The sequence below is a fragment of the Gymnodraco acuticeps genome, unplaced genomic scaffold, assembly GCF_902827175.1.
Source record: "Gymnodraco acuticeps unplaced genomic scaffold, fGymAcu1.1, whole genome shotgun sequence".
Lineage (NCBI taxonomy): Eukaryota > Metazoa > Chordata > Actinopteri > Perciformes > Bathydraconidae > Gymnodraco > Gymnodraco acuticeps.
This window is the reverse complement of record NW_022990346.1, coordinates 1-70,918: the sequence shown is the minus strand read 5'-3', so window position 1 is coordinate 70,918 and position 70,918 is coordinate 1. Positions and strand designations below refer to the sequence as shown.

Sequence of the window (70,918 nt, the reverse complement as noted above, 5' to 3'; positions counted from 1 at the left end):
TTAACAATAAATAGGTTATATACAGTGTAAAATACCACGTACTGTCTGCCCTCCCATGCCACCCTGGCATGACCTCTTGCCCCCCCTTTGCCACCCCATGTAAAATGTTCTAGAACCGCCACTGGCTACAGTACATCAGGAGCTTTTGATGAAAATGTGACTTTTAGTCATATTTTGTGGATTTTTGCTTTTGTGAATGCCAGCAGGTTCAATTATGTTCAATATAAAACAGAACCATCAATGGTCAAAACAGTATAATGAATTATTATCTCTTAGTATAAATGTTTTTTGTTCTTCTAGCAGTGTGTTGCAAGAAAGAATAACAGAACTTTACAAAGAAAATAAAGAAAAAGCCCTAAATATTGACCTATGGAAGTAATGGATAGGGAAGAGGATAGGGTAACATGTGAAAAATGTTTTTTAGTTTTTTATAATTGAGTTTAAAATCTGAGTTTTGAGATTAATATTAAGAACTATTTTTTTTTGTCCCCTCACAATTCATATTTTAAAATCTCAGAAATAAATCTAAATTCAGAAATTAAAATTGCAAATCCTTTCATCCTCCAGGTTAACCTCTGAATTGTAGTGGAGTAGAATTACAAAGTATGTAACAATAGTGGAATTTTGTACATGCTGCTGTAACAAAAACATTTCCCAACTTGGGATCGTGCAATAGAATATGTTGCGAAATACAATAGCCAGCATGTGTAGTTCTGGGAGGGGGCTGGGCTGGACCCGTTCGAGTCCAGTTTTGGATAGTCTGCCGTGGTTCATTCCATTTCAAAGAGCTTGGCGTAACCTTGGCGCACTGCCACTCCAACATCCAATCACAGAGCTTGAGGACTAATCACGGGGTTTGTCAAGCAAAGCGGATGTTTCTCCGAATCGAAGGTTAAAAACACAAAAGCATTGTACACAATTTAAACCAATCAATGTTGTGTAATTAACAAGGATAAACTGATGTTTTTTAGTGGATGAGTAGGGCAGATATCACTTTCATTTGACAGTGAGGGGAATACTTCCGGTTTTATTTTGAAAACTTCGAGACCAGAAATACTGTTTTCACCCCGTGAGGGTTGACGCCAACTTTACATGGACACTGCGGAAAGACGTAGTACACGTTCTCCTGGCGAGACCTCAAATCATCTTCGTAATATCTATCAAACTATAGATCCTACACATCCACTGGACGTGGATTCTAAAAGTACAATATTCACTTCTCGCTAGAAATGTAATCATGTAAAAGCATTTTAATGGCCAAACTATTGTACAATTTAGGATTTTACAGAGAGGCTTATTTGTGAATATACGACCCTCCGGAGCGTTTGCAATCAACGGGAGCATATGCCGCAAATTGTTGTTTCTTACACGACCACTAGAGGTGCTAAACTTTAAAACGTGACTATAGGTCGTAATAAGCTGCTGAACAATCAACCTATTTGGTCGTTTTTTGGAGGAGGACAGGCTGCTTTATTTCCTCCCACCTTGACTACTGTAACTCACTTCTCTACGGCATCCGCTCCCCCTCCCTCGATAGACTCCAAATTGTAAAAAATGTAGCCGCCCGATTCCTCACACACACCAGATCATGGCACCCCATCACCCAAGTCCTCAAAGACCTTCATTGGCTTCCCGTCTCCCAACGCATCAACTACAAAATACTGGCCCTCACCTATAGCCCTCCACCATCTAACCCCCCTATCTCACTGGTCTTCTCACCCCCTACCAACCCCCGTGGTCCCTCAGATCCACCTCAGCCGGTCTCCTGTCCCCCCCAAGTCCAAACTAGGCAGCATTGGGGACAGAGTCTTTTCAGTGGCAGCTCCCAGGATCTGGAATTCCCTCCCCCAAGATCTCCGCTATTCTGAGACCCTCACAGTATTCCAGTCCCTTTTCAAAACTCATCTCTTCTCCTCTGCCTACTAGGGATGCATACCGGTATCCGGTATTACCGAAATACCGGTTACTGGTGGCTACGGTATACCGTACCTAAATCAGATCCGGTTTCGATACTTTAAAAAAAATATATATATTTTTTTAAATTATTTTTAAAAGTGAGTCCGTGGCCCGTGATGGCGGGTGTTATAAATTAGATTGCATAATCGTTTTTCTTCATATTTTATGTATTTTTCATTGTTTGTTCAATACTAGAAAGGTAAAAGTCCCACAAATGAACTGTGATGGGATTTGTTTTCTCTCACCAGTGAAGGTAAATGTTGATTTTAAAGATGAGATTTGTTTGTTTGTGCAATGCCGAGATCTCATGACTATTATTCTATTATGTATTTGTTCTCTAGTCGAATCTCAGGTTTAACATGAATTATAACGGTGCTATAACGGTCTGTTTGCATTGACAAGATGTGCTATTCCAACCCAGTCTCACGGCATTTCGTGTTCACCAACACGATTTTTAATCTATTGATTCGTGTTCACCAACACGATTTGCCCCTTTTTTTCGTGTTGCACAGCACAATTTTAAAAACAATGTATTTCTACTGCCTGCAGCACGTCTTTTTCTCCGGTCGGGTCGAGGAAGACCGGAAGCTGTGTGGTTCATAAAAACATGTTCTTACTCAATATCAAGCCACAGTTATTGCTTTTATTTGAAATCGTATAATTTCGGACTTTTGTTGCCGTCTGTGAGGAAAATAAATGGGGCTCAGAGCCTCAGGATACTGAAATCTGTATTTTTTAAATCTTTTTTTCCTTCTAATTTATTATTATTTTCAAAATAACACACTGTTATTTACTCACCAATAACACACAATTATCCTTGCTTTTATTTATTGGTTTAATTCCATAATCTCTGGCTTTTTTGGCGTCCGTCAGGAACTGAATTTCAAAATAAAAATAACCGGAAACAGACGTAGGCATTTCGAGCGATTACCCAAGATCCTCAGCTATGGTTTTAAGCTCGCTTATTGGATGTTTTAGCCGCAATGCATGCTGGGATTTGGTGTTTATATGATATGAAATCCGGAAAACATTTTAAAAGAATAAAATAATACTTAATTCCGAGCGCTCTTGCTTTTCTCTTTGAAAGTCATCACATAACGGCATTGTAATACACGGTTCGGCTGCATTGTATATTACAGATCTGCCGTAGTTCTTTATTTATAGAGCCCTGATGAGAAGACCTTTGGAAAAACTGAGAAAATGCCGCCGAAACTGAATACTTGACGTGGATCATAAATATATTCAACAATTAAACAACATCTTCAATTTCTCTTCACACAATACGTCTCCTTGCAGTATCAACACTAATTTGGCTGACTTTTACATTTGATCTAATTCACAGATAGGTTTTATTTACACCATAACGGTGCACAGCTGATATAAAAGGACTGTAGTTTTTAAAGATATTACTGATTTTCTTTGAATGTAAGAATGTAAATACTGAGTCTGAAATAGTATAGCAATATGCTGTAAAATTATGTGAAAGCATGCATAAAACTACACATCTTCAGATGTTGTACGAAAACACAAGTGTCCTACACTAATAATACAAAGTTATTATGGCTGTGTGTACCTTGTGTGCACCTCCTAGTGGTTAAAGCACGTTATTGAATTATTGTGTTTTATTTGATTAAAAAAATATTAAGAGTACATACTTTCATAGGGGGAAAGTATAAATATAGAATATAAAAAATCAAGAAGATACTATAAGTGATCTCTACAATAAAACAGTTTAGTGCAGAATGTACAAAGATATTAATAGGAGGAGGTGCAAAACAGACAAACGAATTAACTTTTATTTAAACATTAAATAACAGATTAAGGTCTTCTTTTATATAAGAAAAAAACTTTGGGGGTATCTATCTACAGATAAATATTAAGCCTGACAAAGTACTTAACGTCTAATATATTGCTTTCCTGCAATGTTAACTATGTTGAAGCACTTATTTTAACTGATATTATACATATGAATTATACTCTTATGTATGTAGATAGAATAAGAAATGTGCAGAATATGACAGTTTAATGGTGGAGGTACACACATATTGATAGATGTCTTGTAATGCACTGTGACCCAAGTGTTTCATTCATTGCATAACTACACCGTAGTTGTGTATATGATATGTCAATACACCTTTGAAAATCTTGAAAGGGATGTGCAAAATAGCCATAATATACAGTCTTTAATTAACTATTAGTAGAGAATAACGAGTAATGAATATACTTTATTACTCGTTTCCATTCATGTCAATTGCAGATACATGTTTAGTCTTCTCAAGCACCAACTATCAAATATCTCTCCTGATTGTTGGCACTTGACAATCACCTTACCTGAATTTTACTCAAGTGTAACTAAAGTCTGATTTAAGGGTTGTTTATATTTCACATCATTAATCAGAATCTGCAAAGTAACTCAAATAAGTATAGTGGAGTAAAAATACCAGGTTAACCTCTGAATTGTAGTGGAGTAGAATTACAAAGTAACAATGAGCTGTCATGTGGGTATTAATGCTGCGCATTATGGACACAAGCGATTTTCACCCATTTATTAATTATATGTTTTACATTTGATAACACCAATGTGTTGAATACTGGCAACTTCTAATTGTGGGAAAAACGAAAACGTTCAGTAGAGACGTCCCATAGAACATTTTGCGAAACACAATAGCCAGCATGTGTAGTTCTGGGGGGGCGTTCGATTCCAGTTTTGGATAGTCTGGCGTGGTTTCGTTCCATTTCACACAGCTGTTTGACACTCTGCAACCTTATGGGGACTGTAGTCCTAAACGATAGCTGGGGATTATGGGTAGTGTAGTGTCTTCGGCCATCCTAAACTCAGACATTTTGACAATCGCAATGATGCTCGAAATGTTCCTTATAGGCCTACGTCTGTTTCCGGTTATTTTTATTTTGAAATTCAGTTCCTGACGGACGCCAAAAAAGCCCGAGATTATGGAATTAAACCAATAAATAAAAGCAAGGATAATTGTGTGTTATTGGTGAGTAAATAACAGTGTGTTATTTTGAAAAGAATAACGAATTAGAAGGAACAAAAATATTTTAAAATACAGATTTCTGTATTCTGAGGCTCTGAGCCCCATTTATTTTCCTCACAGACGGCAACAAAAGTCCGAAATTATACGATTTAAAATAAAAGCAATAATTGTGGCTTGATATTGAGTAAGAACATGTTTTTATGAACCACACAGCTTCCGGTCTTCCTCGATCCGACCGGAGAAAAATACGTGCTGCAGGCAGTAGAAATACATTGCTTTTAAAATCGTGCTGTGCAACACGAAAAAAAGGGGCAAATCGTGTTGGTGAACACGAATCAATAGATTAAAAATCGTGTTGGTGAACACGAAATGCCGTGAGACTGGGTTGGCTATTCACGCGGCACACCTGATGGCGGGTGTTATAAAAGATATTCCATAATCGGTTTTCTTCATATTTTTAATGTATTTTTCATTGTTTGTTCAGTACTAAAAGGTCCAAGAAGTCCCACAATTGAATTTAATATTCATTTGACATGTTAACTATATCGTAAAGCGCTTCATGGGAGTAATTGTGGGATGATACATTTTCAAAGTATCACGATATGTATCGGTTGAGTATCGGTATCGTTCAGTGGTATCGGTATCGGTATCGGTATCGTAAAAAAGTCAACGATATGCATCCCTACTCATAGCCCACCCCCCATCAATCCATGCCAGTTGATCAAGTTTGATAGTCCTATACCCCCCCACCCTAACCTTCCCTTATATTGTAAAGCGATTTTGAGTCCTTGAAAAGCCCTATACAAATATAATGTATTATTATTATTATACTGACAGGTATCAGATCTTGCTTTGTAAAATAATTTTCCTGAGAGGTGTCACTTGTGATGTCGTCTGTGTGGTCTACGGTGAATGTATTCCTGACAGCCACAGGTGATAAGAATCAAAGGTTCCCATAGGAAGCTTGGGGTAGTAATACAAAAAATGTGAATGGCATGATATCCAAAACATGTTTTTTGATGAATAGCTGGAATATGAAATGATAAAACAATGTAATTACCAAGATACTTCAAGAAAACCACCTCAACGGGTCAAAAAAGACCCACTTATGCATCTAAGGGTTAAGAAGGTCAGGTCCCAGAGTTTATCAAAGCAGAGGAAAAGGCTAATAGACTTTAACTATGTTGTTTTCTCCATCTTAACTGCTTTCTTTTAATTACATTCAGACATGTAGACGCACCTCTTTTAAAACTCACATTCACACACTCAGTAACACAAGGCACCATCCTGCCACAACAGTACTCGCACATTAGCATCAGGAGAAATGAACGTCCTTTTTTCCAAAACAAGACACATCCACACATCTAGAGTAAATTATGAGGATAATAAGCTTGTGTGAAACCCTCAGATGGTTTTCTTTGGTCTGACAAAAGTTGAATTTGTTTTACCATCTTATTCGGCTACAGAATCCCAGGAAAAAAATATGACACTATGGGTCACTTGACTTCAATGCGCTTTTATTTTGAAATGTAAAGGTGGCTAATGTTGCGCGTGATGACGTTTAGACACTTGTTAGCAACCGCTGCATTTAAATTCACCAGTGGGGTATTTACTGAGATATTTCATGTCGTAGGACAAAAATCTCTTCAGCTTTTGTTAACGACAGACCTTATTTCAGGCTTCTAACTACAGAAAAGAATTTTAAAAAACGTTAACGTTCAAATGTTTTTTTTATTCCAGGGAATGAGTCAGCATTTAATGCTGACTCATTCCCTGGTTTTAGGACTAATTCCTGGTTACACGACTCAGGTAACTTGTTTGTCGGTGTTTCAAAGAAAGAAAACCAGCTTGAAATGGTTGCTAACTTTGTTTAAGGCTCTGATCTCTCAGGTGTGGATGTGTAATGTTTCGGAATGAAACCAGTCAAAATCACAATGTTTTGCTAATAGGCTTGTTTGAGACGCGTTGCGGCTCGCCTCGAAAGTAGACGAGAGTAGCCGATCGCAGCCGGGGGAGGTCTCAAAAAGCTCGCCTGAAGTCGGACAGCTACGAGTCGGCTTCTTCTTCTTCTTCATCTTCTTCTTCGCCTTCTTCTTCTTCTTCTCTCGGTTATTTGGCGGATTGCAAACAACTTTAAGTTGCATACCGCCACCTCCGGAGTCGGCTTGACTCGGTTTGCATTTATAAAGAATGCACACGTGTTTAATCGTTAATGTCAGATATGTACTAAGTAAATACATTTGTTCCTGCTCAAGATTAGATTCAACTTTATTGTTATTGCACATATTACAGGTACTGAGACAACGAAATGCAGTTTAGCTTCTAACCAGGTGCAACAAGCAGTAAAGTGAAAAGTAATGTACACAATAGACAGAATAAAAATATAGAATGAATTGAATGATGAATAAACAGTGAGATGAATACACTAGATATCAGCCTGTGAGCAGTATGAACAGTGTGTATGAATATGCTAAGATATATAAAGTATGAAAACGGTAAGCAGTGCAAGTATAGTATAAAATATATGGATATTAATATCATTATGATAAACATTGTGGAACAATGATGAAAAATGGGAATGGATGTGGCGACGTAAAACTGACACAAAACAACAACAAACTTTTGCCCAGCCAATTGGAGAGTTTCATCACCAGCACGTGGTAAAAACCACCAATGAGCGCTCAGCTCGAGATACCAGCGAGACGTTTCCCATCAAGCATTTCGCTTCCGCAGCCCGTGGAGAGGAACTAGGCTTGTTTGAGACAAGCAAGACCTGCGCAGACCTGCGCAGTTGCGATCAACGTCTTGCTAGTGCGTTGCATGATGGTTAGTCATTTTTGTCCGACTTGCTCTGGAGGCCCGCCCACATGAGACTTTGAAATTTTGCGGGACAAAGACGCCCGCAGCCTTGAGAGCGAGGCGAGGCGAGTTGGCGCAGTTGCTCTCCACGGGCTGCAGAAGCGAAATGCTTGATGGGAAACGTCTCGCTGGTATCTCGAGCTGAGCGCTCATTGGTGGTTTTTACCACGTGCTGCTGATGAAACTCTCCAATTGGCTGGCAAAAGTTTGTTGTTGTTTTGTGTCAGTTTTACGTCGCCACATCCATTCGCATTTTTCATCATTGTTCCACAATGTTTATCATCATGAAATTAATATCTATATATTTTATACTATACTGCTTACCGTTTTCATACTTTATATATCTTAGCATATTCATACACACTGTTCATGCTGCTCACAGGCTGATATCTAATGTATTCATACCCCTCACTGTTTATTCATCATTCAATTCATTTTTATTCTGTAGGTTGTGTACATTACTTTTCACTTTACTGCTTGTTGCACCTGGTTAGAAGCTAAACTGCATTTCGTTGTCTCAGTACCTGTAATATGTGCAATAACAATAAAGTTGAATCTAATCTTGAGCAGGAACAAATGCATTTACTTAGTACATATCTGACATTAACGAATATACACATTTGTGCATTCTTTATAAATGCAAACTTGTCAAGACCACTGACGGAAGTAGTTTTGAAAAGTAATAAGTGGTTCTGTCTTTTACATGTATTCAACCCCCCTTGTACTGATTTGTTTCAAAATGAACTGACACTTGAGTCATTCATTTGTAGTGATATAATAATTGTGGGATTTCTATTGCATCCACTTCATCTGCAACGAAAAACGCCAACGCAATTCCGCCATTGCAAACCCAGCCAGTCAAGCCGACTCCGACTCCGAGCTGTCCGACTTAAGACGAGCTTTTTGACACCTCCCCCGGCTGCGATCGGCTACTCTCGTCTACTTTCGAGGCGAGTCGCAATGTGTCTCAAACAAGCCTACTGCGCCGCCTCGCCTCGCTCTCAAGGCTGCGGGCGTCTTTGTCCCGCGAGATTTCAACGTCTCATGTAGGCGAGCCTCCAGAGCAAGGCGGACAAAATGACTAACCATCATGCAACGCACTAGCAAGACGTTGATCGCAACTGCGCAGGTCTGCGCAGGTCTCGCTTGTCTCAAACAAGCCTATTATGAATGTAAGCGGATATGTCGGGACAGAATTTATTTTACCGGACAAATTTGAAACTTACCGGTCATGTTTCAATAATAATAATAAGAATGGTGTAGCAAAGTTTCCGTTAGCAGGTAATCACCATCAGCATATCCGGACTATGACCGGATATGCTGATGTTTAAAACTCAGTTAATGGGAGTCATTTTTATATTGCTTCAGTTTATAATCGTTACAGATCGAAAAGTTCAGATTCGTTTTTCAAGAAATGATTCCACAAACATCATTATTACATTCAAACAAACTACTTGTAGTAGATGAAGTACATTATTCAAAAGTTTACATTAACTTTGGATAATAACACGGGAGAAACGGATCCTCTCTTTTCCCCTCTCCCTCCCTCTCTCTCTCTGACAGCCCGTCAGTTTCTCATGCAGCTCGCTAAACAGTGCGCGGGGATTCAGGTGATTATGCAGCAGCTGATCTGATCTCTCTCTCGGGTCCGGTTATACTTCACTCGCGTTTATGTCCATATCGATCAGATCCAGCTCTGCTGATCGGCCTTTATAGAGAGCACCGATCAAACTATTAAGAGTGAATATCGGCCGATAATGACCGGCGGCCGATCGATCGGAGCATCCCTTATTATTACCAGCAGGTTTTGAATTTACGGGTTTTTTTTTTTATTACCGGCTAACGGAAACCCTGATGTGGGACTCTCGGTCCTATGTTGTTAAAAAAAAAAAAAAAAATTACGGGCCAAATATTATTGCTGGCGGGCCAACAACAGTCTATAGCATTGGTCGGCAACAGGCGGCCGCCGACCCATGCTATAGACTGTGATTGAAATGATTTGAAGTAAATTAAGTTTTTATCAAATTTCAGGATAATGATACCATATTCTTAACATTTTGCTAAAACAAGACTTTAAATCTGCAGCCATAGTAGCAGCCTTGTGAATATCAGTACTTTTTAAAGCACCAGAAAACAAAATGGTTGGAATAATAGAATGGGGACAGACATAAAAATCTATTTCCAAAATAATTGTCACTACTTTATAATGGTCATTTGACCATAAATGCACCACGAATTGGAATATGAACTGCTGGAAAAATTGAAAACTGAAATGACAGCGTGGCATCCCCCTAAATTTGGCTTGAGAGTTTATCCGTCAGAAAGACCAGCTCTTAGTAAATCACAGTAGAAAGTCTCCATAGACACAAAACAATTTACCAACCGAAATGTATTTCAGTCCTATCTTAAGACTGAAAATGTACAACCAATAGACATATTTGTAATTTGTGAACAATTTATTGTAAAAAATAGGAGAAAACCGGAGGTCCCGGAGAAAACCCATGCAGACACGGCTCCTGCTCCTCACAGGAAGTGCCGTGCTGCCCATAGAAGTAACTGGGAAGTTTTGCACTGAATCTCCAGAGAGCTTGAAGGACTTTTAAACACCCATGTCAGAGTTAAGGGAAATGAAGCTGCTGATGTTGAACTGACAGAGTGAGTTTCATTGGAAAACCTTCACAGACTACTTCACTCCTCGCCCTGCCCAGGCACACAGAAGCAGGAGAAGAAATTCCTCCTCATCCTGGAGAAGAATCCTCTGATTCCCTTCTTCTTTTTCTTCCTGGGCTCGCTGACCACTGAAAATAAAAAGTATAGTTAGTGTTTTAATCAACTTTGAAGAAATGGGGTTTGGAAAAATGCGACAATTCAGAAAATGGTGAGGTAAATATTTCCTACCAGGTGCGGGCAAAGGCTCTTTGCTGCTGGACTTGGGAGCTTCGGAATGGCCTTTTCCAATAACCGATATGCTTATTTCCCAATCTTCATCAGTGATTGATTCCAGTTTAATTTCAGGTGCAATTTCAGCCTTCACGGAGCTGGGGGTATCTCCCTGCACAGTCTGGGTCCTACACAAACACACAAACACTTACAGGGTCATTGTTGGTTCATACAAGATCAAAAGGTCTAGATTGTATTGAAACTGACATTGTCATATTAAGGGCAAAGGTGCATTTTATGTCACCTGCTTTGATTGCATTAACTTTGAACATTATGATCATTTTATCTCTCCTAACTTTATTGTGTTTTTCTTCTACTCTCAGCTGAGGGATTAGTGGCCTTACCTGATGACACTGCTCTCTTTGGTGGCTTCTTCAACCAGTACGGTCCTCTCATCGGTCTGAACCTCGATGACCCCAGCTGGCAGCTCTTTGAGACTACAGGAGTGTTCAGAGGATCTAAAGGTAAGCAAAGATGCACACGTGGTGTTCCCATAAAATATTTTGTTCGGATGCATTTAGAAACATTCGGAAGCGTGCTGAGTTCAGAGCAAATAATAATAATAATAATGATAATTCATTACATTTTTATTAGAGCGCTTTTCCAGGTGAAATATTTCAAACTGATGGAAAACTATTATTTCCATTCTACCACAAAACCAAAAGAAACAAATCATTACTTACCCGTCAAGTTTTGTCTGTTCTGTCCCTGGCCTCTCGCTGGAACTGTCAGCTTCTACAGTTTCAGTGCTACAAAAGGATAATCACGTTTACAATCATGTTCAAATTGCATACGGTACACATTACGATAGCCATTTAAAGTAATCTAAAATGCCTACTGTTGTCAAACGGACATACTTACCCATACAGACAGTTTTTGCTCAGATTGAGGTAGCTCCTGGTTATGAATGGATGGGCCAGGATTTGTTTTGGAGTAATCCTTTTCTTTTGGTCCATCTGGAGCATGTCCTGCAAAAGCTCCACACAAGCCTTCCTGTCTTCTGCCTGGAAGCTGGTTTTGTTGTGTGTGCTTGACTAAATAAAAATAAAAATTGACAAATGAATTGACACTAGCCAAAAAGATTTCCTGATATTTGACTATGTTGTTACTGCCTCTACAGGCAGCACCTTCTTGAGAACTTACTGTTTTCAGCTCCTCCAGAGAGGAAAACGTGTATTCCCTGTCATCACTCGTCTTCAGCTTTGTTTCCAGCCGAAACTCCAAGGGTGTCTGTTAGAAGACAACATATTGTATTGCTTTTTATGCTCATGATCTAATGGAGGATAATGAATGTTTGGCAAAGAAGGTTGCGGTTCTATACCTTGAATTTCCAAACCGTCCGCCCACAGAATCTGCTTTTTCCCTTAAAGAAGGACTCTGTGAATAATCCACTATTCAGGAGTTTCCTTGGTGGTTCACCCAGGAGATCGATGATGAAACGGAACTAGAGACAAAACACAGCAAAATGAAGGACTTTCTAACGCTGTGCATGCAGTAGGCGTTGGACTGGAAGTACCGGAGACCATGAACGGTTTTGAAAACTTCTGTCACGTAGTATAAAATATCTTTGCTGATGTTTTTCCGAGTCTTCTGGCCAATCAGAATCAAGATTGTTGCCGGAAGTCCCCACGGAGAATAACTTTGCGGTAGAACTATTCTTTATACATCCATGGGTACAACTTCAGATAAAAATGAACACATAATGAAATATGACCCCCGGTTTGATGATTGACAGGTAACAGAAGAATGGGGGCTATCTACCCTTACCCACAATTTAAAGTAATTCACACAGATCTCCTCTTTACTCTTCTCTCTGAGTGGAGCAGCAAGCTGTCAGAACAAAGTGAAAAACAAACAATGGCATAAAATATTATAAATATGTCGGGTAGCAATAGATTTATTTATTTTCTTCTCAGAGTGTACCAGAATAGGTAGTTTATATGTTAGTATTTCAAAAAATCTCCTGGGGGAGAATCCCCCAAACCCCCCTTCTGGGGTTGGGGTTTCAGCATGTGTGCCTTTTTATGTTATACAGTTCAGCTTTGATTCCATCATCTCATTAAACCTTTTTTAAAAGCATACTTTAGTTCTGTGAAGGGATATATAGTGTTGCAAAATATAGAATCCTGTCAAAGATACATTGTTTTCCTATGTGTTACTCATAAGTACAGCATAATGCTTTTTGTTCGTCATCCCACAAATCTCACAGGCTTGTATTCACTATATCATCCTGTTTCTAAAGCTATCAGATAAAGAAATAAAGCCACAGAATGATACAAATTGTCCATAAACATTTAAACTTTAATGGGCCTCATTAAAGCCAATAAACCAACAATTTATGGGCAAAACCTAAATGGTGAAATTGCTGGATTAATGATCAATAAATGTGTGTACTATAAGGAGAGTGAATGTCTTTTTGTTACAACCCCAAGAACATAACATCGGGTATAAAAAGCTTGACTGGTGTTTCAGTAACTAGAAGGTGATCTGATCTAAAAATTAAGTGTGCTTTTCAAATAGGTTGATGTGCACACAATACAATTGTAGGGGGTAAAGAAGACTGATCTGCTGTTGTACAATTTGTATTAAAACAGTATGTTCCTACAACAGCTGTCTTTGCTTTGTTGTAAGCTGTATTAAGCAGGTCAAGGTCGCAGTATTAACATGCACGGTTGGGGACCATTGCTTTTTTGTGCAAATGTTTTATTCGTTGGCACATTTACATACTTTGATCCAGACTGAAATATTGTTTCCTGAGGATGAATCTTAAAGATTTAGGTGTAACCTTACACTACTTCTTGTGCCGCAATCAGGTTAATATTTGTGGCTTTGAGTAATATGGATGGCTCCCCTTAAGAACCACCAGCAGGTTGACATTTTTGGCTTTTATTGAAATGTCAAATACTGTCAATGACACATTCTGGATGCTATACAGTAAGTGGTTTAGAAGAGATTTACATGGTGGCCAGGTGAACCTCAGATTTTCCTCTAGTGCCACCAGCAGCTCTACATTTCAATTTGTCAGATACTTTGGTTCATAACTCAATTCTCTACCTTAATTCGATAGGTAAAATAATAAAGGAAAAACATATGAGGCTGAGAAATAGGCTGAGGAAGAGCATAAGTTATGTAGGTGGAGATGCAGATATATAAACATCAGGTTACGAGACGATCAAGCAAATATGTATCTCAGGGACGGACAGCATGTGCCAACCAAAGCCGAGGCTAGACAGCCTTTCATTTGAATCAAGACTATACCAAATTAGTCTATTAATTTATTCATTCTGTTTGAGTGTGCACTCCACAGCATGATTGTCCTTTATCTACTCCTTCATTGTCAAATAAGCCAAACCTCCTCTCTACCCTCTCTTCATATGAGACCACTCATCGATCTCTCTCTGACTAATTTCCTCCAATGGGAACCACTCCTCCTTATTCACCCGACAGAGAGATTACAGGCCGGAAAAGATGAGCTGCAGCACACAGCAGTGCTGAGATATGGACCTGCAGTCCGCAGCAGACAGAGAAGGAAAGGATGACATTGTGCTCGTGAGCAGAAGTTTCGGTTAGGTACGTCCTAGGTTTTACACCAGACCTTCACTACAGGGTTTATACAATCATATGGAAAACAGATAGAGATGATTAACATATATTAAAAAGCCAGAATAGTTTCGAAAGCCATACCAAAAGCCAGCACATTGTCCTTGCTGCCATGTCCTTGCAGGAGCAGTCAAACCAACTGATTAACGATCCAGGAGGAAGAAACACACACAAAGGCAGCAGGTACTTTGGGAATCAATTCATCACACTTTATTTGGTGTGACCCTGGTGTGTGGTGGCTGGAGAGCAGCAGAATACAATCTCAGCACAAATGTATAACTATAGTATGGTACAAATACACACGCAATAGCCTCATCAGACAACGAGTCCACTGCAAGGAAATCAAAACTATTATTTGCACTGGGGCTTTATTGTTATGAGTGTGATTGAAGAGAGTCAGAACTAAGGTGAGTGTGTACATATTATAAATATGCTGTTATCAGGAAGTGTTCCCTTTCTCTTTTACTTACATTTCTTTATTTACACTGGATGTAATTGAATCTGATCAGGCATTAGACGACAGCACAATACGGTGAAGCACATGTTAGGGGTGTCTGATGCTATGTTTAGACACACTGAGGATGCTTCATTATGAGTGGGGTCACTAGGCCATCCCTCTAAAGGCCTGCAGGTGCTGGTTGAACTGGTCAGCACTTTCTTTGGCGGTAAGAAGCTGCTTTTCACACCACTGAACCAGAGCCTGCTGCAACATCTTCACACGCGCAGCCTGGAGCCGTGCAATCTGAGGGACGCACACAACATGCATGTTAATACATTTGGTTAGTTAATCAAAAACAAACAGGATGTTGATGGAAAAGAGAATCCTGCTTGAAATATGATATTTTACCTCCTCTTTAGCCACTCCTGATATGTGATCAAACTCCGTCTCGGCTGCTTTCTTCACCTCCTCCATCTGATGAGCAGGCGGAGCAGTTATCATCATTACATACTTCATAGATATACTTGCATTAAACATCCTCTCATCAGCTTTCCTGCTCTATACGCTTCTACTGAATCACATCAGCAGAGCACTACTGACACCTGCTGGTCACATGAAAGAATGGATATCTGATCTAGCCTATTGTGTGGTATGGCAACAAATTACTTTATTAAGGTAAGTAATATAAATATCATTATCTTAAGGTTTTATTGTGAGAAAATGAGTTTTCTTCTTGATATGACAAATAATGTATCCATCATGAGCAGCGGTTTCCTGTTTGCCATTCCTTTTGAGAAGACCCGGATCTGAGAGCTCCCACAGATGACTTATTGTTCATTATTCAGGCAAAACTTCTTCAATATTTAAAAACCTATCTTGGTTGTGATGAGACAAGTTGATGTTAAAGTACTCACAGCAGCCTTCTTTACAGGTTTGGCCTTCTCTGCGTTCCTTCTGGTGGTCTCTAACTCCACTAGTTTGCAAGTCCTCCTGTTGAGCATCTCCTGATTTTGACATTATAATCACATGCACACTATATTAGTAAATGGTGTCATTATGACATGTCATATTTCAATAGAAGGCCATGATTCAAGGTTTATAACATGAATATAAAACGACTTTAGAACTAGAAGACACACCTTTTCTGCCTCCTGGTAGCGTGACTCCAGGTCCAGGCCCAGCCCAAGAGTACTCACGTTGTTCTCAGCGACACTTGTCACATTTTTCTGCCCAAACAGAAGCACATTTTAAGCAGTGAATTTGAAAAAGCAATGGGGTATTGCTGTGAGAAGGCCAAACAACTTACCTGTATAGACTCAAAGACTTCGGACAGCTTCACACAAACCCTGTCAGAAGAGAGTTTTTAAAAAAAATGTTTTTCATACTCTTATTGTTACTTGTACACAATGAGAGGTATTTATTTTAAGTGTGTGTGATTTTGGCCTGCTGCCAAAGCTTTTATTATCTCACTTAGAGAAATCCAGTTGGTCAGGATCCTCTCCCTGTTCCACACAGAGACGCAGAGCAGTTGAGAAGTGCCCACATGCAACTGCTATTTCTACAAAATAAAACATGTAACACACACTTACATCAGACACATTTATTTTGCATTGATTTGTGGATAGACACTAATACACTAACACACCCTCCTTTAGACTTCGGCTGTTTTATCTGAGCACAAATAAATCCTAAATAACACCAAATAATGAGAACCAAAGTTTGAAGGAAGTTGTCTTACTTTGCTCCGTTTGCACCACATCCAAAAATCTCTGAAAGAAAAACAAAAGTAAAAAAACAACCATAGTGTGTTTGGTTGTGTGAGAATTTTTAAAAAAACGAACTGGCTCACCTCAGCTGCAGTCTTGGCACAGCCCGTGAAAACAAGATTATGATCACGTTCAGTTTGAAAGAACTCGTCCACATCCTGTGACATAGATATTATGGTGGTTTAAACTAAAATGCATGTGACTAGGCTGTATATTCTGATTGTATAAGTCTCGGTTGTGTACCTTATGGCCTTCGTTCCTCATCCCTTCCATGGCTTGACTCAGGCGGTTGAAAATGTTTTTCCTTACTCTATGTCTGCCTGGGGGCTACACACAAGAACACAACATATTTTAATACTAATACTGTTTAAAAAGAATACAAAGTTTTATAAAATCTTCCAAACATGAGTGGAAGTATATTTTTGCCCCATGTTTCTTAAGCTTGATACACAGCATTGCAGACTCAATGAAACTCAGTCAGACAACTATAACCCTGAAACGTCTAAAATGGACACCAAATCTGACTGATTTACAGTCAGGCAATATTTCTCAGTGTGTCCTTGTTATGACATTACATTTATGATACAGAGTTGTGATACATTGCTTCAATTTGTGCACTCTTTACTTTGATATTGTTATTATTTTTATATCATCCTGTTTCTCATGAAAATGGTGTGTCACGTGCAGCACCTGAGGAACAATTATTTGTTAAAGTCTACAGTCGTACAAGAGGAGTTCTTTTTTGTTTAAATATCCCGCCTAAACAAAAGGTATCAAAAATAATTCAATCTAATATGCTTTATTGGCATGAATTATTGTAATCTCTTGATGCCATTTGCAGGCACACCAAGCAGACTCAGAGTTTTGCGAGGACCTCACTTCCCTCTTTAGGTTCCTCCACAAAATTTCATGCACTAATTTTGTGACATTTCACCAGCCTGTTTAATTTTGTATCCCCCCCTCATTTGTTTATGTAGAGACAAAGTTCCCCTATAGCTGCGTCTTACTTCTGGCACTCCCTTCTTTTAAGTCCAAAAATGTGTAGACTGTTACAATTATTTTTCAAACACTATGATAAAGCAATGACGATTATATAAACGTATTTAGCATCAGAGTATTAGACAGTTAGCTGGTAACTACCACTGCTGTATGTTTGATATCACAGGGGAGCTGGTTTGAAACGTACAGCTGTTATTTGACATCCTGCTCATAAATAAAACACTAGTTCTGGTGAAACTAGCCTTCAGTCCTCCATATATAAAGGGTTTTGTATTTATCACATGCTCTATACTCTCTTCTGCAACATTGTCGGTGAAAGTCTAACCTTTTCTTATCTGCCTTTCTCGTAAAAGGGGATCACGTTGTACCCTTTTATAACATAACATAAAAGGGTACAACAAAAAACAGGCTGCTATTTACTTGTGTCCACTCACATCTGAGCTGGTCAGGAAGATCTCCACAGCGTTATTTTTGCCGAGTATGCTGTGTGCGGCAATCTGCCGGACAAAAGTCTCCATGGCTTTACAGTACGCCTGCCACTCTCCTAAACCAAGGATACCTGCAGGAAAACAATCAACATTTTCATCACACTCAACACTGTGTTACAGAAAATACACAGAAACTGGAAATGTATTTGGTTTGTTTTCATTTGAAGTCTTACTTTTGAGAAAAATAATTAGGTTGTACTCACCAAGCTGTTTTATAACCTTGGCAGATGCATTCGCTTGAGCCTTAACTGGAAGAGGAGGGAACTTCAAGAGACAAAAAAAGTACAATGTTATTAATATCCATAGTTTTTGTCAAAATAAGATTTATTTTCAAAGTTATTGTCAAAAAGAAAACATCCTGTCAGGGTACTGTTGCATTTTCTTCAAACAAAATCCAGTCAGACAACGTTTTTACTGAATGTTCTACAGTACTGGGGCCAGCTGACAGAATGGCAGACCTAAAAGCAGCTACCTCATAACAAAGGAAAGGATAATATGCTTAAGGAATAAAAAGGAGGAAGCATTAAAGTGAGGACATAAAGTTAACATTTAAGTGTGTGATGTTGTCAGTAAGAAAAGCAATGTGTTAAAACAACGCATCATTCCCTTGTACTTGTTGTTATCAACAAAGGCTCAGCTACAGTAAGTAGTTGTAGATTACATGAAGCAACACTCACACTTTAAAGAGGAAGTTTTCAACAGTTCTACAGAATCCACATCTTGCTTTGTTATTTCACTGACAAAGCACAAACTGGAGTTATTTCAGTTGCAATCTTCTTGTTATTATCAGAAAAGTTTGCACAGATGGTAAAAAGTACTGACTATGACTCCCTGTATCCCGGACACTTCCTCCTGAGAGAAAAGGTGCTGCTGCAGCCATTCAAAATCATCGTAGGTCCGGTCCACATGGTACACCCCAGTCCCAGACAGCTGGCACAGACCAGAGGAAACATACGATTGTAACATTCTGTTCTTGCAATACCATAATTACATAACGTTGACATTTAGTCTGAACAAAACTGGATTTCCCTGTTAATCAAGATGTATGTCATATTGTAAGCTTGCACATACAAGTACATTCATCTTTTTCTCACCTTTTCAGATTCAATAAGGAAGGTAAGTGTGGCCCCGTCTTTCACCACCTCTGTTACCTTGATGCTTTGAATGTCGACACTAAGAGTAGATGTCACTTCGTTCACTTCTTCCTGTAATTAAATAAATGTGGCTAGCAATTCTATTAATACAACAGCTGGAAGTAATTCTACATTGGTATGCAAGCTAAATATAAAGGGCGTAAAACCCTCACTCAGTCCACTCCACACTGTAGGCTATATGTGAATGTTTCCATGGAGTAAAAGTCATATGACACATAGAGGTTGTCAAAAACATAAAGAAAACTTTCAGGCATTCTTACCATCATTGTCCAGCTTGTAAGTTTGTTATTCCAGTCTGTTGTATCTGTTTTTAGAATGCTTGATTCTCCGTGTATCTGGATAAAAGTGCATTAAGTTGTAAAGATCTTTTGTCTTGTGCTGGCTTTAGTGTGCTCTCGCTCCAACTGCTGAGAATGCACAGGATATCCTCTGGGTCAAAGTGCACACTGGTCCTGTGTGAAATGGAGTAAAACAGTGCCAGATCTAAAGTGCTGGCACAGGGGAAAATATGAGTAAATGGTGTGTTAGTCAGTGACTTAGGACCTTAAACACACCCACACAGGAACAGTGGCACAACTGTCCAATGAGTTCTCCCAACTGTCAACCTAACAAACCTGTAAACAACCACTCAACTTACAAGTTTTATCGTAAACAAACAGCTACATTAGAGTCTATTTACCTGGAATTTGACATACTGAATAAAGGACACAGATACTGACGTAACGATTTAATAAGAAGACGTTGGTATCACTAAAAGACAACACATTAAAAACAGTCATACAGAATACAGGATTGAGATATGGGAAATCTAGTAGTAAAAGTCTTCTTCATTTTCATCATCATCCCCAACATAAAAGTTGAAGCCAGGCCCTACAAAACTGTATTGTTCATATGGACCATCCTCTTCCTCCCCATCCTGATGAAAGCTCCATTGGAAGTGTGATTCCTCCACAAAAGGACTATCATTGAAGTCATGGAAGAGGTCTTCAAAATTAAAGTGGAAGCTTGTTTCATCTTCATCCTCAGGGTCAACAGAAGCCTCCTCTTTTAGGAAAGCCTCGTGGCCCACACGGTCATACAGCCTCCTCTTCTCCTTGTTGGAGAGCACCGTGTAGGCTAGGGGAGCAGAAAACAAAGGTATCACTCTTTTGGGTGATAAAGAGCTATGGAAATACTCCGAGTGCATTACCTAGCTGAAAGCAATACAGTATGATAAGGCTGTCCTGCAATCATTTCAGAAAGGTTATAATGTTCTTTAAAAACGTTAAAGAAATGAAAACAAAATGATGATACACTTTAATTGTCACTGTAGATGTGACGCTGATAAAAATATATTTCAATATTTCAATTACAATATGGCTCGGCAATACACTTCACCAGCACCACAAACAAAGTCAAAAATAACAATTGAGTTGAATCTCTTAAACCATAATTGTTTTTAAACTGAACCTATAACCTACATGATGATTGGATTGATTGCAGCGCTGTTGTATTAACTGCATCAGAATTAGCTGAGTCTACTTGAAAAAAAAGGTACTAATTACATAATATATATACTATCTTACAGCTGTTTTAAACATGATGAAAAGCAATGCCATTAGTCAAATAAGCGTATATACAGAGATGGGCGAAGTACAGATCTTGAAGTACTTGAGTAAAAGTAGAAGTACCAGAGTGTAGAAATACTGTCTTGAACTTAAAATGTTACTCAAGTAAAAGTAGAAAAGTATTAGCATCAAAATAAACTTTAAGTACCAAAAGTAAAAGTACTCATTATGCAGATTGGTCCATTTCAGAATATTATATATGATATGTTTTGATTATAATTATTGATGCATTAAAGTGTTATCAAAGCTGGTAAAGGTGCAGCTAGTTTGAATGACTTTGTACACTGCAGGGTAGCTTGTGAATTTACTCCATGTGTAACTAAAGTCTTATTTAATTGTTGTTTATATTTCACATTATTAATCAAACATTTTGAAAGCAACTAAAGGTATTAAATGGGTCATTCTACAGAAAAGGTGGAATCTGGGTGATACAAATCTGCTGAAATATATTCCGTCTAAAAACATCTAAAACCTGTTAAATAGCAATAACTAACTCTTAACTTGATGAATCCACAACAAGTAGAGCTTAAAGTTTTTTTTAAAATGTAATACTTTATACAAAGCTTATTTGTATTGGAATGTCACTGGTGTTACCAGGAAGAAGAGTAACACCAGTGACAATTTGGAGAAAACACTACCATTTTAACAAAATGGCTGCAATGTGTCAGACCAAATATGGCTTCAGTCAATATCAAAATCGTTTAACTCTTCAATACAATACATTTTCCCATTCAAATGTTCACCCCTAGGGCTATGCAATGAGTAACACAAATGACAGACTTGAAAGACGCATGTAAAATTTGAAGATAAAATGACACCTTTAAAAATCAAAGTAAGAAGTATCTGACTTTCCTTATGTCTTTGTCCACTGCACTGCCTCAAATGATCTCTTGTTACAGGAGGCACTTCAGAGACAGTACATTATTTCAAAAATAAAAGCGTTTTGTGTAGCAGTAACACCAATGACATCATTTTGGGTGACTGACATTAATTTGATATTATTAATAATAATAATTAGCGGTTATTTTTTTTACCATTTCAGTGTTATATTTAATGTATGTAATGTTATGTAATAAATATAAATTAAATGTATTTATTGAAAAAAAATATTTTAAATTAAAACTATAGGCTCCACTTCCATGTATGATCAAAGTGACAGTTCCTTGAACTTGGCATTTTAAATAAATTGCAATTTACGTATAAAACCATTTTTTATTTAGTACCATTGCAAAGACAATCTCTATGTATTCAACATATATGTGAGTATTAGGTCAACGTCATGTATTTTGGTGTCTGCAAAAGTAAGTGACAGCACTTCCACCTTTTCTGTAGAATGACCCAAATACATTTAGTGGAGTAAACGTACACGATGAAGTAGCATGGTGGGGTAGAAGTACAAAGGAGCATAACATGGAAATACTCAAGTAAAGTACAAGTACCTCAAAATTGTACTTAAGTATACTTCAGTAAATCTACTTAGTTACTTTCCACATACATATCTAATATACATTTCATTGTAAAAGGCCAAGTGTGTTGCAGGCTTGTTTACCTTCAGCAATCTCTCTGAAAGTCTTCTCTGCGTCGGTGCTCTTGTTCTTATCAGGGTGGTATTTTACAGCCAGATGGCGGAAAGCCTTCTTTACCTGTCTGTCAGTGGCTGTGGTCTCAACATTGAGAGTATCATAGTAATTTCTGCTAAACTCTGAGGCTTCAGATAAGCAGAGTAGCAGGACAAAAAAGGCTTGCATCAAGTGGAAAACACATTGCACTGCCATGCTGGGCGTCTGAGCACAAATGAGGAACTTCAACACACACACAAGTTACCTGGAAGTACAACTATCTTGTGGTTCAACAGCTTATCTTCATGCATAATATATGCTACTGCTAGTCCACACGTCAGCAGCAGCAGCTTTCAGTAGTGGATGCAACTCTGTCCAACCCGAGGCACGCAGAAAAGTTTACCTGCAGCTTTGAGAAGTTGTTCCGCCTATTTCAACCAAAAATAAGGCACATCGGTGGTTAGTGGTGAAAGTGTATCAAATAAATAAAGCCTCTTCCAAAGCTGTTTTTTTTTTTAACTTAGCTCTGCTTCGCTTAGCAAGAGGAATGCCCAAGTGTTCTATAAAACACCTAAACCGTGTAATGATTTGATAGATTCAGTCAAAAGGAAAACAAAGTGAAAAACATACTTCAGTGCATTTAATCACTATCGTCACTAGAGGGCAGAACAACACTCATAAGAAACGGAGAAGAAGAGGCTCGTCTTCTTCGTCGGTAGCATTCATGCATCAGGAAATGTGGTAAACAGCACCAAGGGCCTCGAAGATATTGCCAATAATAAAAATAAGTAGCTTAATGCTTTTGTCAGTCGAGACAGCTGTATCATTATTTAGGGGATAGGAGCAGAACGTTTCTGCGTGGGAGTCCCTTGACTATTCTCTGGATCCTGCTTCTAGTTTCTATTTGGTAAGACACCATTAGCACTTAGCCAGTTAGCTAGACACCGCTCGCTAGCTAATACAATCTTAATATAGGTTACTGTTAAGGTATCTTAATCAGGTACATGATACGAGAGTGTGCTTTATTCATCGCCAGCTACCCTCAATTTAGCTAAGCATGATGTGAATCCATTTGTGTTATTTTTGCCAAACTTGTGGCAACAACAACAACAAACAACATCAACAACAGTGCTATTTATTATTTACCAGGTGTTCTCCAGTGCTAATATTTCAGCCCTAACCATATAAAGTTGAGCCATAACAGATGAAATGATGAACATAGCAGGGTCATACACATCTAAATGATTCTATATTTGTGAAGATAATATCTAACTTTGGTTATATGATTTGTCTTGTAGATCATTGAATAGGAAATTGCAATACTTGAAAGAAAAAATGTTAACTATTCATTTATTGTTCACCTGTATTTTGTAATCTTTGGCAGGTCACGCCCACCCCCCTCACACACATGAGTGCTGTTTTCTCCTTGAGCTGGGCCAAGCGCCATGCCTGACCGGGACAGCTCCTACCTGTCAGGTGGCAGTGGGGGTAGTCTGGGTGAGGAAGGAGGACCTGGGTCTGCAGGGGGCTCAGCCGAGGGCAGAGGGGGCTCAGGAGGAGGTGGCAACGGCTCTGGGAGCATGGGGGGAGGAGGAGCTCTCGGAAATGGTACCAGTTGTGGGAATGGTGGAGGTGGGGGGCAAGGCTCAGGACTGGCAATAGGAGGTGTCTGCAGGGACTTCATACGCAATGTCTGCAAGAGGGGAAAGCGCTGCCGCTTTAGACACCCAGACTTTAACGAAGTTCCAGATTTGGGAGTGCAAAAAAATGAATTCATTTTCTGTCATGACCACCAGAACAAGGAGTGTATGCGCTCCAACTGCCGCTTTGTCCATGGATCTAAAGAGGATGAGGACTATTACAAGAAAACAGGAGAGCTACCCCTCAGACTAAGAGGGAAAGTTGCAGCACGACTAGGCCTGTCCCCCATCGATCTCCCCCATAGCCGTGGGGAAGTCCCTATCTGCAGAGACTTTCTAAAGGGAGAGTGCCAGAGGAGCAATAAGTGTAAATTTCGTCATGTCCAAAAAGACTTTGAATATGAGCCGTCAAGGGTTGGAGTGGGTGGTGTGATAGGGCCAGGGCCCACTGGAATGGTGAATGCTGGGGGAGGGATAGGTGTTGGAGCAGGAGGTCCCTGTGGAGGAATGCAAGGACTTGTGGGAGGTGGAAGTGGAAGTAACATGATGGGGATGGGCTGCCCCATCCTGGGCGGTTGCAGAGATCCCGGTATCATAGGAGTTGGGGGGGTAGGTGTAGGTGGGATGAGCACTTGTCTGTCCATGAATTCTACAGGCCAACGACGGTATGAAAGGAGCTCAGTGTATGACCCTCTGCTTGAAAGTGGGCTGTTTGATGCAAGCTCTCTGGAGGCCTCTATGGACCACACTGCTCTACAGTTGAAGAGGCGACGGTTGGAGGGGCTGCGCCTGGCAGATGTGACTGGAGGTGTGCACTACGAGCTGGGACTTCATGCCACCTTGCCACCCCGTCCTCTGGAGTTCAGGTTCCTGGAGGAAGATAACTGCCTGCTGAGGAAAAGAGTGGAAGAGCTGAAGAAGCAGGTTAGAATAACACATGGTGAAATAAAAAGAAACACAATTTGAAACTTAAACAAAAGAAAATAGACCTATGAGAAATCCAGATACACAGCCACCTTTGACAGTATAACACAGTGCAATACAATGTGTTAACAAAGTCAAAGTCGTAACAGATAATCACATTTTATTAGCTCAACAGAGGTAGAATTTATTGTGGGCTATTGTATCGGATCCATCTTATTGTTTGCTTCATGTACTGAATGATTGTAATCTATACACTAGGGGTATGTAAAAAGGACTATTAAATAAGGTTGTATAGTGTTTGTGTCATTTTGAGTCACACAAGGACTGAATTCATTTATATCTCACTAGTACCAAATTATAGGCAATGTACTGTTACTGTGAAGGCTGTGTAGTGGAACAAATCATTGTCATCTAAAGCAGGACATCTTATCTAATGTCATAACAACATATGAAGAAACATTGGTGGTTTGTCAACATAAACTATTTTGGTTAACGATTAATCGTTCTAATAATTTTTTGAATTGCACCTTTAATGTTAGATATTCAGGGTCCTATGTTTAACTGTTGATCAATGTAAGAGTTTTAGCAGTTTCTAAAACTGGGTTTTAAACTTGGTGAACAAACTTAATGTAATGAAAACATGTCTCTCTGCAAATGTTTAGACCTAAAGCAGCTATAATAATTAATCAAAAGTCAACTTTTATAAGAACCTTTTTTCTGCTGCAAAGCCAGAATTCCTTGCAGTGGACTTTCAAGGAGCCTTGTCCTTTTTTCTAATCCATGTCTTGTGTGTTTCTCAGGTTTCAAATCTAATTGCCACAAATGAGGTTCTTCTGGATCAAAACGCCCAGTTCCGCAGCCAGGCCAAGGTGATGACGATGTCCTCCACTCCTGTGCCCACTGAGCAGAGTCTGGTTCCCCCTTTGGGTGCAATAGGTTCCTACAATCATAGCATTGCCCAGACTCACACCACCCTGAGCAGCGCTGGACTGCAGCCTCGGCCTGTCACCCAGCAAGATATGGTAGTTTCTTCCGGCGCCCCTTCAGCGCCCCCTACTAGCGCCCAATCTTCAGCCCCTCTGCCTCACCTCAACCCTGAGATCACCCCCCTGTCAGCCGCTCTTGTACAGACCATTGCCCAAGGGATGGTGCCACCTGTTTCTATGGCCCCAGTGACTGTATCTGTGGCATCAGTGGCAGTGTCCATGACGCAGCCGATGCCTGGTATCACCATGAGTCATGCCACCACCCCAATGGTGTCGTACCCTATTGTGAGTCAAAGCATGAGGATCACCACTCTCCCTCACTGATAAAGTGCAGGGCTGTAGAACCCACACATCAGACTGTAGCATTCTTAAAGGTGGGGTAGGTAATTTTGGAGAAACCAGCTCGAGTGCACTAGAATTTGAAAATACACAACCGGAAAAAATCTGCCACTTCCTTACAGAGCCCCTCCTCCAACACACACGAACGCGCACATGACCAATGAGGGCACGAGATAAGTTTGTGCACAGATGGAAGGCTGACAGGCAGGTAGGCCATCCAGTTATTTTTACAGTATTACGGCTTCCACAGATGAAATATTTTTATGGATTTTTTGTCAAAGCACTAAAGATATTCATTGCTATCGGGATGTTAAGAGCATTCCATGGAATATAACAAAAAGTGTTTCTGAAATAAATTGCACACCCCACCTTTAATTATAATGAAAGAAAAGCATTGAAACTTTCGTTAAAAGGTCTGGCATTGGATGAATGAAATTAATTTGAGCTCTACCCCACCTTTAACTGTGATTTTTAACAAAGATTGTTTCAATGTTTTCTGAGACTCAACTAAAGACAGAACAGTGAAAATGGTCTGATAATTGACAATTGCAATACTCCACCAGAGGGCAGGATGAAGACACCCAGTTTTATGGCAACATTACAAAGACAATTTTCCTTCAGACTGACCGACCTGTTAACAGTTTGTGTACCAAATGTACCAATTACCATTTCTTCAATACTGCTGTGCTGTCATTTTGAAGACAATATGTTTGTGTATCTGGTGAAAACCAACTATGGTACATTTAAAAAAAAATCACTGAATCTTGTGTTATCTGTCACTTTGTTTACAGCTGCCTTACTTTGATATGCTCGGTTCACACAGGTAAGATAAATAAGTCATGCCCAGAGACACAGTTTCTTGTGGCAAATGCTGTTTACATCCCATTGCTTGAGTTATTTGGGTGGAGTCACTATGTAAACTTCAACATAATACCATCTGCTTCTTCAGTAGCCTCATATCCGTGTGGCTCTTTAAACAAGTGGAATATTTGCTGTTGTACCTTTGGAAGCACAGCCCAGGCTTGTGTGGTCACACTGGATTTAAGGGATTGAGAAGGATGTCAAGTCTGCTGTTTTTAAATAAACTGGAGCAGCAGAAATAACTGACAAGAGGTGCTGGTGGGTTAAGAATCTGACAGGAAGCGTGGACTTTTTTGTATATTCAGCTGTGCTTTGCTCCGACAGGCAGGTCAAATTACATAGAAAATAGAAAATGAAAAGAACCCTTGAATAATATGGAAACTCTAGCTTTCTGATAACGTAATGCTGCAGTAATAACGGTAATTACTATAAATTGGATTAGTGTCTTGCCTCAGCAGCGAAAGAGTCAAAGATGGTTTTTTTTGCTTCAGACTGGGGGCGTGTTTTTATTATGATAACGGGAATGGGTGGGGGCAGAACTTATGTGCCACTTCTCCTGGACCCCGTGCTCAGACAGTAAAACTTCACAAAATTATACCAAATAATACTATTAAAGATGCGCCTCGGACAAACGGTGTACTAGCGAGGGTACACGCGACGTGCACTGGTGCTCTGTTAAACGGTAGCTAGCTGACGTTGGAGATGACACGTTAAGTAGCCTTTTGGTCCTAACGAGCACTTTTAAACTGAATATTTTTATTAACTGTAACATAAGTGAGTGTTTCTAGCGAATACAACAATGGAAAGCGACAAATCAGCGAAGGGCACCGAGTGTGTGAGCACAGCGGACACCGAGAAGAAAGCCCTGATCCCCGCAGAGGGTCCCAAACCCAAAGGGATCAGCGCAGTCGCGGTGCTCTGGACGTTTGGAAAATGTCTCGGCGCATTGCTGCCCGTCTACCTGGCGGGGTACTACCGTGTCAGCACCAGCCTCTTGGTGTTCGGGATGATGGTCTACACGGGATGGAAACATGCCCGAGAAGCCAAGGAGAACCGCCTGAAGTCAGCCATACAGCTGCTCAACAACGAGGAGGAATACACATTCAAGAAAGTGTCTAAAAACCAGCGAGACCTCCCTGCGTGGGTAAGAAATGAGCCTACCTCTGTCAGTGTGTTACATTATCATCAAAACATCCTCCCCAATAAAACAACTTTAACCAATGTTGTTGACCTTATGTAACCCCCACGTTACGTATAGCAAGACAACGCTTAGCAGAGGACCCTAAAATCATAATATCTGAGGTACAAGGATCCCAGTAAATATTAGCTTTACTCTATTCTTAGCTGTTATGTCGTAGGCTAGTCCCAGTGGTGTGAATAATCCTATGGGATCCTGGTATCCCTTATATTTGTTTAAAGGTTTTACCAAATAATAATTTCCTCATTGACAATAATATACAGGCACAGCCAATTAGGTCAGTCAGTGCCTTTTTATAATCCTTTTAAAACTTGTTTTATGTTGCAGATAAAACAGTCAGGTGTATCGAAGTCCTTTCCTGCTATATTTACCCATTGTTTTTGCTAAGCCAGTTACCAACATGGCTGTGTGTTTGTTTTTCTAAACTTAACTTGTTGGATCAAAACAACACCAGTTTTAGTGCATTCCAACAACTATAACAAGACTTTAACTAAGCAACTGCAATTTCAGCTTAAAAGGTATATGGAACATGTGCAGGAGTTATACTTGACATATACATCCTGAGGAAATCTACCCTAAATGGAAATGCTGAAACCACATGGGCTGGATTTTAATCAGAGCATCTAGCCACACCCAAATGAGGTTCCTGTGGGTACTTGTTTCATTTTTATCTTGCATAAGCAGGCAGAAGGCTCCTTCTTAAAGCATTAAGAAAGGGGCATGCATGTCCATATTGCTCTCTGTTGTGCAAAACAAATGACGTGTTTAAACATTTATAAAGAAATGGAGGAGACAATTGATGACATTTAAATTATCTGGACAGTCGCAGCACTTATCTCCTTTCCTTTTTCTTTCCTAAATATTGGAAAACAGTTTAAAACCTGGTGCACAAAGCACTGAAATTATATAAAAAATGCTATTAATGACATTTCCAGACCTGCATTAGTAACCTCTGAATCACTTCCCTATCCTGTTGTGTGTTTATCAGGCCCTATGCATAATTTAAGTAAGTACTCTCACTGTTTTTCTTTCTTTCAGGTCAGCTTTCCAGATGTTGAGAAGGTTGAATGGCTGAATAAGGTACATTTGATTGGTTTATCAGAGTGCTACAAATGCAAAGACACACTAGGGTTTCCCCCTCTATTAAGCCCAGAGCAAACACATGCCTGTCTGTTCAGCTGTTGTGCTGATAGACACTTGGTAGAGTATGCTAGGGTAAAAGCGGGTGCTAGCTGATGGTTGGAAGCATTGCTGCGGCTGCCATGTTTAATAAAAAAGACACACCCCCATTATTGTAGCCACTGTGTCTGTACTGCAGAGAGCGGGCTCAGTGCCAGGCAACACTCTCAACATTTCCATTTCATTACATTCTAGCTCACAGGAAGGGGGAGGAGCTGCCCCTCAAAATAATAAAACAGCAGCCATTGTCCCCCCCTCCTTAACCCCCTTTGCTTTTCATGCCCAGAGAAACTACAGCCAATAATATAAACATACAGCAATAAAAGTATTCATGCTAACAGGACCACGAGATCTAAGGCTCAGAGAGCGAGACAAAGGAGAGATTTAAGACTGGTTACTGGAGGAGAGGTCAGCAGATTCCCATGTTGCTCGAGCTGCATCTCTCCCAAGAGCAGGCGGCTGATGACTCACTCTCCACTTATGCCAGACTCAAACCAATAATTTTTTCCACAGTCACACAAACAAGCAGTGCCTCTGCTTTTAGTTCTTTCCACAAAGTACTAAATACTTAATATGTTTATATAGCAACATTCATTATCACATTACATTATTTTGTGAAAAGCGAGCACATGTACAGCACAGGGTTCATTGTGGTAAGAAAGTAGACAACTAACAGCTGAAGAGACGCAACAGGCAACAGCTGTGATTCGATTTGAAGTAGTTCATAGTAGTCCCACTTTGTGCCGCATTGTCACCCCTTGTCATTGCAACTGTCGATCTACTGGTGTGCATACTGTCAGTTATGCTCTAACTAATAAAAGCAGCTTATAACCATAGCGTTTTGATTGGTCTGCGTAGGTGCTGCAGCAGGTGTGGCCATTTGTCGGCCAATACCTTGAGAAGCTGCTGGTGGAAACCATTGCTCCATCTATCCGAGCCTCAAGCAACCACCTCCAAACCCTCAGCTTCACAAAAGTGGACATGGGAGACAAGGTGATGCCATTGATAAGTTAAATATAATATGACACTGCTGTAAAACTTCTGTTTATATTGTGCTGAAAAGGTGTGTTCTCTTTGCTGCAGGCCATGAAGGTTGTAGGGATCAAGGCTCACACCGAGAACGACAAAGGACAAGTCCTGCTTGATCTATATATTAGGTAAATGTATATCCATTGCTCTTTGGATTTGCCGTCACCTCTCACAGCTTTTAGAAGGCATTATTCTAGATGACACTGTTTCACTTGTATCCTCAGCTATGTTGGCAATGTAGAGATCAACGTTGAGGTGAAGAGATACTTCTGCAAAGCTGGAGTCAAGGGAATACAGGTCTGTCTTTTTTTCAAGCCTAGATGTAAACTATTTGACTGAATTACAGTGTTGCTTGCCACTAATACAAAGATGTTGCGTGTCAATAGGCATAACTGAAGATGTGCCATTCTATTAGTGTTTACCCACATGTTTTACAGACATCCTTTCTGCTTCTGTCCTTAGCTACACGGGATGATGCGGGTGATTCTTGAGCCTCTGATCGGAGATGTTCCCATAGTGGGTGCAGTCACCATGTTTTTCATCCAGCGGCCGGTAGGTCTATCCACATTCACCTCTATTTGTCCTTTTTTCTTGTTGCCCCTCAACCCCCATTACTGTGACCACTATGGATCTCAGTAGAGTATTGTATTCCGGCTATTGATTTCAGAGTAATCCTGATTGATTTGCTACATACGGCACATTTAGCTGTCTTATCTCTTCCCAGAAACTAGACATCAATTGGACTGGACTCACTAATTTGTTGGACGTCCCTGGACTGAAGTGAGTCATGCTGAAATAAGCTCTCATTGGTTTTACACACTAGTATTAACCAAGATCTTATAAAAGACACAACTTCACGATGTTTGTATTCATGTGTGGGTTTTATTAACACAGTAGATACTGCATTATATAGGCCGTACTGCTGTACATTTCCATAAAAATGCTCTCTCTTTGTCTCAGTATCATGTCTGACAGCATGATTATGGATGCCATCGCCTCCTTCTTGGTGCTGCCCAACCGCCTGGTTGTCCCCCTGGTTCCAGGCCTGCATGTGGCCCAACTACGCTCTCCTTTGCCCAGGGTAAAGCCTGGCTATGCATCTACAGATAAATGGAGACTACCACATATGCAGTACATACATATAATACATCTCAGTCCAAAACGTTATCTTTCATCTTGGTCCCTCTTGTTGTTTCTTAGGGTGTGGTACGCATCCACCTACTAGAGGCACAGAATCTAGCAGCCAAGGACAACTATGTGAAAGGGGTTTTGGCTGGTTTGTCCGACCCCTATGCCATTTTGAGGGTTGGCCCTCAGACCTTCACCTCCAAACACATCGACAACACAGACTGTCCCAAGTGGGAAGAGATGTATGAGGTAAGATTGGGAGATGTATGGACATTTGTAAATGTACTGTATGTCATCATTGCACAGGTGCTGGAAGACTCAATCATATATCATGCCACTTGTTCTGTATTTGAGGGATTAGAGCTAGGAATGTTCATTTTCATTCATGGTATCATAGGGCCGCAGCCAGCTTCCATTCAAATCCCTCTGTCAGTCCTCATGTCCCTGTATGTGTCTGGTACATCAGGTTATAGTCCATGAAGTGCCTGGTCAAGAGTTGGAGGTGGAGGTATATGACAAAGACACAGACCAGGATGATTTCCTGGGCAGGTACATATTCACATTCATGTCTATTGTGTGCCAACATTAAATCTGCCACCCTCATATGTCTCATATAAGCGTCTTTGGGTTCAAGAAAAGCGCTATAGAAATATAATTTATTATTATTATATGTCAACTTTCATGGCCAGTTGCAAAAAGAACACTGCCTTTTTTTTCTGAAAGCATGTCATGTCATTTTGTTAAAGTTAAAGCATCTCTTTCTTTTTTCAAATCCTTTTAATTTGTATCAATACATTTTCTTCTTTTTATCTAATTATTTCTTACACTCCTTTTCCATCTAGCACCAAACTGGATTTGGGCATTGTGAAGAAATCCATCGTTGTTGATAATGTAAGTATAATTCTCTTTACCTCCTCAGTCACATTTTGTATAAGAAATTCTTTAATATTCGGACTGTGAATGTATTTCTGACCTGTCTTCCCAGTGGTTCCCTTTGAAAGAAACTACTTCAGGACGAGTTCATTTCAGACTGGAGTGGTTGACCTTGCTGCCTAGCACTGATCGACTAGAGGAGGTTCGTATCACAAGTTTTCCGCTGATTCGTTATGGATTTTTCTTTTTACTTTATAAAACAGACACCATTTTTTGCCATTCTCCTCCAGGTCTTAAAGAGGAATGAAAGTGTAACCAGTAAGACTGCAGATCCACCGTCTTCAGCCATCTTGGTTGTATATCTGGACAAAGCTGAGGCCCTCCCTGTGAGTCAAATACCTCTTCCCTCTCGTGAGAGCTGTTTCCTGTGTGCTCAAACTGGGGCAGAGCTGTAACTGCCACCTGTCTTTACATTCCACAAAGTTGTTGCTGCAGCCTTCAACCCTCCTGTGCCCTACAGTATTGCAACGTGGATGTGTGTGGCTAACTTTGTCCGGAGCTCTTAAACAAATATTTCGTACTATTTCTATTTCTGTTGTCAAGTTATACACAAAAGGGCACAGCAGTGGAATAATCTTTGGATTGAAACTCAGTCTTTGTGGTTTTGCTCGATGCAGCTTTAAACTTCCTGATTGTGTCATGCGGTATGGTACTTCCTGTCTGTTGTTGGTACTGTTGCTATGGTAACCATATAGACACTATTAATCACACTAACCATGTGTTATCAGGATAGTAGATAAAGTCTATTTTTTGCTCTGCTTGTGGTAACCGATTGTCACATGCCTTACTGTGTATTCATTTGTCTGTACTTGTGTGTCTTTTTAGATGAAGAAGGGAAACAAAGAGCCCAACCCCATGGTGCAGTTGTCTGTGCAGGACATCACTAGAGAGAGCAAGGTATATCTACTGGGAAGGCCCACCATATATCTGTAAATTATATTTAATTTAATTCTAAATCATATGCACACCTTTATTCTCACCTTTAGACTTGTTACACAACCATTAATCCTGAGTGGGAGGAAGCTTTTACCTTCTTCATCCAGGACCCTCGCAACCAGGACATAGACATTCAGGTGCAGCTCATAAGATTATCTTCTTGACACTGATCTTTGCGTTTGGTATTCTGGTAGCCAAACGTCTTGTGGTCTAATTTTGGCTCTCTGTTTTGTTAAATCAATCAGGTGAAGGATGCCGATCGTGTGCAGACATTGGGCAGTCTGAAAATCCCTTTGTCCCGTCTGCTGTCCAATTCTAATCTTTCTCTGGACCAGTGGTTCCAGTTGGACAACTCCGGATCTGCCAGTCGCATCTATATCAACACAGTCCTCAGGGTAAATGGCAACAAGTCCCATTTACTAACCCAATGATTGAACAATAAATAAACACGAGATAAAGGACAGCGCAATGTAGGATGTTATTAACCTTATAATCAAAGATAAAACGTACATGTATAATGGTGTCTAAGCTGAGAATAAATGACAGAAGATTCTCGGTTTTAGGCACATTTTTTCCAGCCTATTTATGTTGACTCTTTTATATTGTAACATAGGTCTTGTGGTTGGATGAGGAACACATTTCATCCAATGTGTCATCTAATCTGGAGGCTGGAACATCCAAACAGCTCCCACAGCAGACCGCTCCTCATCCTAGCTTTGCTACGGAGGTAATGGATGACGGGAGGAATGATTTGCATTTCAAATTGTGTTTTGTCTTATCAAATTTATTTATCTTTTCTTTTTTCAGGGACTGCTTAGAATCCACCTGTTGGCAGGCCAGAACCTTGTTCCTAAAGATAATATGATGGGGGGCATGGTTAAAGGGAAGAGTGACCCCTATGTCAAGATCAACGTTGGGGGGGAAACATTCACAAGTCAGGTTATCAAGACTAATCTTAACCCCACATGGAATGAGATGTATGAGGTAAATAAAACACGGTTAGTCATTGAAGAACACAGCTTTGTTGTGAAATAGTGTCTTTTTAAATTTGCTACCTTTTCTTTACTACTCAGGTAATCCTCACCCAGCTGCCTGGCCAGGACCTGCATGTGGAGGTGTTTGATAAAGACATGGACATGAAGGATGATTTCATGGGCAGGTACAATAGCTTTAAGTAATCCAGTTTTGAAATGTAATAATTGGACCCAAAAATACATTCTAATCTCATTTATCCTGACATACAGGCTGAAGATCAGTCTGAAGGACATCATTGATTCACAGTACACTGATCAGGTGGGATTGACCTTGCCAAACACATTGTTGCATGTTTAGCTTCAAAGAGTGTGATCCGAATAAGGGAATATGAAATACCTTAAGTCTTACTCACTTTGATTAGACCCTTAACCCTCTTTACATACATTTGTAACACAAAACACAGTTCCTGTATTTTATATAACGGATGATTTAAATTCTTCTCTCAGTGGTACACTCTCAGTGATGTGAAGTCTGGTCGAGTTCACCTGATACTAGAATGGATGCCGACAGCCTCAGAGTCAGACAGATTGGACCAGGTTGGTATTTACAGATTAATCGTGGATTTAAGAACTGTTCCTGATCTGCTCTGACTTTTTTTTTTCTGTGTCTTCAGGTTCTGCAGTTCCATTCAAGGCAGTCCTACCAAAACAAGGCTGTTCCCTCCGCTGGTTTATTGTTTATCTTAATGGAGCAAGCTGATGGCTTACCAGTACGTCTTTTGTTTTTACTGATAATATCAGGTAATGTAGTTCATGTTTATAATACAAACATTGTTATTGTTACGTTCTGTTTGTCTTTCTTCAGGTTAAGAAGAGCGGCAAAGAGCCAAAAGTGGGAGCAGAGGTTACTCTTGGAGGAATGTCCAGGAAAACTACAGTAAGACTTCAAACTTTGTTCAGCTTATAATTGAGTAGTCCTGTACTTTCTATAGCACTGATTATATTTTATGTTAGAGTGACATTATATCTATCAGTAATATTGACTAACTTGCTTTTCGGAAGGTGTGTGATCGCACCACATCTCCTCAGTGGAATGAGGCTTTCTGCTTCCCGGTTCGCGATCCCAGAGAAGATATTGTCGTTGTTAAGGTATGCTGTCTTCACAGAAAGAGTTTTGGTCACACAGACTCATACAGTATGAGCTCGGATATTTAGATGCTTACTATTCTATCACCCTGCATTTTGTTTCTCCAGCTCTCTCACAGCTGGACTCTGCCCATTGGTTCCCTGGTGGTTCCCATCAGAGAGCTGCTGTCTGAGCCGGAGCTAGTCCTGGACCAGTGGTTCCATCTGGATGGAGCTTCACCTGAGAGTCAGGTTCTTCTCAGGGCTGAACTCAAGGTGGAATAACTCTGTCTGCTCTTCGTTTGTATTATTCTAAATACAAATGATATGTCCTTTAAGTTTTTATTATATCACTTTCAAAATACATCGGTTTCTCAGTTTCTTTCTCTGCCTATGAACTGTGTGAACTAATATTTTGTGTGTCCCTATCGTCTACATCCATATTTATTTTTACTCAGTGGCATGATGTTCTATGTATTTATGGTTCTCTCTTATCTATACACTTTACATTTTTAATTAATTGTCATGAGACTTTTGAGGAAGTTCTCTAATTTTCTACTTGGTGTACTGCTATTGATAAGTAAGCTTTACTGTATAGCATATTAACAATGTAAAATGATCATTATATCAACTCAACTACAGATGCTGATTCCCAGCAAATGTCCCGGTGCAGTTGATAAGGCTAAGGTCACTACAACGTCAGACCCTTCCCCTGCTAAGCAGAAGCAGGAGGCAGACACAGTGCTGAGGTGAGATAGTTCATTTAAAAAATGTCTGTCCTTTCTCTCTGTCTTTCCTTTTGTCACTTCACAGTTTGTTGTGCTTCTCTTACTCAGGTCAAGTTCAGTTGACACTCCTGTAGAGACTATTGTGTCTTCAGTGACCTTGCATGAAGATGTCGATGTAAAGGAAACAGCAGCTGATGTGACTGAGGAGAAGGTAGAAGAACCACCAACCCCTGCCATAGCACAGCCTGCTCATACTTCCCCAGACCTCAGCTTTGCGAGTGAGGTAAAATCGCAAAATATGATCTACAGCAGCAGATACATGCATATCACAATCACATTTCATTCAAATAGAGCCTACCAATCTAACATCAAATAATCACTTCCTGTAGGGGCTGCTGAGAATCATCCTGTTGGAGGCCCAGACTCTGGTTGCCAAAGACAACAAGATGGGTGGTATGATGAAGGGCAAGAGTGACCCCTACGCCAAGATTTCAGTTGGAAAGATTGCATTTAAGAGTAACGTGATCAAGGAGAATCTCAACCCAGTCTGGAACGAGATGTATGAGGTGTGTATTATTAACCATGAGCATGATTTCAAATAAAGGTGACAATGATAATACTTAATGTTAATCACCTGATTTTTATTCAACTGTTTTGTGTTTTCTCAGGTGGTGCTGAGGCCTCAGTCAGGACAGGAGGTGCAGTTAGAGCTCTTTGACAAAGACATGGACCAGGATGACTTCCTGGGCAGGTAAGGTCTAATGCTGAGATTTCTAGTTGTCAGACTATGACTGGAAAGCTTAATTGTCTCAATGTGTCAACAAGTATGAAAGCCCAAAATGTAGTTAATTTATATAAAGATAAATCACAGGTTTATTACCATACGGTGTGTAATTTGATTTATAGATAACAAATCGTTTTCTGTACCATTACATATGGAAAGTGGTTTTTTCAAATGTTAGAAATTATAAATAATTTAGATGTAATGATTTAGGGATTTTTAAGGTTCTAATTTAACTTACTCTGAAATGCTTGCTAAATGTGCAAATGTGTTTTCATTGTGAGCAGGTGCGATATCAGCGTGGCAGACATCATCCATTCCCAGTTCACAGACCAGGTCAGTATTGCATGTCTTACTGTATCTTAGTAATGGCTGTTGTGTAATCTCAGGCTTTATTTAAGTGTGCGTCTCTGTTTCAGTGGTACACCCTGAATGACGTAAAGTCTGGACGTGTTCACCTGATACTAGAGTGGGTACCAGCAGTGTCCCATAATACCACCATGGACCAAGTAAGTGCAATTCCTATCAGTTTATGTTTCCTCTCTTAATCAATCAATTGCCTATTCCTCCCACATCTGTGCTGTTCCAAATATGATACCCTGCTCCAGGGGTGTCAAACTCAAGGCCCGGGGGCCAAATCCGGCCCGCGACTTCATTTTATGTGGCCCGCAAGAGCTTGCAAAGAATATAATATACAATATAATTGGATTGTCATATGTACATAGCTACAGTGTAGTTATGACAATGAAATGCTTAGGTCACAGGCTCCTCCAACAGTGCAACACAATAACACAGATATAATTGTGCAAGTAAATACAATATAATATAATAGAAATTGTGCAGAATAGTCTATATACAAGTAATTGGAATATTGATATATATAAGTTGCAAACAGATTCATGTTATGGATGTTCTTTCATTGTTGAATATTTGCTTTCAATTATGTGCCCTAGACTTCTGCTTTCAGATGTAGTTATTTCTGAAGTTATTGCCAAGACTGATAATAATCCAATGCAGAGCCAATAATATAATAAAATACATTATTTAATATATATTATATAAATATATATTTATATAGTCTTAAAGTTGCAACCGGCCCTTTGAGTGCAACCATAATGCTAATGAGGCCCGCGATGAAATTGAGTTTGACACCCCTGCCCTGCTCTGTTCACTGTGAATCATCATAATGTATTTCTCATTTGATTCTCTGCTGCAGGTGATGCGAGCGCAATCTCTCCAGTCTTACAAGAACAAGACCATTCCCTCTGCAGCACTGCTCTTTGTCTATGTGGACCAAGCACACTCACTGCCTGTGAGTCCCTTGTAATTTGAATCTGAAAAACACAATAATACGTGTGCTGTGTAGATGTCTGGAAAGAACATATTGATTAACACATCCTGTCCTTGCACAAAGTGAAAAACCTCTGCCTCTCCTTACTCTGCTGTTGGATTTTGTGATGCAATGATTCGGCAATGTTTTATTTTTAGAGAGAAAGGGAAGTTGGATTGTGTCTCATTGTTGCCTTAATTACAGACGGTGACTACAAACTACTCTCATCATGTTATGTGTCTTTCTGTGTTCAGTTTAAGAAGAGTGGAAAGGAGCCCAAGGCTGGGGTTGAGCTTGTTTGTGGTAAAACAACCTACAAAACCAAGGTATGAGATTGGTGATGAAGAAATTAAACAAACACTTACACTGTCTTTACAAGCTTATAACCCTAACCCTAATGAATATTCCAATTAATCATTTAGTCAATAGAATGTCATAATGAAATCCACATCAACATTTCCCACAAAACTAAATTTGTGTGTTTGAAAATGTATCAAAAATGCTTTCAAAATTATAAAAGCTGCTTTGGTCAGAATAAAAACAAATGTGACTGGCGCCACCCAATGGTGGTATTGAAAAGTACACACAGACGAATGCTTGCACCATTGGAAAGAAAAGAAACAATCAGTACAATTGACACATTTACTTTGTTATTACATGCCCAGTTTAAAGTGCCACCTCTTGCCCAACCTACCTCTCTTTTCCTGCCTGAAGGTATCTGATCGCTCCAGATCACCTCAGTGGGAAGAGGCGTTCTACTTCTTAGTTCGCGACCCCACAGAGGAGATGCTCATAATGAAGGTGGGTGTGCTGTAGTGCAGTATGTGGAGACTGCTGCCAGTGTCAGGGACATACAGTACATAACTATATTTTGTGTAAATATTGTGTTTATTTTTAATTTGTTGCAATAGTCTTAGCTTTTATTATTTTAATATTTTTTAAATGTTCTGAATCTCCACCCCTGACTGCCATCATATCTCTCTAGTTGTCGAGTGCCTGGGACCAGCCAATGGGATCTCTTGTAGTCCCTGTGAGAGCGCTGCTCTCTGAGCCACAGCTTGTCCTAGACCAGTGGATGCCTCTGGATGGAGCCTTACCTGAAAGTGAGATCCTACTGAGAGCTGAACTCAAGGTAAGAGAGCACACACACAGGGGACCATTATCATTTCATTGATACACAAAAAAGCCAACTGGAAGTTTGTTGTTGACAGATCCTGAGCTCGAGGATGACTGAAGCTCCAGAGCCTTCTGTGCCTCATTCAAAGAAGGAAGAGATTGTCGTTCCCACAGCCAGTGACGACGAAAACATTTCAGAGCTAACCAAAGAAGAGTGAGTATGATTTGATAATGCACACATCACAACTGCAGGCTGTTCCTCTGTCTTCACAAACTGTCAAAACATATTCCCTTGGTGTCATTTTAACAAAATGAAAAGTTTGCAATAAATACACATTTAGAAATGCATTAAAGCACTTAACTTAACATTCAAATCATACTTGTAGTGCCTCTCTGTTGACTCTACAAGCAATAATGCTCCATTTGAAACTACATTACAAGCCAAGTGAAGCTTTAATAGGCTAATATTCCCCATCATCCAGCTTCAGTCAGGAGTTGTATGGTGTTTTTTAACAGCTGTGTGTACTTTCAGATCTGTTGCAGTATCCAGCCAGTTCAAACAGTCTGAGGCAGCAGATGATCTGGCCCTCACAGAGGATGCTACTCCCCCTGAACCAGCTGCCAGTTACACTCTACCTGATACAACCCCTGCTGCTGCAGTGAGTCATACAACATTACAGTCAGTTGTAATTATGTCTAACATATCTATTTTCACCCTCATAACTTTCAATGTAATTGTATTTATTGTATATCTTCTTCTATCTATCTTCTTCTTACTCAGCTGGTGGAGGAGCCAGAGGATCCAGAAGAGCAGCCAACACAGTCAGAAACAGCCGAACCTGGGAAAATACAAACAGCAGGGTAAGCTACACAGCAAGTTAGACCACCTTCTTTTTCTATATTAATGCTTAAAATGAAAATGAAAATAATTATACGTGTGTGTGTGTGTGTGTGTGTGTTTCTGGTTAATGTAGTACTGGTTTAGGCAACCTTGCTCAGGCCACAGTAACTGGTATTGCTGCTGACACCCTGGGGCCTGCAGAGGTCACAGAAATCCCTGAAGCTGAGGAGGATCTCCCACCACACACCAGCCCCAGCCAGGACTTTGGTAGAGAGGTGGGTTTAGTTTATGCCCTGATTAGCACAGTGGAAGTTTAATAATGAGCTCCCACCAACTGTACACTGGTATTTGTTCTTTGTCACTACCCCCTTTTTCTTATTATAAGAAAACACTTCCTTCAGCAGTTTACTGCTTACTACCTCTCTGATAAAGGTAACACTTGTTATCATCAGTATAGTGGAGAACATAAATCAAGGAAAAAAATGTTTTAAATATTTTAAAACTATAATATCTAAACAATTATTCACCAGGGTCCAATATAAAATGAGTGTCTCGTAATTAAACACACTAACAATAAAATCGTGCCAAATCACAGATGGTCATCATGTGTTTTGAGTAACTCCAGCATTTTTTCTAACAACGTTAATGTGCTACTTCCTCTTGTCTTCAAATAGCACACTAGGCTCTGCTGTTGTGAGTTCAGCTGTCTCTTCTGATCAGCCATGTGTGGTGCATTTTCTTTTTAACTTCCGCATAGGCACATGTGTCGTGCCAGCTGCATTGAAAAAAGAGGAATTTCTGTGGGGTGCAAAATTAAACTTGTAAATACTTGTATTGTTAATACAGTTAACAGAACTCTGGGAGGGACATTTAATTATAAAGAAGAATTGTTCTCATAAACCAAATTTAGATTAGACAACTAAGAAAGGTATCTTCTATCTTATCAACGTTCACCTTAACCTACCAGAGTGACATAATGTGCTCCTAGATGTCAGTGTATATAATAGTAATCAAATATATCTGTAAAAAATAAAGTGGTTTAATTTCATATTAAAAATACTTGACATAAGGAAAACAAATCTGTTTTCTGGACATACGTCATTCTGTTGTGCCGAGGTCACACAGGTCGGATGATCTGGGTTGTGCTGAATATATATAGAAGCTATATTTTATAAATTAGTTCAGGCTCAGTGCTCCATGTATGTTTTATAACAGTTACAGTGTTCATCCTGCAGGGGCTGCTGAGGATTCACCTGCTGGCGGCCCAGAATCTGGTTGCAAAGGATAACCTGATGGGGGGCATGGTGAAGGGCAAGAGCGACCCCTATGTCAAGATCAACATAGGGGGAGTTAATTTCAAGAGTCATGTAATCAAAGAGAATCTTAGCCCAACATGGAACGAAATGTATGAGGTATGAAGTATTCTTTGTTTCAAGTGTTGTATGTTTATCTTGGTGAAGCTGCAGTATTTTAATCAAATGTTGTTTTTTTATTTGTTGTTAACAGCTGGTTTTGAGTGGTCACAGCGTCCAGGAAATAAAGTTTGAAGCATTTGATAAGGATTTAGATTCTGATGACTTCCTTGGCAGGTATGTTTCATGTTGATTGTCTTGATAAGTAACTTGTATTATTACACATGATAAAAGTGTAAAGTCCTGACCTTTGACTTTACATTCATTTGCACTGAAATGCATACATTAATACACAATGATACAAACATGTTGATAATTGTTACTGGCTGAATAAAAACAATGCTCATCTACTTTATAATAAAAAGAATATATATATATATATATATGCTGTGGCTTGAAAACGGTACTATTCACAGTGGTGTCCTGCAGCTGCCAATGCTTTACATAAACAGATCATTTAATGTGGTTGGATTACAAATATATTTACACACTACTATTACCTCAAAATTCTGCTATTTTAACTAAATGCAAACATAGGAAATCTGTGTTTCAGGAGGTAAGCCATTGAAATAAAAAATCTTGTCAAACATTTGCCTGTTTTCATGTTTGCAGATTCAGCATTAAGCTAAACGAGGTCATGAGATCCCAGTACACAGATCAGGTTAGTCAATCATTCATGATCATAAATCATGCCATGTGATTTCTACTCTCTGTTCTGTGTTACTTCCTGATACAAAGGTTGTTGCCCTGCTTGTTGAACTGGCTTTGTCTCTGTTGCAGTGGTACACTCTGAATGATGTGAAGTCTGGGCGGATCCACCTGATACTGGAATGGGTTCCCACTGTGTCACATTCAGTCAGGCTTGACCAGGTCCGTCCTTACTTATGTTTACGTCTCTATATAACCTACTGTTTAACATCTTTAAACAAGCACTATTAACTTGTCCATAACAATGCCACCTCCTTGATAATGCTGTTTAGTCACATTTCAACACACAGGGAACATGACTCACATTACAAAATACCCATCAGGCCTAACTTTATGTCTCAGGTGCTGCAGCTTCAATCTCTCCAGTCTTATCAGAACAAGGCTGTCCCCTCCGCTGCTCTGCTCTTCGTCCATATGGAAAGAGCACATTCATTACCCGTAAGTCACCTGCGTTTATTTACATACCATACAGTAAAAAAAGTATTCCTCATAGAATAAAACTTGAATGTCTCTCTCTTCCTCTTCAGTTGAAAAAGAGTGGGAAGGAACCCAAAGCAGGAGCTGAGCTTGTTCTCGGTGAAACAACCTACAAAACCAACGTGAGACTCTTGAAGCATGGTGCTTGAATGTCAAACTGATGAATACAATATAGTTATAATAACTGTTCCATATTTTCTTCATCTCTTAAGCTGTGCGAGCGCAGCACCAGTCCTGAGTGGAATGAGTCTTTCTTCTTCCTGGTCCATGACCCTAAACATCAGATGCTTGTAGTAAAGGCAAGACATTTATAAACGTTCATTCTGCATCTCAAATCTAACTAGTGATGTTGGAAGGTATTTTACATTCTCCCTCTCTCTTTAAATGCAGTTGTCCAGTGGTTGGGACCAGCCAATGGGATCTCTGGTGGTTCCGGTCAGGGAAATGCTTGCAGAGCCACAGCTGATCCTGGACCAGTGGTTTCATCTGGATGGAGCTTCACCTGAGAGTCAGATCCTGCTCAGGGCTGAACTCAAGGTGCTAAACACACCTACCCACACAGGCATGTTCTTCTATAGCATTAAACAACAACAAATCAATAACAATACTTGTTCTTCCCATCCTGTATTTGCTTTCAATAGATTCTAGATTCCAAAATGGTGGATATGATCAGTGCAGGGACTCTGCCATGCGCTGCCTCTGGGCCTGGGAATGGACAGGTGAAGCTGTCTCTTTCATACGCCTCACAGGAGAGGAAGCTCATCGTCATTGTCCATGCCTGCAGGTGAGCCTCCTAAAATGCAGTGTTCCAGTCAGATTGTGTACTCACCAATGACATACTGTGGATATTTTTGATGCTTGGTTTAGGGAAAATATTATTGTTTGTTTTTTTCAATTGAAAATGTATACCAAGTTTGTTTCCCATTCATTATCATGGCTCAACTTCAACATAAGTGTTACTTTTGAGAAACTAAACCATGCTGTTACCATTTTACCACTGTTTACCCCAACTGCAATTAATAATTATAATAATTATGCATATTCAATGAGCTAGATACTCACAATATACTCTAGTCTAGTTCTACATGTTTGTACGTTTTACGGAAAAGTCAGAATTGGATAGTTTTGTTTTGTTTTCTTGTTTTATTACATCTTTCTGCTGAAAGAAAAAAACATTATAATCTGATAGAAAACAAATCATCTGACTTTACATTTCTGAAATACCATTTGTAGTAACATTGAATAAGGGTCTGTTTTAAAAAAAAAGCTATCAACTTACTCGTTAAAAAAGAAAATGAACATTTATCAAAATGAGGACATTGTTGATGACAACTCAAATTCACAAAGAGGCATTTTACTGCTCTTATATACTGTGACTTAATATTGTTTAATAATTCTCATGCTTTAACGTACACAGTTATTTAAGAAATTATTTCTGTTTTTGATTGCAGAGGTCTGTTGTCTCAAAGTAAGGATGGTGTAGACAGCTATGTCTCCCTTGTGCTGCTGCCAGACAAAAGCAAGGCCACCAAGAGGAAGACAGCCGTGAAGAAAAGAGACCTCAACCCAGAATACAATGAGAGGTACTTACCTTATTGTCATTATATTACTGAGCTGGTTTTTTGTTGATTTTTTTGGACTAGATTAGCCTTTATTGGAGAATGACTGGGGGATTTAGAGCAGTAACACATGTAAAAAGACGGTTTGATCCTGTGTACAGCAGGGTCTGAGCCCCAGTGCTTCTGTATATGGAGGCCCGCAGGTTTTCTTATTCATCTCTCAGTGTCCTTGTTAGTGTTCGCATTAGCTCTGCAGCTAGATTATTTTTTCTCGATTAATCGCTTGGTCTATGTTAGAAATGAATGAAAAATCTCCATTCCAGTCTCTCAAAGCCCAAGGGGAGGGTATTTGAATATATTATCGGTCCAAAACCCAAATATGTTCAGATTAATATGATATAAAACAGAGAAAAGCAGGACATCTCCATATTCGGGAACAGCATTTTCTACCATTTATTTCCTAACATTTTACTTTTGATTCATATTTGATCAATACAGTTACTGTTAACGTCTTATCTTGTTTGTCTTTTTTTTAAAGGTTTGAGTATGATATGTCTATGGATGAGACAAGATTCAGACGCCTCAGTGTAGCAGTGAAAAACAGCTCTGCCTCGTTCAGAAGCCGCGACGTCCTTGGACAGGTCAGTCTGACACCTCCACCTGTAACTCTGATTTTAATTTAACTGTTTATTACAAATCCAGCAGCCAAAGGCTAACAAGCGACGACCCATGTGTCAAAAAAGTATCACATGTGACGACTCCACAACACACATTCACATTTTTGGGTAAATCGACAGTTGTGTGACCAAGCTTTGCACTAATGCTGGCCTGCCTTGTAACTTTAAACTGCTTTGAAGTGTGTTCTTTACTTTATTTTACTGAAATGCACTGAAAACATGCACAATTACTGCTTATACACAATGTGTATTTAGAACCATAACATTTCGTTCCTGTTTTTTAGGTGCAGATCGAGTTGTCCCAGGTTGACCTGATGATTGGCGTCACAGAATGGTGAGAAGAGCAGACTGTATTAGGTTTTTTAAGTGATAAAGTTCATAATGTTCTCCCCGACCGAGAATCGAGGCTATAGTTAGCATCTGTTTTAGATGAAAAAAGTGACATCCACATTTACCATGGATGGTCCAGGATTATGGTCATAATAATTACAAAATTGTCAATCCAAAAAATAAGACATTCTCCAACATCAAATAAATCCCTTATTGAAAGTAATTTAAAATGCTTGCTGTTCAATAAGCAATTGAGCAGTCAATCTCAGCAGTGTTTTAACCATGTTTTGAAGGAACTGTGATGTTAAATATTGAGTATTAAGTATGTATAAAGCAGAGACATTTTCCTGTAGGAGAAGTTTCTTTGGAGAATCACTTATCTATGCATCTGTTTTTAACATTGTTCATTGTTTAATGATCACCATTATTCATGATTTCTTCCAGGTTCACCCTGAGAGACGAAGCTGAATAATCTTTCTTCTTGCTTACGCCATGGTACTATATTGATGGATGATGTCACCTCTCAACTTGGCCTGTGCTCCTGCTGCAGCTCACACTGATGCCTTCTCCTCTGCTTACAGTCCCACACGACGCCTTACCTGCATCCACCTAGCTCTCTGTGTAACGTATAGTATCGAATTGGACTACACTGTGTATTCACATACATCAATATTCACACCAAAGATAAGTAGGCTGAAGTTGAAAAGGGTAAAGTGAAGGTTTGTATTAACTGAAGGTGTCTTTATTTTATGAAGGGATAATAGTTTTAAGATTGAGTCGAGCAAGTCAAAGATGAACAGTTTTTGAAGGAATTAAGTCATATTTTGTTGTTTTGTTTGCTTTTCTGCTTGAAAAAAGTTTTAAATCTTAAAGTTTCATGTTTAAGGCGCAGTACCATTTAAATATTTGGTCTTTGAAGTATTGCTTGAGAATGCTAATGCCATTTCAGTATTTTGGATCTCTTTTATTACATTGAAGTCATTTACATTTTTGTCAGCACCTTGTTACGTTTGTGTTTGTGTTTGAAAATAATTTAATACAATATTTTATTTACAAGACATCATTTGTTTCACCTACAGTATGTCTCAATTAGATCATATTATGTTTGATTTTGTGTATATTTGCAAAGATTACAGATCAGAACCAATGATGTTTGTTGTAAGATGGTATACAAAAATAAACAGATTTTGCACATCTACTAATGTTTTTTTGGGGTTAGACTTTTCCTCTTTTTCTACAACTGTTGTCTTTGTCACTTGAATTGTTTGATAGAGCCAGTTATGCTGAACTAATATATGGACTTTATTATTTATAGGCTACAGTATATAAGAAATATTTTGAGTATACTGTAAATGAAAAGATCTTTCCACTGATACCTGAATCCAAATATGATTTTAAACAACAACAGCGGTAATTCAAGTTTAAAAGTCTCAAAAATGCTACAACTGCTGTCACAAACTGGATGAATGTGAAGTATTGTGTTAAAGGAGGATGAAAGCGTAATTAAGGAGCACTATTGGAGTGACTTTGATGGTTATTGGACTCATTCATTTGGATTCCCGCTGAATGAAGAAATTAAAGGACGGCGCAAGTGGAAACAATTCACAAAGGGATTAAACTGTTTAAAACACATGCTCAAAGTAAACCGGATTTTGCAGATGTGTTTATGTGGATTCAAAAGTCGTAAATAATCTACAAAATGGAGGAGACCGATCTGATCGGAGCATCTGTGACAAATAATCCAACTGAAACCGGCATGGACAATGACTATGTTTTAAAAATGCGCTTATCCAGAAAAGCCCGGTTTGGACACTTTACGGGCGGAAGAAACATTTATATTAAAGAAAGAATTATACATTTCTGTCTTTTTATGCCTTTAATAGCTACTAACTTGAATTTTTATTCAAATTAATTAATCAATTATTTATTTATTTGTATTGTAATGTAGAGACAAGGCTTTTAGTGACAATCGTGTATTACGTTACAATTATATGTAAAACATTTATTTTTTTTAAAAAGTCTAAATATGAGCCCCAGGTTGGGAACCACTGATATAGACAAACCCAGAGGTGGGAAGTAACTAAGTACATGTACTCAAATACTTTACTTACGCACAAATGTAAGGTAGGCCTACTTGTACTTTACTTGAGTATCTCCATGTTATGCTTCTTTGTACTTCTACTCCACTACAATTATTTAAAACCTTTAGTTACTTTACAGATTTGGATTAATGATGTGAAATATAATCAACACTTAAATAAAACTGTAGTTGCACCTGGAGTAAATTCACAAGCTACCCTGCAGTATACAAAGTAATTAAATCTAGCTGCACCTTCCGATAACACATTAATGCAGAAATAATTATAATCAAAACATTTTTATATTATTCCGAAATGGAACAATTTGCATGATAAGTACTTTTAATTTTGGTACTTCGAGTATATTTTGATCCTAATACTTTTGTACTTTTACTTCTACTTTTTGATTGCAGGACTTTTACTGTAACAGTATTCCTACACTCTAGTAGGCTACTTAAACTTTTAGGTCTGAGTACTTCTCACACCTCTGGACAAACCTCGAATGGAGGAGATGATTTTTAAGAAAAGTGTCAATGAGAGCCAGTGATTATTTTCCATTAAAATGTTTTGGATTTGTGCGTCTTCAGAAGAAATGTACCATTATGTATTTTAGTAAAAGTATGCAAACTACAGGGTAAGAAAAATCTATGTAAAAACTATGGAGCTACGAAAAGCAAAACAAATCCTTTTATTTTTCGACATCCCTCCCCTTATTGTCCCTTCCGGGGATCCGTACATAACAAATACATTACATACACTTTCTAAAAACGTAGACAGTTCATGAAGTGTGATTTGTTTATGGAGAAACATTGGTAAAAATAAAAGGTCGAGAATACCGCAGCTGTAACGTCATGTGTCTCGCGAAGCTACAATACTTTCACTTTCATTTATCAGGAAGAAGAAGAAGCAGCGTGTAACGTGTAGAGCCAGGTCAAGGTACGTCTTATGCGTCATATATTTGTGTTTAACGTGTTATTTGTATGTTCAAAAAGAAGACATAATGTCCGTGACATAACGTAGTGTTTTGTAGGAAATACGGAAAATGTAAGACGAAATGATAGCCCTTTAAAGTTAGCCTTAGCGTGTCGCGTAAGTCATAACCGAAAGTGGAGTCTAGCGATTGTCGTTTAAACATCATGTTAACATGATTAATGATTGTTTTGATTAAAAAACAAATACCGATATTCTACGGAAGTATGCAGATAAAGTGCTGTAATCTATGAGAGACAGATTTGCTCTGTATTAAAGGGAGAAGACGGTCAAAATGGCATACAATGATGTTCCAGAGGACATGGAAGTGAGTACACTGCATCAGTCTGCAACTAATGTTGAACAATAAACCAGTATGAAAGACAGCTGTTGAGATAATTCAGTGCTATTATAATATGATTATTTGAAAATACTGTTTTCTGCTTAATGTTGTTTTTGTTTCAAAGTATCGTTTCCGAAATTGACTTTTTTTTAAATGTGTAGGTGGACGAGAATAATATCCAGCCGACTCCAAGCCCAACACCTACTGATACGTCCACTAAGGTGTGTGTGTTTGTGTTTGTGTGTGTGTGATTACATATTCATTTACAAATAACTTTATCCAGTCTTGTGCCATGTTTGGTTTTTAATAAGGGTGTGGAGTGTGGAAAGAGTGGCATTGAAACATTACTTCTAATATCATATTATAGATAACATACAATAGAAAACTTGCAAAACCAAAGTATGACAACATTATTTTTCACTATTTATAATGCTCAATAGCATGAAGGATTTTGTGTGATCTTGCTTTATAATATGGTGACATGAACTTTAACATGTTTCTTAGGCTCTCATGGCTTCATCACAGGACAAAGATGACGTTCAAGCCATTCTCTCTTTTAAGTGGTCAGAAGATGTTCCACTGCAGAAATGTCATCACAACCTGCAGAAAGTTCTGCAGACTTGGTCCAACACCAACAATCTCGATGCAGATTGCAAAGTTTCAAAAGTCTCAGAAGATGATAAAGTTGAGATACGTCTTACACCGGCTTCAGGTAGTACGAGTATATATTTTGACTGTTACATCAGACCTATATTACTCACATTTTGCATATTTTCTAATGCAATGTTTTCGTCTTCTCTTCATTTCAAAGGCAAACCCATTCCTGCGAGTGAGCTTCAGAAACTTAGTGGACAAGCACTGCACGGGAAAGATGGGAAAACAGTCACAATACTGTCTGTTACTCTGACACCGCTACAGCTTGAGACACAACAACCATCAACGAACCTTCCTCCTTCGCCAGATGTAGTATGTACTGTGTAGTTAATCAGACTGAATGAAATGCATTGAAAATAAAAATGTTGACACGGAAACATTGTATGTTATTCAGGATGTGCCACCGGAGGAGCAGAGCAGTTCAGTTTCGACAGAAGAAGAGAAGAAAGAAGAAGTGGCATGCAGTCTCTCAGTGGGCCCTTTCTGGTATGTGAGCCACATCTACAAGAAGGAAGTGGAACGTATAGAGAAAGAGAATGGTGTTAAAATCACAGCAGATGTAAAAATTACATTTGAAGCGACGAAAGATGGAAACCCAGAAAAAGCTCTCTCTGAGTTTACAAGCCTCGTCCAGAAGTACTCAAGCGATTTAGAAGCCTCACATATTCCTCTCAAGCATGTAGATCCAGAAGAGGTGAAGGAAGTGATGAAGATCGCTCAGAGGGAGGGGAGCAAGCTTTTGTTCACTCTAACGCCTGAAGAAATGATCTCATGGGGGCCAAGACAAAGTCAAGATACCTTCAGAAAGTCAACACAGAAAATGTTAAATATCAGCACTTCTGTTGTAGAGTCTGGAGAGGTGTCTCAAGACACATCACAGAACATTGGCATGAGCATCAAAGACCCTCTGGTCAATGCTGGGCTAACCATGGAGGAGAACTACTGGAAGCTGATGACTACCTCCTACCTAAAGCAAGTAGCTAAGATCAAAACTAAGTTTGGTGTTGATTTTAAAGAATCCGGCATCAGTCAGGGCAAAGTTGAAGTCAAAGTTTGCTACAAAAGATCTGGAGAAAATGCGTCAATGGAGAGCCACGCTCTCAGAGCCCTTCTTCATCTGTACCAGAAGATTGCCACATCACCCCTGAACTTCAGCCATCTCGCTGGTGCCACTGGGTTTAGAGGTTCACCAGAAAACCTGAGCAAAGCTGGTCCATCAGAGGGAGGAACTGTGTGGAATGGAACATCCGGAAACAACACTGAAGCACCCACAGGAGGGGGAGCAACTGCAGGAGATAATCAAGAGGACAACTGTTCTATATGCTTGGATACATTTCAAAATAAAAAACAGCTTAAATGTAAGCATGAGTTTTGTGAGGCTTGCCTGGAACAGTCAAAAGCATCCATGGGACCCACCTGTCCTCTTTGCAAATATGTATTTGGGAAGATGGAGGGAGACCAGCCCGATGGAAAAATGACAACGGAGAAGAGAACCTTCCATCTCGATGGATACCGAGGCTGCGGCACTATCGTCATCAACTATATCATTCCAGAAGGAACACAGACGGTAAATGTATTAATTTATATATTTGGAGACATTGTGTCAATGATGTAACGATTGCGTTTATTTCTGACTTGGTTTGTTGTATTTCACTCGTTTTGCAGGCAAAGCATCCACATCCTGGAAAGTACCTTTCTTCTTGTTACAGAACAGCCTACTTGCCAGACAACAAAGAGGGCACAGAAGTGCTGCACCTGTTGGAGAAAGCGTTTAAGCAGAAGCTAATTTTCACAGTTGGGACGTCCAGAACATCAGGGATGGATGACGTGGTGACCTGGAACGACATTCACCACAAGACAAACACTTTTGGAGGACCACACAAGTACAGCAACCAAATCTCTTAGTTCTTTATAATATATACTGTTTTTGATGTTAAGTCTACTGAAAAGTCACAAATGTAATATATTAATCGTTCTTTTGTTGTTTCCTCAGTTTTGGGTATCCTGACCCTCACTACCTGGACAGAGTCAGAGAGGAGCTGAAGGCTAAAGGCATCGAGTGAAGACTTCCATACGAAGTTACGGAGGAGAGTTATTTTCTCACTAAAATAATAATTATGTAAAACAATCATTACTTTAATGCTCTTACTGTTGTATTGCATGCCGTCTTTTCTTCTCTTGTTATTCTTTTAATTATTAGTAAGGGTTGCTTTGAGTTTATAGCTTATCAATATGTATCATCTTCACATATATAGTATAACTTTCTTTGATGAAGGATATCCTACATTTTTGGAAAAACAATTCAAACATGGATGTCGAGTAAAACAGAGTGGTGTCATCATTAGTTAAAAGCTTAAATAAAAAGGTGAGTTTTAAGAAGTGATTTAAACAATATCACTGATTCTGCCAGCCTCAGATACTCAATTAATTCTTAAACAGGCAGGTAGCCAGTGAAGAGAGATTAAAACAGGGTGATTTGATCTAGCCTTTTGGTATTTGTTAAAGTCTTGCATTTCGCACAAGTCTAAGGCAAAATATAGATTATCGGCCTAACAGTAATCGAGACGAGAACAGATACTAGCGTGGATGACTGTCTTCAAATCAGACCGGGATATGAAGGACTGGATTTTTTTTAAATGATACGTAACTAATAAAAACATGATTGAATAACTTTTGTGATTGCAGGTTTTATCTTTGAGGAGAGGGAGCCGAGATGTATTTGCGGGGACGGGGTTGGTTTAGGATGGCCAGAAATGAGTACTTCTGATTTCTGTCATTTAACTGGAGAAAGTGATGTGCCATCCAGCATTTTATTTATTGTATCACTGCAGTACACATATTTGTGCATCATCAGCATAGCAGTGATATAAAATATTGTGTTTTTGTATGATATGTCCTAGTGGCAGCATGTAGATGGAAAATAATAATGGCCCAAGAATAAAACCTTATTATTACCTTAACCAGTATAAGAATGACATTGGCATATATAAATCAAACTGTCTACAGTACATATAATTAATTTACAATTTCCCAAATAAATGATTAAACCAACCCACACTGTCTCATCAAAGCATTCTTTAATATATCAGTATGTTGTGAAACAAAAACACAAAACCCAATTGCTTGTTTTTTGTACAATTTTTTCATTTTTATTTATAACAATATCTGTTATTTAGTTTGTAAAGCACTCCAACAAAAATTAAACATTCTCTTTCCAGAAGAAAGTCTGAGCCTCCATGCATTGTGTACTATAAAAGCTATGTGTCATTTTTCATTAAAAAAACAAACAAGGACTAATCAAAAACATTCTGAAAATGCATGTATGATTTTGCAAAAATGTTCTTTAGGTAAAATGATTGTACTTCTCTCTCAATTAAAGGCAAAACATATACAACAGCATAAAATATCGCTTGCTGACAGGTAAGCAAAGTAAAAGGTTGTTATTGTAATTACATTAAAGATTGGTGTTACTTTCCACATGCATTAAGATATGGCTGACAGTAAGCAGCATTTTGAGACAAGCTGAGCGTAAGGACGTGTCAGAGCGACCAGAATGGTAGCATTAGCAGCAGCAGGTCACAGAGGAGTGAGCAACACACTCTGGGCTCTTCTTACTTCTCTTATTTTTCATTTCCTCACTCCTCGGTCTCACCGCAAGTTGATTTGTCTGCGCCATCTTGAGTAGCGTCCATAGACGGTATATATAAAGGTAGCGTCCCAATGGCCTTATTTTTGCCGGAGGAGCGATAACGGAGGAGCTATAACCGAGGAACCACCAGACCATCCTCCGATGAAATCCTCAGACACTCGCCCCGCCCCCTTACTGTGTATCGCTCACTGATTGGACGAGGCAGCGCATGCACTGATCGATGCTTCTTGACATGAGAGCAGGCTTGTTTGAGACAAGCGAGACCTGCGCAGTTGCGATCAACGTCTTGCTAGTGCGTTGCATGATGGTTAGTCATTTTGTCCGCCTTGCTCTGGAGGCTCGCCTACATGAGACGTTGAAATCTCTCGGGACAAAGACGCCCGCAGCCTTGAGAGCGAGGCGCGGCGAGGCGGCGCAGTGCCTCTCCACGGGCTAAGGAAGCGAAATGCTTGATGGGAAAGGACTCGCTGGTATCTCGAGCTGAGCGCTCATTGGTGGTTTTTACCACGTGCTGCTAATGAAACTCTCCAATTGGCTCGGCAAAAGTTTGTTGTTGTTTTGTGTCAGTTTTACGTCGCCACTTCCATTCACATTTGTCATCATTGTTCCACAATGTTTATCATCATGAAATGAATATCTATATATTTTATACTATACTTGCACTGCTTACCGTTTTCATACTTTATATATCTTAGCATATTCATACACACTGTTCATACTGCTCACAGGCTGATATCTAGTGTATTCATCTCACTGTTTATTCATCATTCAATTAATTCTATATTTTATTCTGTAGATTGTGTACATTACTTTTCACTTTACTGCTTGTTGCACCTGGTGAGAAGCTAAACTGCATTTCGTTGTCTCAGTACCTGTAATATGTGTAATAACAATAAAGTTGAATCTAATCTTGAGCAGGAACAAATGTATTTACTTAGTACATATCTGACATTAACGATTAAACACATGTGTGCATTCTTTATAAATGCAAACCGAGTCAAGCCGACTCCGGAGGTGGCGGTATGCACCTTAAAGTTGTTTGCAATCCGCCAAAAAACCGAGAGAAGAAGAAGACGAAGCCGACTCCGAGCTGTCCGACTTCAGGCGAGCTTTTTGAGACCTCCCCCGGCTGCGATCGGCTATTCTCGTCTACTTTCGAGGCGAGCCGCAACGCGTCTCAAACAAGCCTAGCAGTTTCCCAGCGGAGTGAAGAAAATACATGAACCTCACGGGAGTCACTCCTCAGTTTATACCGTGTTTTGTTTCAATTAATGTATCATTTAGTTACAAATATGTGATATCTGAACAACAAAGTGGTCAAAAATCATTTTATTCATTTTTTGGAAACATTTTCATGATCGCTTTTTACGTTTTATATTTACATTTATTGTCATTTCCATTCAGTCATTCATTAAGTGCTATTTAAAATGTTAATTTGCTACATATCCAAACAAACAAACAAAGTGTGCAATCCAATGAATGTTAATCTAACTGGGTTTTGATAGATAACATATATCTTTTTCTTCTCTCAATTATTTTATTTCTATTGTGCACTCTAATCAATATTAATCTAACTAATGTTCGTTTATACATTTTAAGAATGGCGTTTATCTTTTTTGAGAATGAGTTCTTATTTTATTTTATTTATTTGGGTCTACAACAGATGATACAAATGTTTGTGTCAGTAAGTAGGCTTGTTTGAGACGCGTTGCGGCTCGCCTCGAAAGTAGACGAGAATAGCCGATCGCAGCCGGGGGAGGTCTCAAAAAGCTTGCCTGAAGTCGGACAGCTCGGAGTCGGCTTCGTCTTCTTCTTCTTCTTCTCTCGGTTTTTTGGCGGATTGCAAACAGCTTGTAGGTGCATACTGCTGCCTCCGGAGTCGGTTTGACTCGGTTTGCATTTATAAAGAATGCACACATCAATCAATCAATCAATCAATGTTTATTTATATAGCCCAATATCACAAATGTTACATTTGTCTCAGTGGACTTTACAGTTTGTACAAAATATCAGTATGACAATACGACACCCTCTGTCCTTAGACCCTCACATCGTACAAGGAAAAACTTCCGAAGAAAACCCACAGTTTAAAGGGAAAAATGGGAGAAACCTCAGGGAGAGCAACAGAGGAGGGATCCCTCTCCCAGGACGGACAGACGTGCAATAGATGCCGTGTGTAAATTGAAAAGATAATACATTTGCAACATAGGTAGTCCAAATGTTTGGAAATGCATGTGTGTATAATAGGAAGATGAATCCACGAGGATATCCATCCAGGACCTATGATCCAGGACCACAGCCACGACTCAAGATCCAGGGCTCGCGATCCAGGACAGAGGAGCGCAGGATCATCCATGACTCCGGATCCCGGCGTATATAGACACTGTGAAGTAAAAACTTCTTTGCAGCAATGTTGAGCGCATCATCAAATGAGGGAAACTGGATTCGCCTGTCAATACACTGATATTTATTGAGAGACAGACAATTACATACGGCCGGGAGATCATCCTAGTTTCACACTGTCCTTGTGCTCCACCAAGGTAATCTCTGAACCAAAAGACACAAAACATCTAACCAACATTAGGTTATTTTATTTTCATTATTACCATACAATACATAGATTTAAGAATAAATGAAACAAATAATACAACATTGACCTATTTGAGCAGACAGATGACCCGCAGTTATGCCTCTGAGCTTCCCGGGTGTAAAACAGAGGCTTTTTTGCTATTTATTTACCTTTTGCGGAAATTTAGATTCATTTTACGTTGGCTGTGGACTGATTCATTTATTAGTTGTTACAAAACATGCACAAGACGGCAGGTATACAAACAAACACGAAACAATTATACAAACAAACATGAACCTGCAACAAATATCAGGTGACAGCTAAACTCATCCAGTTTAATTTTAATCCGAATTAGGGAAACTTCAGCGGGGGTAGGGAAATATCAGTACTTATTTTTACTTATTTTTTTTTAAAATAAAAAAAAAACAAAATAAACAAAATCCAATTCAATAATCCGTAAGTTTATTAAACACAGTGTGAATGTAATATTCTGCCACCACCCTTCCCATTTAATAGCTCAATTTAGTTCTTGAGCTTATGGTGTGATTAACAGAAAATACAAGTCTGTGTTGTTAAACATTAATTCAGTTGATGAGCAATAAACTACCTTATTCTCAATCAAAACCACTATGCAAATGTAGTGGTAAAACTGCTCAACCGACTGAGAGCAGAGATATTCATTAATTAAATTAATTCTAAGAACGGAATCTGCTGAAGAGTAATAACCACATTATTCTCAATCAACAACCACTATGCTAATTTAGTGGTGCTCTGCCCTCCCCGATCCGGAGAGCAGAGACTTTTAATGAATTCAGTACCCTTTATTTTAACAACAGCCAAATTCAACAACCCCTCAGTTTATGAAACACAGCGTGACGTAATATTTCGTATCACGTTTCCCGTTAATAAGAGTTCTGTTTAGTTCCAAAACTCATAATGGTGCGATTTAAGAAGATACGACACTGTGCTTTGTTTATCCCCGTGTGTGCTGCTCCCCACAGGGGGGGGGGGGGGGGGGGGGGAGGGGAATTACCCACACCCTGCACCCGCAGCAGCAGCAACAGGAAAATTTCGAGGCGAGTTGATTTAACTAGTTAAAACCGTTGAAATCTCCAGAATTCGGCGATTCGTTTCAGTACAAATCTTTACATTGCTTTTAAACCGAAGTTCCACATTACTGATGCCATCTTTAAGGTCTCTCCGAATATTTTCCGTGCACACACACAGAGGAAACCAAAAATATTGCATCTATCTGTTCCACAGGTAATTTTATACCGTCAATCACAGAGTCTGGCGAGGCAATGTCAAAATATAGATTTGAAATTACACTCACCAGCTCGACGATTTGTTGGTAACTGTTCGTGACGCCAAAATGTGAAGTAAAAACTTCTTTGCAGCAATGTTGAGCGCATCATCAAATGAGGGAAACTGGATTCGCCTGTCAATACACTGATATTTATTGAGAGACAGACAATTACATACGGCCGGGAGATCATCCTAGTTTCACACTGTCCTTGTGCTCCACCAAGGTAATCTCTGAACCAAAAGACACAAAACATCTAACCAACACGAGGAGAGGCGGGCTCCCAGAAAGCCCGCGTATAATCAATAGCCGATGCGAGACAATGGTCTGCTTGTCTCAAAGAGATGCTGCCAGGTCAACCCCCCACGGACATAGGAGAAGCGTTTGACCTGTGACCTCAACATCACAGAGGAGTCTCTGACTGACTACAAGCAGATGTTTGCAGTATCACAGATTCTATAAAACAATAAGAAACTCTATAAACAGATCAGATGAAAATATTCTCTTACAGACACCAAAAAGAAAGACATTTGGGGAAGCTGGGTTAATCGGAACATGAGAGTACACAGGTATAGACAGAGAGAAGGAAGAAGTAAGATGTCCCCCGACAAACTAAGCCTATATCAGCAAAACACATGTGTTTAATCTAGGGCCGGGACTCGATTAAAAAAATGTATCTAATTAATTAGAGGCTTTGTAATTAATTAATCGAAATTAATCGCATTTTTAATCACATATACATATTTGACCTGAGAACAGTGAGAAGCAATTTTTTTCACATGGATTTTAGTATACCATTAGGCGCATTCACACCGCAGTACTTTTCCCACAAAGGTTCATGAGAACTCTTTGAACCTGGGGGTAGATTAGGCAAATGAAGCCACTGACGTCACTTCTTCTGCTTTGGGTTTACTGGCAGGCCGCAAACCACTTCACGGCGTATACTGCCGCCCAAAGTCCCCGGCCGGAAGTCCCCGGAGTTGGGGACTGGCTTCAGTAGAAGCTGCTGGGAGTCCCAGCAGCTTCTACTGAAGCCTTCCGAGTAAATCGCCAGAACGCCGACACCTCCTCATCTCCACCGCTCCCATGTTTTATTTTGTGTTGCCATAAGTTAGTCTCTCTGCGTTTCTGCGCTGGGCTAATGCTAATAATGCTAATGCGAGGATATGGCGACAATGGCGGCTTCACAAAACTTTTTGGGAGTTTTACGGGGCGTGGTTTGCAATCCGCCCAGCCAATCAGACATATAGCTCTCTTCTCACAAGAGAGCCGTACGAAAGTCCCTGCTCTCTAGCAGGGACTCTCGTGGGGTGAACTAATTTTAGTACCGGCTCTTTTTGGTGTGAACGCGATAAAAGAGGCTAACGTCCACGCTAGCTTCCACGCTAGCTGCTATATGTTTTGCATTGAGGTGATACTTGAGGCTTGATGTGCTGCGGTGATATGCGAATTCCTTTTTGCATAATTTGCACACAACCGTGCTCTTATCGACGCTTCCATCCGTCCGTTTTTTAAAACAACATTTCCCACTGTTGTTCACTGTGGTTTGTTGTTGTCTGAAGTCATGAACGTTAGTTGGTGCTCCAGTATAATCGGTACGCCTGAAACTCATCCAGTGAGAAACGTTCCGCGGTGCAAAAATAAGTGCGATTAAACGCGTTAATTTTTGTGTAATTAATTAATCTTAATTAACGCGTTAAAGTCCCGGCCCTAGTTTAATCGTTAATGTCAGATATGTACTAAGTAAATACATTTGTTCCTGCTCAAGATTAGATTCAACTTTATTGTTATTGCACATATTACAGGTACTGAGACAACAAAATGTAGTTTAGCTTCTAACCAGGTGCAACAAGCAGTAAAGTGAAAAGTAATGTACACAATCTACAGAATAAAATATAGAATGAATTGAATGATGAATAAACAGTGAGGGGTATGAATACACTAGATATCAGCCTGTGAGCAGTATGAACAGTGTGTATGAATATGCTAAGATATATAAAGTATGAAAACGGTAAGCAGTGCAAGTATAGTATAAAATATATGGATATTAATTTAATGATGATAAATATTGTGGAACAATGATGAAAAATGTGAATGGAAGTGGCGACGTAAAACTGACACAAAACAACAACAAACTTTTGCCGAGCCAATTGGAGAGTTTCATCACCAGCACGTGGAAAAAACCACCAATGAGCGCTCAGCTCGAGATACCAGCGAGTCGTTTCCCATCAAGCATTTCGCTTCCGCAGCCCGTGGAGAGGAACTGCGCCGCCTCGCCGCGCCTCGCTCTCAAGGCTGCGGGCGTCTTTGTCCCGCGAGATTTCAACGTCTCATGTAGGCGAGCCTCCAGAGCAATTCGGACAAAATGACTAACCATCATGCAACGCACGAGCAAGACGTTGATCGCAACTGCGCAGGTCTGCGCAGGTCTCGCTTGTCTCAAACAAGCCTAATGTGTACTAACAGAGGCGGGGGTGTGTGTGGAAATAACGGGGACAGAGCTGGGTTGCGTTCCGATAATCCAAAAATCAGCTCCTAAATTCTAAACCTATCTCCTATTCCTTGACCTCTGAGTGAAACGTCACGGGGTTAAGGGATAGTGGATAGGAGAATTCAAAAGGATTTAGGAGAAGAGACCGCGGTACTTTAGAGAATCCGAATGCACTTTCACTATCCGACGTGTTTATGATGCGCCAGCGGTCGTCATGAATGTGCGTCTGCTGCTGTGGGGAAACTATGGAAACTAGTTTTCTATGCAGCGGACTACAACATGGATGTTTAATAAGAACGAGGGACTACTGTAAACGCATCTAGAGACTCTGCACCGTGCTCTGATGCTGTTGCTTTATGCCTTATGAACGTGGACAACAGAGAAACATATTCTTCATGACCAAAGTTGGAATTGAAATAAAAAAGGAAAGTGAAACTTATGCTCGTCACCCTCTCCCTCCGGTCCACATTAATACAAATGATCCCAATACGTATGATTGTATGAAAATATCTTAAAATCAATACAAATGTATTTATTATAAACGTTAATCCTTAACATCTATCACTGTGTATATCACCATTCAAACATCTTTTAAAAGTTGAACAAACCCCACACAGCTCAGTAAAGACTGTGAGATGTTGACTTTATTTGATCATTTCAGTAAAAACTAACGTTCATATTTCTCTTTTTGATTATAATACTGATGAACGTTCAGAAAAAAGCACTTTGGCAACTTACCACATACGTTTTAAAATGCCTAATAAGCACCGTAACTTTCATGATATCATTTCTCGGTCATAATCGGTTGTTTCCGTGAACGGCCGACTGTTGAGTGACGGCAAATGCTGCGGCTGCAATGCATTGTGGGGCAGCATTTTCTCCTCTCCTTTCGGTTAGGGAGGTCCAGTGGTTCCTAAGCTAAAGGAGGTTATAAAGGAAGTTTGAAACCTCCTTTCCTTTCATTTGGAGAATTGGAACGGCACTTATCATGGCTGCCACTGACGTACTTCCGGGTCATTTCACTTGGTTAGGAAGGTTCCTAAGCTAAATGGACTATTGGAATGCAACCCTGCTGTCAGACGATCAGCTGTGCAGCGTCATCACAAACGGACGTCGCTTCACGTGACGCTCCGGAGGAAAGGACGTCCCATTGCTCTTAAAACTCATTTCCCTGCTTCTCGTGGTTTCCTTAGAGGCTTCTCAATACTCAAATTTCCCCTCCTCGACTGCTCGACTCCTCGGTCCTCCGGTAGTGACCCGGAAATGAATTTCAGAGCGCCATTTTGAAGGACGTCTCATTTCTCTAAATGCACACCGAGGACCGAGCATCGAGCGTCGAGGAGGCTCTCTGGAGGAGCTATAACCGAGGATACACTGATGGTTCCTCCACGGCTCCTCCACGGATGCATTTCCGGGAACGGTGGAGGCGTGACGCACGGCCGGACTTATCTCAGCCAATGACAGCTATGCATGCATCCCCTGGATATTATTTTAGAAACTGCTCTCATCGCATCGCGATGTTTCCAGAGAGAACAGCTGTAAGGTCCGTGCAGAAAGCAGAGCAGTGTGTATAATATATATCACTCAGTATAACAGGCCTACTCTCTTTATTTGCTTTAGTTTAGTAGATATCTACAAACAAAGAGTCGATATTTTTCTAAGACCATTGCTTCACATAATAAAATACACAACGGCTTATGCTTTAGGAGCTGTAGGTGTGTGTGGTACAGTATGTAGGTATGTGTGTTGTACAGTGCGTAAATGTGGCGGACATACGGGTCTCAGTTGGTTTGGTGTCCTCTGCTTACTTTTAATACTTGTAAATACAACTTTTGGCCCGTAATTTCAATTCCCCATTTCAGCGACCAGAGAGAGGGGGGGGGATATATTCAGTCTCTGATTCTGTTACGTTATTATGAGAGTGCTCTCATACTTTAAATTGTATATATTTATATAAATATATTTGTGTGTGTGTGTCCGCATCTGTAGCCTGTTATTGTCTCATTATACCGCACTCTCAATGAATTCAAAGTAAATATGTGGGGGAACAATGTTCAGCTGATCTAACAGAGATACAGTGCTATATGACAAAACACTCGACAGCTGATGCAGCTGTTGCCACGTAATAATGAACGGACGTCTCTTTAAAATGACCGCTCAGAGGAGAGGAGTTCTCATTTCTTTAAACGTCTGCTGCTTCCCCTCCTCTCTCCTCGGTCCTCCGCTCGCATCTCCTGTGGGCGGGTCTAAGTCTCGAGGAGGGGAACCGAGGAGGGGAAATTTGAGTATTGAGAAGCCTCTCTTGTGTCTCTCCATGCTTCCCTGGTGGGAGGGACTAGTCACAGGGAAACGACGCAAGTGAGACGCAAGGAATCCATTTAACCGAAGTGAGAAGGCCCCCCTCACTCCATAAACGTCCAATTGTGACGCTCCTAGGCTCCTTCAGCTACATAAAAGGACGCAAATAGCTTTCAATTGATTGCAATGTATTCCCATCTGCGGCGGGATTTGACGCTGACGGCCCCTACACACGGCGGCGTGCGTTACCGTTTGGCTGTGGGCGTGTCTGAAGCTTGGGGATTTTTTACGAACAACGCGACCAACAACCAATCACATGAATGTCCCGCCCCGGACATACAAAGCAAAGCATTCATGCTACATCCATGCTGGCTAAATATACTGTCTATGCTTGCTAGCTGTCCATTCAAACGAAGTACACTGGATATAAACTCCCCAAACAGGCGAAAACCTACCAGTTTCACCCACTGTCTCTGCCACCTCCCCCCATGCCTGGCTTCTCCGGTTTGTATCCCTGTATGTAAAGAGGGACTGGTCATATAGTACCGGGTGATTCCCTAACGCCACGATAATTTCTTCCTCCATTTTTTGACATGGGAAATAACTGCGGTCTGGCTCTCCCAACATACACGCGGTTTGATTGGCTAGCGCTTGTAATGTCAGATTTGCATACGCGGGATTTGATTGGCTGACGCCTCCGTCGAGGCGGCAAAAGTAGAACATTGCTCTACTTTTGCAGCGAGCACCGCGAGAGAAGCTACGCTTTGCTCCCACAATGCAGTTCGGCGAATCGTGACGTCACCCCATTCAAAGTGAATGGGCAGAAGCGTTGAAGCGGCAACGCACGCCGCCGTGTGTAGGGGCCGTCGGAAGCACGGCATTCGTTTGTGTCGGCTGCCCTTAAAGGCAATGTGAGCGTCCATTCCCATTGGATAAGGATAATTGTACACCCGGAAGTAAGTATTCCCCCTACTGTCGATTGATTTGACAGTGATATCTGCACTACTCATCGACTAAAAAACACCAGATTATCCTTGTTAATTACACAACATTGATTGGTTTAAATTGTGTGCAATGCTTTTGTATTTTCCCCCTTCGATTCGGAGAAACAAATATTTTTTCGGAGTAAAGGATGGCAGAAGACACTACACTACTGTTAGTGTATTCTAAAACCCCGAAGGCAGGAGAGACTGAAAAGAGTCAAGGGAAGCTTATAAAAGTTAACAGCATTTAATTACACAAAAGATGCGGTGGTGTACAAAATGAAATGTGCGAGTGGAGGCGCTCTCCTCATCCGCCCGGTCAGTCCAGGTCAGCAGATAGAAAGAGGTCAATCCTTGGCTTGCTCTTCCTGTTGTCATCGGAGGTCTTCTCCTATTGGCCGGCGTCGTCGGGTCCAATGCAATTTCTGCCTTTTTCTCTTGTTAAATTATATCATTCTGGTGTCTGTGGTTATTTAAACATTTCCTAATAAACGTTATTCAGCGGTAATAAATGAGTGCTAAACCCAGTGTGCTCGGTGTACAACATCACATGTCATTTCACCTTTGATTCACGGTCTGAAAATGCAGCATTTCGCCACATGCTAATGCTAACCGGAAATGAATAATTTTCAGAATAAAAGTATTAAGTTAATAGTTAGTGAACTTCCGGTTTTTCAGAATAAAACTGATTTAAATTAAATAGTGTATTTAATTCAAATTACGCCATATCAACATTGATTTTAATTTCTAACAATCCCTCCTTACATACCCTTTAATTAAGGTATGTAAATAATATTGAAATCAATTAGTTCTTCATCCGAACATTGCATGGTACATTACTCATAAAAGTAAAAAATACAAATAAGAATACATATTCATCATAAATATGAAGTTTTTCATTTGTGCATAACTTCTAGCTTAAACCTTTAATGTCACTTTGTAAAATAGCAGCAATTAGCTTGGTATGGAAAACGTCTAACTCCCTCCTTTCACATCATAAATAATCTTCTTACTGTAAAGGCACTTGTTCTTTTACAAAGTATAAGAAGGATTAAACTATCTGAAAATAGCTAAATATTACTATTTATTTACTTTTACTGTGTCTCTGGTGTAATTTATGAATCTCTGCTGGTTCTAGTAGATATAGTTCTCCCCATCCACATTCTTGTTGGTTGTGGGACAGAGGAATAATAATTCAGAACCTGCTGATATTTAATCTTACTACTGGGCATATGTTACAAACAAAAAACATCTTCATGGTGAACTAAATAAAAACCTTGTAATCTTTCTCAAATCTAAATATAACAATGAACTATTCCTGTTTGTGGTAAAAACACACAATAACGTTATGCAATACAATTTCATTATGGATTCAAAAACAACTAAAGTCATGATGTGGTGTCAGTGAATGATTTCCTGAGTGTATCTGTCCTGTATACGTACGTCATTCTCTGCTTGGATCGTGTGCAGAAATCCCATCGATTGCACCTGGCAATACGGCTTCTACCTGTCTATTATCAAGCTGAAAAATGAATACAGAATTCCAACATACTGTCATCAAATGTCTTTCTATTATGAATTTAAATTAAATGTATATCCCCATAATGAACTAAACAATAAAGTCTATGGCTTTTACTTCTAATTCTTTACCAGGCTAGTTACAATATGTTGTCTAAATTAAATTCGGTCTCATTACATTACTATGTTTTAGCTTAACTTAACTGTAATATGTTCTTTCTACATTTCAAACCTCAGTTACTCTAATGTCTGTTAAAATATTACAAAATTGTCTAATTATCACAGGTCAACTTCTTCGGTAATTACATCTCTCACAGTAGCCCCTTGGCTACTGCTTCTGTGTTACCTGTTATAATTCAATCAATATTTAGAAACATCTCAACATTCATCAAACAGTATCTTATCCTCAGATATGGAGCAGGTTAATTATAAAACTATCATTCAATGCTCAGTTTGAACATCTGGGTTGGGGCGGAAGGTTTCTGTCAATCCTTAAAAGAAACATTTAAATTGTGAATTTTACAGCCATGTTGACATTACACACTCCCCCCTTTTTACATATGAACTCATGTGTAACAAAACCCTGTAATGGGGAGGGGAAAACAAACTGTCAGGTAAATATTGGTTAGGGACATAACGAACATTATTTACAATTTTACATCCATTATCATTATTTCCACAGTAAACACTTCAGTGAAAATAAGTGTTCCTCTCCGTCCTTCAGGCCTAAAAGAAACCGAATATTCAGATTTTAGTTTTACATTTGCAAACCGCCAACTCATGTGGGAGTAAAATATCATCAAGTAGATTAGAAACGGGTCACATGTGCGGTTTCCCCTTTTTGTGGAATTTTTAGGAAACCTCTCGTTTCCCTTGGAGCTCCAAAATAATATGTTAGTCCAAAAACATGCTTGGTTAGTTATTGTTTTAGAATCATGCAGTTACACTGATCACATGCCGGCATTCATTCACATTCACACTGTCTGGTTGTCATGTCAGGTTTGGTCAGGTACACCCCAGAGTCAGTCATGGACAGTGCTTTTGTCACACTGTCAGTCAGGGTCAAAGGTCATTTGGTCTCGGTCTTTTGGCCATGTCGTGCTCTGCAGAGTCTTTTCGGAGGTAATTCAGCATAGGCGGGTACCCTTTATCTACAAAAATATGTCATATGTGGAGCGCCATTCCTTATTCATTCACGATTTCAACTATGATTTTCAAGATGATTCTAACTTTTCATTGGGACTTCTGCCTCCCACTTTTCCTGAAACTTGGTACAAAACTCACTTCCTTAGAGTACTACTACTACTGCAATTCATTTACACCTAATTAGTATTAAAATGTCTAATGATCTATTTCAGAAACTTGTGTACATAACTATTATCTTGAGTCAAAACATTACTAGGATCTGTGTAGCTCTGCATTTCATAGCTCATTATACTCATTTATCTTTAATTCTGGTCTACTTAAAAAACAATGTTAAACTCTTTAGCAGTGTGTGGAACCTTGGGTGTCCGAACATGCAACAATTACTCCCTCCTTTATCAAGGATTTAAAACAGAAGTCATTTTATATTTCCATCTTAAAGCCCTCCTATGGTAATAACTATGCTACAATGGCGAAATCAATACCTTAGATTGGAATTTTATATTTGGCTTGGCACCAGCTCTCCCTTTAACCTTATCCATACAAATAAAGATTTGTCCTATAGAGTGGTTCCTAAAACTATCCTTTTAATGGTGATCAATATTGTAACAAATGAGATCACTACTTTATTCACACGTGAATAAAAATCTCTTAAAGAATGATTTGTTAACATGATGAAAAGATTGAAGAATATGGTTATACTCTGTCATGTCTCCCCCTTTATCCCTTAGTGTGTTTTAGGATGATTCTCATTTTACTTTAATCTGTCTTTACGTATTTATGAAGTTAATTCAAGTTATTTAAATGTACGTTTTGTGAATAAGTGTGTTTATGTGTAAACTCACTCATTCCCGTTCTCCTTTTCTCCTCCCCTGGTTTTCTCAAGCCGTGACCCCGGCCTCCTCACTTCTAATCGACCATGCCAACTCCTCTGATTCTGTCTTTTCTTCAGTCCATCAGCTGTTGAATCCATCCGCTGTAACCCTTTTAGGCAGCCATTGGCCCAGTTACATCTGCAGCCCCCCATCATGCTACTGTTGTTGCACTGCTTTGCATTTCATCTCCTCCTTCACAGTCTCTCTGCTGTTTTTATGGAGGGCGGATTCTGCTCTTGTGTCCCACACTCGGCTCTTGTGCCAAATCTCGTGGCTCAGCTTGGAACTTCATGCCCTGTCTGAGGGACTGATGAGAGTATCTCTCTGTATGTCAGCATGCTGTTTGGTTCTGGATGCCACAGGTGGAGATAGTTCTGGCTGCAGTCTTGTTGTTGTTGTTGTTGTTGTTGTTTCAGCTCTGGTTCTCTGTCTGTTCGATGGAGAAGGAGGAGTCTCCTGTTGGGTTAGGTATTTTGTCTGTTTGGAGCAGTGGTCCCCAAACTAAGGCCCGCGGGCCGGGTACGGCCCGCCTCCACATTTGGCCCGGCCCCCTGAACAATACCAGAGACGCATTATGATTTTTTTATTTTATTTTATTTATTTTTTCAGTCTGGCCACGCGAATCCTAGACTAGCCCCTGTCAAAATGTTGTGACCTGCTCTATCGAAATCAGTCGCATTGACCCGAAGACACATTTTGAGTTGTATACACTGTTGGAAAGAGGATATTCCTAGCTTTCTAATGATATTAGGATTGTTTTTGTACTTCAAATATTAAGCGAAATATGTCACATTATATAATGACTGTCACCGAGTCATTATTTTGAGAAAAAGGCCTTCAAAGTTGTCTCTTCTCTGGAATCCATCGATCTGATTGATTATTAGCGGAGCAAATGATCAAAATACTACCGAGGGAAGATATTTTCTTTTGGAGGGGAAGCTCGCGAGTGTGTGTGTATACGTGTGTGTGCTTGTGTAATTTTGCGTTTGTGTGTATTGTGTTTGTTTCCCGGGAAAACACTCACGAGAAACACCGGCTGTTGTTATGCCTGCCATTCTCCGCTTGTAATTATGCCGAAGCTTCAAAGTTGTATTTATCATCTGAATTTGCCGAAACAAGTTTAATATTCTGAAAGCCAAGACTTTGTTTAATTGAAATCAGATGAAAACAAACTGTAACGGACCCTGCCGTGTTATCTATGATTACTATACTCTTACATTCATAATTTCAGCGGAGTGAGGGGGGGGGCGGCGCTGCGGAAGAGCAGATTGTGAGTGAGAAATAAATAGGAAATAAAAGTGTCATATTCTGAAAGCCAAGACTTTGTTTGTTTAAAATCAAACAAAACGTAATAACGTAACCAGATGAGTGATTACAGCGCCCGGTATCGTTTGACACACATTTGTATCACACAGATGCAGGACTTGCACACGCCTGTTATCTAACCGACAGGTCCGCACGCACTCTCCAGCTGAAACTCTCTCCTTATTAATTTAAGCATTTTACTTATTAATGTGTGCAGACAATCACACAATCGATGTGATTTTTGGATTTACCGTGCCTCTCAATTGCCCGTGACAGGTTGGCAAGGTCGATGAATCCTGAAGTTGCCCAAGGATTGTTCAGGGAGCACGAATCCTTGTCAAAAAGAAGACATGGCCAGCAAAATAGACGCTGAAGTTTAGCGCTTCCAGTTAGCCACTCCGTGCGGACATAATTGTCCTCATTGAACGTCCGATTCTCTCCCTTTTTCCTCTGTGTACACACAGCTGGAGTGCGGGCATTGGCCTGTCATCTGATTTAATTTTTAGTTGCTGCTGTAGCGGAAGTTTAGTAAAGTTATGTTTGATTAAGTACGCCAAATCTCCACCCTCCATAATGCTTAATTTGCTTGATAATTTCTAACGGCGGTGATGACAGTTACAGTATTAAAACTGATGTTGATGTGATTTGATGAGAGTGTCCAATCAAATCGCCATCCGCCAGCTGCCTCTGAAGGGAAGCAAGAGGCGGTGTCAGTACCAGATATGTTCGGGTGTATTTCCGTCGCATCCGTCATCCGTCATATTCGTCATATTTTACGGCAACTCAAGAGGGCCATCACGGTCAAATTCCGAACATTTAAACATAGCCGACACTTCATTCTTTACTTTGTCCGTTATTATATGTAGAAGATATTAATTTTTTCTCCGTCATGTTGTTTCCATAGCAACAACTTCAAACAATAACAACTAACCGCTAGCTGCAAAGCTAGCATCACAGCCACTGCTCCGTTTTCGGATACTTTGCACACGTTTTCACACTCTAGGAGTACTTCCACTAGCTTCGTCTTGATCTGTAGATGTGATTTGATGTGTCGTGTGTCCCCCAACTCCTCTCCAAAGTTCAGATATTTAATAAAATACTCAGGGGAGTTTCCTGAATTTTCATGCCCAAAACCAAGCACTAGGCCCTGGGTAAATTAAGAGGCTGATCTCGGGCACTTTTGTCCACTTTCCCTGGTGGTCGAAACTCAAGCCAGACATCCCTGGAATCGTCTCAGAGTAGATGATCAGTGGGGCCTTGTTTTTACTGAATGATGTGTTTTTTTTTATGGGGAATTAAAATATGAGCTTATTTTTAGGATTTTCGGAGACTTTGCACACGTTTTCACAAAAATGTTCACGCTAGTATATAGAGTATGGGAGTACTTCCATTCGCTTCGCCTTGATCTGTAGATGTGATTTGATGTGTCGTGTGTCTCCCAACTCCTCTCCAAAGTTGAGATACTATATCAAAATACTAAAAGGTAAATAAAACATTAAACATCATGACAAAATAACAACCTGAAATATATGTATTCCATCTACACATTTCGTAATTATCTAATCTAGTGGCCTTATAAAAGTGTTGGCTAAAGTAACGCAGAATATATATTTTTTAAATTGTAAATAATTAGAAACATTATTTATGTGCACAAGTACATGGGACCCCATCATAGCACGCCACACATAACAAGCTGTCCCGAGTTCCTCCGGCTGCAGTTCCACAGACGGCCGGTGTGTGGCAGCAGAGCGCTGGGAGCAGAGGGAGGTGAGTATATGACGGATATGACGGATGCGACGGAAATACACCCGAACATATCTGGTAGCCCGAACATATCTGGTACTGACAGCGGCTGGCTTCCCTTGGCATGGCCCTGACCAATCACAGGTTGGCAGGGGCATCACGTGGGCCTCATCTGATTGGTCAATCCCTCCATTTTTTTTCACCAAAGGAAGCCAGATTCGGCTGGCCTCCTCTCGCAACAGAGAGTGCAATCTACTGTTTCACCATAACATCTAGAGGGGCGCTGTTTCACTCTTTGTAAAGTACTCAATGAGAATGGGGGAGAGACGGCCGGCAGCAACACACAGCAAAGGAGAATTATCGAAACAAAACAAAGTGTTTTTATTTATTTATTGAAATGATAACTACAATCCGAAAAAACAGGAGCCTCCAGGAGAAAACGCCACTGACCCAGAGAGGGTTATTTGGTTATTATTTATTTCGTAAATAGTGTTATTTATTTAATTACTTTTTTTCTGTGAAGATCCCGGAAAGGGTTATTAATTTTTGGTTATGTGTGGCTTTCTAGAAAACAATAAATGTTTACGTTTAAACACCCATGCGATCGTCACGCTTTTTCTGTTACAAACTGACCCGGCCCCCATCAGAGAAGGGAAAAGTTATGTGGCCCTCACAGGAAAAAGTTTGGGGACCCCTGGTTTGGAGGGTCGGGATCGTAGCCTTTCTAACTCAGAGGGGGAGTCCAGGTCTCGGGACGCATTACCTATAAGAAGTCTAGCACACCGAGGTTAAATAAATCCAACCCTTTCCACTCTGTCTCTTTCTAATCATACTATCTGTCTTAGTTGTTTAATGCCATCTAAACAACATAATTAATGTCTACTAATGATATTACAAAAACTCACTCTAAAAATTGTTTCATCCATTGCTACATATTTACCCAACACAACTCTGAAATACTTACATGTTTCCAGCATCATATATTCCACACACTACGAAAGAACATCTCCATATTTTCTCCAACATTTTAAATCCCACTGTTACTTCGAACAATAGTAAACCTGCAGAGCACACCAATCGGATCACAGTAATGACATTTGAATCAAGTGTAGGCCTATGTCTACTTTCCACCATACTTATTACTTTTGCTGAACATTTATTTATATTGTCTAAATTCCTTGTCTATGATGTGCAAACAGTTCGAGTGTAAAATGTGTTTTTCTCAATGTATTTACACTACAGATTCTTGAGTTTACTCATCTCCTGGTGCTGTCGTTGTAAAACATGTTCAATTCCTTATTGTTTTTTGTACCAGTTTTCCAAAATCAGTTCTAACTGCCGTTCCGTTTCTGGAAAGGTGGCGGTACGGCTACACAATGTGTAAGAAGGTGCCAACATGTTCCTTTTTTAACTTTGATCCGGA

At 39.7% G+C, this 70,918-nt stretch overlaps 5 protein-coding genes across 8 annotated transcripts; 3 read left to right on the top strand and 2 right to left on the bottom strand.

Annotated features, from left to right (window-relative positions):
• Positions 1–14,535: 14,535 nt before the first annotated feature.
• On the bottom strand, positions 14,536–23,866 carry si:dkey-28n18.9 (sorting nexin-6). 3 transcript variants are annotated; one of them, XM_034223927.1, is made up of 16 exons: positions 23,725–23,866; positions 22,629–22,791; positions 19,458–19,688; positions 19,138–19,248; positions 18,866–18,973; positions 18,247–18,307; positions 17,990–18,114; positions 16,800–16,883; positions 16,640–16,714; positions 16,529–16,559; positions 16,261–16,348; positions 16,097–16,136; positions 15,930–16,016; positions 15,705–15,794; positions 15,199–15,264; positions 14,536–15,093 (listed from the first exon to the last, which is right to left on the bottom strand). In XM_034223927.1, exons 3-16 carry the CDS (start codon positions 19,461–19,463, stop codon positions 14,956–14,958), a joined length of 1,110 nt encoding a protein of 369 aa, XP_034079818.1. In that variant the 5' UTR covers positions 19,464–19,688; positions 22,629–22,791; positions 23,725–23,866; the 3' UTR covers positions 14,536–14,955. The 3 variants fall into 3 exon arrangements, with proteins under 3 accessions (XP_034079818.1, XP_034079819.1, XP_034079817.1); XM_034223928.1 differs by lacking the exon at positions 23,725–23,866 and adding an exon at positions 22,994–23,013; XM_034223926.1 differs by lacking the exon at positions 23,725–23,866 and having other exon boundaries at positions 19,458–19,680; positions 22,629–22,985.
• LOC117551180 (dnaJ homolog subfamily B member 9-like) lies at positions 19,910–22,644 on the bottom strand. Its single transcript, XM_034223929.1, has 2 exons — positions 22,354–22,644; positions 19,910–20,313 (listed from the first exon to the last, which is right to left on the bottom strand). Exons 1-2 carry the CDS (start codon positions 22,577–22,579, stop codon positions 20,006–20,008), a joined length of 534 nt encoding a protein of 177 aa, XP_034079820.1. The 5' UTR covers positions 22,580–22,644; the 3' UTR covers positions 19,910–20,005.
• Positions 23,089–27,014, top strand: zc3h10 (zinc finger CCCH-type containing 10). The gene is made up of 3 exons (XM_034223925.1): positions 23,089–23,270; positions 23,748–24,927; positions 25,728–27,014. Exons 2-3 carry the CDS (start codon positions 23,809–23,811, stop codon positions 26,235–26,237), a joined length of 1,629 nt encoding a protein of 542 aa, XP_034079816.1. The 5' UTR covers positions 23,089–23,270; positions 23,748–23,808; the 3' UTR covers positions 26,238–27,014.
• Positions 26,265–46,772, top strand: esyt1b (extended synaptotagmin-like protein 1b). The gene is made up of 54 exons (XM_034223921.1): positions 26,265–26,460; positions 27,044–28,257; positions 29,350–29,391; positions 30,349–30,483; positions 30,574–30,647; positions 30,744–30,816; positions 30,982–31,071; positions 31,244–31,299; positions 31,480–31,600; positions 31,720–31,896; positions 32,114–32,196; positions 32,490–32,538; positions 32,633–32,722; positions 32,811–32,906; positions 33,406–33,477; positions 33,567–33,653; positions 33,762–33,911; positions 34,130–34,243; positions 34,324–34,500; positions 34,590–34,675; positions 34,761–34,809; positions 34,998–35,087; positions 35,165–35,260; positions 35,356–35,427; positions 35,553–35,639; positions 35,745–35,891; positions 36,258–36,364; positions 36,452–36,626; positions 36,733–36,909; positions 37,012–37,094; positions 37,412–37,460; positions 37,544–37,633; positions 38,341–38,436; positions 38,709–38,780; positions 39,169–39,255; positions 39,440–39,586; positions 39,666–39,784; positions 40,103–40,229; positions 40,352–40,431; positions 40,545–40,686; positions 41,647–41,823; positions 41,918–42,000; positions 42,436–42,484; positions 42,604–42,693; positions 42,874–42,969; positions 43,059–43,130; positions 43,221–43,307; positions 43,399–43,545; positions 43,650–43,792; positions 44,460–44,591; positions 45,106–45,208; positions 45,529–45,578; positions 46,019–46,069; positions 46,156–46,772. Exons 2-53 carry the CDS (start codon positions 27,913–27,915, stop codon positions 46,044–46,046), a joined length of 5,466 nt encoding a protein of 1,821 aa, XP_034079812.1. The 5' UTR covers positions 26,265–26,460; positions 27,044–27,912; the 3' UTR covers positions 46,047–46,069; positions 46,156–46,772.
• Positions 46,773–48,384: 1,612 nt separating this feature from the next.
• LOC117551177 (E3 ubiquitin-protein ligase DTX3L-like) lies at positions 48,385–52,669 on the top strand. Of its 2 annotated transcripts, none has more exons than XM_034223922.1 (8): positions 48,385–48,588; positions 48,901–48,949; positions 49,126–49,185; positions 49,469–49,676; positions 49,776–49,930; positions 50,013–51,185; positions 51,284–51,501; positions 51,612–52,669. In XM_034223922.1, exons 2-8 carry the CDS (start codon positions 48,917–48,919, stop codon positions 51,679–51,681), a joined length of 1,917 nt encoding a protein of 638 aa, XP_034079813.1. In that variant the 5' UTR covers positions 48,385–48,588; positions 48,901–48,916; the 3' UTR covers positions 51,682–52,669. The 2 variants fall into 2 exon arrangements, with proteins under 2 accessions (XP_034079813.1, XP_034079814.1); XM_034223923.1 differs by having other exon boundaries at positions 48,883–48,949.
• Positions 52,670–70,918: the final 18,249 nt, after the last annotated feature.

Excerpts from the sequence above, each read along its gene's own strand:
- si:dkey-28n18.9 (XM_034223927.1), bottom strand. Across the intron at positions 18,974-19,137 it reads TCCTTATTGAATCTGAAAAG|CTGTCTGGGACTGGGGTGTA; the intron begins GTGAGAAAAAGA and ends GGTCTGTGCCAG. Across the intron at positions 15,094-15,198 it reads CAGGAGTGGCTAAAGAGGAG|ATTGCACGGCTCCAGGCTGC; the intron begins GTAAAATATCAT and ends TGCGTCCCTCAG.
- LOC117551180 (XM_034223929.1), bottom strand. The coding sequence starts at position 22,579 with ATGGCAGTGCAATGTGTTTTCCACTTGATGCAAGCCTTTTTTGTCCTG. Across the intron at positions 20,314-22,353 it reads TTTCAGAGAGATTGCTGAAG|CCTACACGGTGCTCTCCAAC; the intron begins GTAAACAAGCCT and ends CTGCTCCCCTAG.
- zc3h10 (XM_034223925.1), top strand. The coding sequence starts at position 23,809 with ATGCCTGACCGGGACAGCTCCTACCTGTCAGGTGGCAGTGGGGGTAGT. Across the intron at positions 24,928-25,727 it reads TGGAAGAGCTGAAGAAGCAG|GTTTCAAATCTAATTGCCAC; the intron begins GTTAGAATAACA and ends TGTGTTTCTCAG.
- esyt1b (XM_034223921.1), top strand. The coding sequence starts at position 27,913 with ATGGAAAGCGACAAATCAGCGAAGGGCACCGAGTGTGTGAGCACAGCG. Across the intron at positions 38,781-39,168 it reads AAACAACCTACAAAACCAAG|GTATCTGATCGCTCCAGATC; the intron begins GTATGAGATTGG and ends TCCTGCCTGAAG. Across the intron at positions 42,694-42,873 it reads ATTCAGTCAGGCTTGACCAG|GTGCTGCAGCTTCAATCTCT; the intron begins GTCCGTCCTTAC and ends TTTATGTCTCAG.
- LOC117551177 (XM_034223922.1), top strand. The coding sequence starts at position 48,917 with ATGGCATACAATGATGTTCCAGAGGACATGGAA. Across the intron at positions 48,950-49,125 it reads ATGTTCCAGAGGACATGGAA|GTGGACGAGAATAATATCCA; the intron begins GTGAGTACACTG and ends TTAAATGTGTAG. Across the intron at positions 49,931-50,012 it reads TTCCTCCTTCGCCAGATGTA|GATGTGCCACCGGAGGAGCA; the intron begins GTATGTACTGTG and ends TATGTTATTCAG.